General features: G+C 47.3%; 2 protein-coding genes across 3 annotated transcripts; both read left to right on the forward strand.

Annotated features, from left to right (window-relative positions):
- Positions 1 to 14,469: 14,469 nt before the first annotated feature.
- LOC125508828 (ABC transporter G family member 41-like) lies at positions 14,470 to 58,761 on the forward strand. 2 transcript variants are annotated; one of them, XM_048673620.1, is made up of 23 exons: positions 14,470 to 15,039; positions 29,617 to 29,702; positions 29,807 to 29,891; positions 30,084 to 30,243; positions 30,409 to 30,485; positions 30,717 to 30,770; positions 30,850 to 30,940; positions 31,406 to 31,707; positions 51,616 to 51,897; positions 52,544 to 52,857; positions 53,167 to 53,327; positions 53,457 to 53,560; positions 53,725 to 53,878; positions 54,087 to 54,218; positions 54,314 to 54,387; positions 54,571 to 54,903; positions 55,109 to 55,399; positions 56,317 to 56,400; positions 56,789 to 56,922; positions 57,208 to 57,441; positions 57,532 to 57,703; positions 57,790 to 58,044; positions 58,137 to 58,761. In XM_048673620.1, the coding sequence occupies exons 1-23, from the start codon at positions 14,530 to 14,532 to the stop codon at positions 58,404 to 58,406; spliced, it is 4,359 nt and encodes a 1,452-aa protein (XP_048529577.1). In that variant the 5' UTR covers positions 14,470 to 14,529; the 3' UTR covers positions 58,407 to 58,761. The 2 variants fall into 2 exon arrangements, with proteins under 2 accessions (XP_048529577.1, XP_048529578.1); XM_048673621.1 differs by having other exon boundaries at positions 54,314 to 54,321.
- LOC125508829 lies at positions 19,378 to 21,921 on the forward strand. Its single transcript, XM_048673622.1, has one exon. The coding sequence runs from the start codon at positions 20,038 to 20,040 to the stop codon at positions 20,737 to 20,739; it is 702 nt and encodes a 233-aa protein (XP_048529579.1). The 5' UTR covers positions 19,378 to 20,037; the 3' UTR covers positions 20,740 to 21,921.
- Positions 58,762 to 72,089: the final 13,328 nt, after the last annotated feature.

Genomic DNA, 72,089 nt, shown 5'->3' on the forward strand with positions numbered 1-72,089 from the left:
CATGCATTCGGTCTGACCGAAAATTGCAAATTGGTGTGACCGAGTTCAAGTCTCTGTGAAACCCTAGCAGTCTTAGTGCCACCGAACTGTGACTCAGTCTGACCGAGTTCACTAGTTTAGGTTCCAAAAGTTGCTTCGATATCACCGAGTTTATCAAATCGGTAGCTCCGAAATGCTTTCTATGGAGAACTAAAACTAAGTTTTTAAGTCACCTGTTTTGCAAAAAACTCTGCACTTTGTGATTCTCACCCACTCTACCTCATGTACATCTATTCACAGGGTTTGCTGTTAGTGATTGCCAAGATGTATGACCAGAGTGACAGTCAGAACAAATCTGAGGAACATGTACAATTGAATGAGGGTTTAGATCCCTCAAGTAGCTATGATGAGGGCAGTAGAAGCACACCCGGTAACTTGCCCAAGGCAGCCACTAGAGCAAGGAAGAAGAAAACCTCAGACTCTGAGGATGAAGACTATGTAGCTGTTGAGGATGAGGCCACCTCAAAGAAGAAAGTGCTGAAGAAGGAGCATGGCTTAGCTGCGACAACAAAGCCAGGGATGCAAAAGAAGGCACCTACCAAGAGAATTCCAACATCCAAGCCTAGGAAAGCAGCCTTGGAAGAAACTATGGAGTTCACTCTTGATCCCAAAGAGGCTGGAGAAGGCAAGAAGAGAAAGGAGAGGGTCAAGAAGACCAATGCTAGAGTCCTAGGGAGATCATCCATGTTTAAAGATCCCGCAGAAGAAGAGGAAGAGGAAGAGGATGCTCCAACACCCAAAGCTCAGAAGCTTATGGGAGATGCTATTAAGTCAGGGGCTGCAACATCAAAGCCCAAGTCTGCACCCAAAGCTCAAGCTCAGAAGTCAAAGCCCAAGAGAAACACTAGAAGTATTCCTGCAGAAGAGAAGAACAAGGCCCCAGTGCCTCAAGCTGAAGAAGAGGATAATGAGTCTCTTGTTTTGAGGAAATTGAAACCCAAGATCCCAGACCACAATGATGCTCATCCAGTGGCTGAAGATATGCACATCAGAAAATATGCTGGACTGAGATTATGGAGACAGTCTGATCCCTATGCTGTTAGGAGGAGGACTGCAGTTGATTACAGATTTCATACCAAAGAATAGCAAGACTTCTATGAGACAATTTTGCTTGACAAGAAGCCCATTGTTTGTGACATTAGATGGGTTTATTGGGAATACATCAAGGAGAATGAAGATCACTTCCCAGGAGTATATGACAGCTTCAAAGCATGTGGAATAGATGAGTTTGTTGGACAAAAGCTCACAAAATGGAATGATGAGATGATCATGCAGTTTTACTCCACCGCTCACTTTTACCCAGATGGGAAGATCATATGGATGTCAGAAGGTACTAGGTACCAATCCACTGTTGAAGAATGGGCCAAGCTGATCAATGCCCCAGAGGAACATGAGGATGACTTGGATGTGTATGCCAAGAAGAAGAAAGACCACAACTCCATGGCAAACATGTACAAAGAGATCCCCGATAAAGCTTTGGAGACTCACAAGCTTGGATATGTACATTACTTGTTATCTGGTCTTCCTACCATCAACTGGATCCTAAGGCACACATTGCTACCCAAGTCTAGAGATCACAAGATGATTAGAGGACATTCCATCAACCTCCTACAAATCTTTGATGTCCCTCAGAAGTTTAAAGTCATGAGCCTGATTGTAGAAACAATCAAAAGGACAGCTGCTGACCAAAAGAGAAGCTGTGGGTATGCTCCACATATTCAGGAGCTCATCAACTCAAAGATGCGCACAGGAACATACTTGTTGGACAAAGAGCACTTACCCTTGCTTCCATAGTATGAAGATAATGAAGTTGTCATGAATGAGAATGAACCATCATCAGCGTGCGGACCCTATGGGTTCGGGAACTATGTAGACATGACCGGGACACCTCTTCGGTCAATAACCAACAGTAGAACCTGGATGCTCATATTGGTTCCCACATATTCTATGGAGATCTTTATCGGCCGTACCGTAATGACAACATACTTTATTCCCTTTGTCATCGGTATGTTACTTTCCCGAGATCCGATCGTCGGTATCTTCATACCTAGCTCAATCTCGTTACCGGGAAGTCTCTTTACTCATTCCGTAATACATCATCCTGAAACTAACTCATTAGTCACTTTGCTTGCAAGGCTTCTTGTATTGCCGAGAGGGCCCAGAGACACCTCTTCGATACTCGGAGTGACAAATCCTAATTAATCTCGATCTATGCCAACCCAACAAACACCTTTGGAGATACATGTAGAGCATCTTTATAATCACCCAGTTATGTTGTGACGTTTGATAGCACACAAGGCATTCCTCCGGTATCCGGGAGTTGCATAATCTCATAGTCGAAGGAATATGTTTTTGACATGAAGAAAGCAATAGCAATAAAACTAAACGATCAATATGCTAAGCTAATGGATAGGTCATGTTCATCACATGATTCTCCTAATGATATGATCCCATTATCAAATGACAACTCATGTCCATGGTTAGGAAACCTTAACCATCTTTGATCAACGAGCTAGTAAAGTAGAGGCTCACTAGGGACACAGTGTTTTGTCTATGTATTCACACATGTATCAAGGTTTCCGGTCAATACAATTCTAGCATGAATAATAAACATTTATCATGATATAAGGAAATATAAAATAACAACTTTATTATTTCCTCTAGGGAATATTTCCTTCAGTCTCCCACTTGCACTAGATTCAATAATCTAGTTCACATCGCCATGTGATTTAACACTAATAGTTCACATCTTTATGTGATTAACACCCATGGTTCACATCGCCATGTGACCAACAACCAAAGGGTTTAATAGAGTCAATAATCTAGTTCACATCGCTATGTGATTAACACCCAAAGAGTACTAAGGTGTGATCATGTTTTGCTTGTGAGATAGGTTTAGTCAACGGGTCTGCCATATTCAGATCTGTATGTATTTTGCAAATTTCTATGTCTACAATGCTTTGCATGGAGCTAATCTAGCTAATTGATCCCATGTTCAATACGTGTCTAGATTCAGACTTAGAGTCATCTAGATCAGTGCCAAAATTTGCATCAACGTAACTCTTTACGATGAACTCTTTATCACCTCCATAATCGAGAAACATTTCCTTAGTCCTCTTAGGTAACAAAGGATAATTTTGACCGTTGTCCAGTGATCCACTCCTGGATCACTATTGTACCCCCTTGCCAAACTCATGGTAAGGTACACAATAGGTCTGGTACACATCATAACATACTTTATAGAACCTATGTGAAAGTGCAACTATCCCTGGGTGGTTTTGGTAATTCCTAACAACATATAACTCATTGAGCTAATACTATTTCAAGATAAATATTTCAAGAAAGCTCAATGATTGGCATGGCATGGATTAGAAATGTGGACCCCTAAAAATGCTAAGGACAAAAGATTGGCTCAAGTTCTAAAGCTCAAGACTCTGCATTTTACCTTTTAGTGGTCCAAGATCACATTGAGTCCATAGGAAAAGCCAATACTATTAAAAGGGGATGAGGTGTTGCTTAATGGGTTACTTTCTCAAAATGCTTATCGATATGCTCCAAACCCCTCAAACACTTTCTCATATCCACATATGTCCCAAACCAAAAGTAAAACTCGGCCCCACCGAAACATTCTATCCGGCGCCACCGAGTTCAGTTGACATAGCCACTGCCATAAAACCCTAGTCTCTTCGGTCTCACCGATAGGGATCTCGATCTCACTGAGATGGGATTGCAAACTCTCTGTTTCCCTTTGTAACGTTTTGGTCCAACCGAAATGAGAGATTGGTCCCACGAGTTCGCAATGCAAACTCTCTGTTTCCCCTTCGTAACGTTTCGGTCTCACCGAGATGAGCGAATCGGTCCCACCGAGTTTGCCTGCCCAACTCTCTAGTTAGCTTATTACCAAAATCGGTCCCACTGAATTTTTGTAATCGGTCTCACCGAGATTACGTTATTCCCTAACCCTAATGAAATTGGTCTCACCGAGTTGACATGTTGGTCCCACCGAAAATCCTAACATTCACATTTTGAACTAAATCGGTCCAACCGAGTTTCATTATTCGGTCCCACCGAGTTTGGTGATTTGTGCGTAATGGTTAGATTTTGTGTGGAGGCTATAAATACCCCTCCACCCACTCTTCATTCATGGGGAGAGCCATCAAAACATGCCTACACTTCCATCATACATTTTCTGAAAGAGAACCACCTACTCATGTGTTCAGGTCAAGATATTCCATTCCAACCATATGAATCTTGATCTCTAGCATTCTCCAAATTGCTTTCCACTCAAATCATCTTTCCACCAAATCCAAATCAGTGAGAGAGAGTTGAGTATTGGAGACTATCATTTGAAGCACAAGAGCAAGGAGTTCATCATCAACACACCATCTATTACCTTTTGGAGAGTGGTGTCTCCTAGATTGGTTAGGTATCACTTGGGAGCCTCCGTCAAGATTGTGGAGTTGAACCAAGGAGTTTGTATGGGCAAGGAGATCGCCTACTTCGTGAAGATCTACCCTAGTGAGGCAAGTTCTTCGTGGGCGATGGCCATGGTGGGATAGACAAGGTTGCTTCTTCGTGGACTCTTCGTGGGTGGAGCCCTCCGTGGACTCGCGCAACTGTTACCCTTTGTGGGTTGAAGTCTCCATCAACGTGGATGTACGATAGCACCACCTATCAGAACCACACCAAAAATCTCCGTGTCTACATTGCGTTTGCTCCCTCCAAACTCCTCCATTTACCTTCATGTGCAATGTTTTACATTCCGAGCTATACTCTTAGACTTGCATGTGTAGGTTGATTGCTTGACTAGTGCTAAGTTGCTAAAATCGTCCAAGACTTAAAATTGGGAAAAGGCTAGATTTTTATTTGGTCAAGTAGTCTAATTACCCCCCCCCCCTCTAGACATACTTTTGATCCTACAAGGGCTGAGGCATTGGGAATGACTTTCATCCTCTTTCTATATTCTCTCCCGTGGTCGGGTTTTGAGTCTTACTCAACTTCACACCTTGCAACACAGGCAAGAACCCTTTCTTTGACTGATCCATTTTGAAATTCTTCAAAATCTTGTCAAGGTATGTGCTTTGTGGAAGTCCTATTAAGTGTCTTGATCTATCCCTATAGATCTTGATGCCCAATATATAAGCAGCTTCACCGATGTCTTTCATTGAAAACCTCTTATTCAAGTATCCTTTTATGCTATCCAGAAATTCTATATCATTTCCAATCAAAAATATGTCATCCACATATGATATCAGAAATGATATAGAGCTCCCACTCACTTTCTTGTAAATACAAGCTTCACCATAAGTCTGTATAAAACTAGATGCTTTGATCATCTTATCAAAGCGTATATTCGAACTCCAAGATGCTTGCACCAGTCCATAGATGGATCGCTGGAGTTTGCACACTTTGTTAGCACCTTTAGGATCGACAAAACCTTTTGGTTGCATCATATACAACTCTTCTTTAAGAAATCCGTTAAGGAATGCAGTTTTGACATCCATTTGCTAGATTTCATAAAATGCGGCAATTGCTAACATGATTCGGATAGATTTAAGCATCGCTACGAGTGAGAAAATCTCATCGTAGTCAACACCTTGAACTTGTGGAAAACCTTTTTGCGACAAGTCGAGCTTTGTAGATAGTAACACTACCATTAGTGTATGTCTTCCTCTTGAAGATCCATTTATTTTCAATGGCTTGCGAATCATCGGGAAAGTCAACCAAAGTCCACACTTTGTTCTCATACATGGATCCTATCTCAGATTTCATGGCCTCAAGCCATTTTTTCGGAATCTGGGCTCATCATCGCTTCCTCATAGTTCGTAGGTTCGTCATGGTCTAGTAACATGACTTCCAGAACAGGATTCTCGTACCACTCTAGCGCGGAACGTGCTCTAGTTGACCTACGAGGTTCGGTAGTAACTTGATCAGAAGTTTCATGATCATTATCATTAGCTTCCTCTCTGGTTGGTGTAGGCATCACGGGAACGGTTTTCTGTGATGAACTACTTTCCAGTTCAAGAGAAGGTACAATTACCTCATCAAGTTCTACCTTTCTCCCACTCAGTTCTTTTGAGAGAAACTCCTTCTCTAGAAAGGACCATTCTTAGCAACAAAGATCTTGCCTTCGGATCTGTGTTAGAAGGTGTACCCAACAGTTTCTTTTGGGTATCCTATGAAGACGCATTTTTTCCGATTTGGGTTCGAGCTTCTCGGGCTGAAGCTTTTTCACATAAGCATCGCAACCCCAAACTTTAAGAAACGACAGCTATGGTTTCTTGCCAAACCATAGTTCATAAGGTGTCGTCTCAACGGATTTAGACGGTGCCCTATTTCACGTGAATGCAGCTGTCTGTAATGCATAACCCCAAAACGATAGTGGTAAATCAGTAAGAGACATCATAGATCGCACCATATCTAATAACGTACGGTTACGACATTCGGACACACCATTACGTTGTGGTGTTCTAGGTGGCATGAGTTGTGAAACTATTCCACATTGTTTTAAATGAAGGCCAAACTTGTATCTCAATATTTGCCTCCGCGATCAGATCGTAGAAACTTTATTTTCTTGTTACGATGATTCTCCACTTCACTCTAAAATTCTTTGAACTTTTCAAATGTTTTAGACTTGTGTTTCATCAAGTAGATATACCCATATATGCTCAAATCATCTGTGAAGGTCAGAAAATAATGATACCCGCCGCGCGCCTCAACACTCATTGGACCACATACATCGGTATGTATTATTTCCAATAAGTCATTGGCTCGCTCCATTGTTCCAGAGAACGGAGTTTTAGTCATCTTTCCCATGAGTCATGGTTCACAACTATCAAATGATTCATAATCAAGTGATTCCAAAAGCCCAACTGCATGGAGTTTCTTCATGCGCTTTACACCAATATGACCTAAACGATAGTGCCACAAAATTGTTGCACTATCATTATCAACTTTTCATCTTTTGGCATCAATATTATGAATATGTGTATCACTACGATCGAGATTCAATAAACCATTTACATTTGGTGTATGACCATAGAAAGTTTTATTCATGTAAACAGAACAACAATTATTCTCTGACTTAAATGAACAACCTATTGCAATAAACATGATCCAATCATATTCATGCTCAACGCAAACACCAAATAACATTTATTTAGGTCCAACACTAATCCCGAAGGTAGAGGGAGTGTGCGATGGTGATCTTATCAACCTTGGAATCACTTCCAACACACATCGTCTCCTCACCCTTAACTAGTCTCTGTTCATTTTGTAACTTCTGTTTCGAGTTACTAATCTTAGCAACTGAACCGGTATCAATACCCTGGGGTTACTATGAACACTAGTAAAATACACATCAATAACATGTATATCAAATATACCTTTGTTCACTTTGCCATCCTTCTTATCCGCCAAGTATTTGGGGTAGTTCTGCTTCCAGTGACCATTCCCTTTGCAGTAGAAGCACTCAGTTTCAGGCTTGGGTCTAGCTTTGGGCTTCTTCTCGGGAGTGGCAACTTGCTTGTCATTCTTCTTGAAGTTCCCTTTCTTTCCCTTGCCCTTTTTCTTGAAACTAATGGTCTTGTTAACCATCAACACTTGATGTTCTTTCTTGATTTCTACCTTCGCCTATTTTAGCATCGCGGAGAGCTCGTGAATCATTTTTGTAATCCCTTGGATATTATAGTTCATCACGAAGTTCTAGTAGCTTGGTGATAGTGACTAGAAAACTCTGTCAATCACTATCTTATCTGGAAGATTAACTCCCACTTAATTCAAGTGATTGTAGTACCCAGACATTTTGAGCACATGCTCACTAGCTGAGCTATTCTCCTCCATCTTGTAGGCAAAGTACTTGTCAGAGGTCTCATACCTCTCGACATGGGCATGAGTCTGAAATACCAATTTCAGCTCTTGGAACATCTCATATGCTCCGTGGCGTTGAAAACGTTTTTGAAGTCCCGGTTCTAAGCCGTAAAGCATGGTGCACTAAACTATTAAGTAGACATCATATCGAGCTTGCTAAACATTCATAACGTCTGCATCTACTCCTGCAATAGGTCTGTCACCTAGTGGTGCATCAAGGACATAATTCTTCTGTGCAGCAATGAGGATAATCCTTAGATCACGGACCAAGTCCGCATCATTGCTACTATCATCTTTCAACTTAGTTTTCTCTAGGAACATATCAAAAACAAAGTGGAGCTACAACGCGAGCTATTGATCTACAACATAATTTGCAAATACTATCAGGATTAAGTTCATGATAAATTAAGTTTAATTAATCATATTACTTAAGAACTCCCACTTAGATAGACATCCCTCGAGTCATCTAAATGATTATGTGATCCAAATCAACTAAACCATGTCCGATCATCACGTGAGATGGAGTAGTCATCAATGGTGAACATCTCTATGTTGATCATATCTACTATAGGATTCACGTTCGACCTTTCGGTCTCCAGTGTTCCAAAGCCATGACTGTACATGCTAGGCTCATCAAGTTTAACCCGAGTATTCCGCATGTGCAAAATTGTCTTGCACCCGTTGTATGTCAACGTAGAGCCTATCACACCCGATCATCATGTAGTGTCTCAGCACGACGAACTGTTGCAATGGTGCATACTCAGGGAGAAGACTTATACCTTGAAATTTTAGTAAGGGATCATCTTATAATGCTACCGCCGTACTAAGCAAAATAAGATGCATAAAAGATAAACATCATATGCAATCAAAATATGTGACATGATATGGCCATCATCATCCTGTGCCTTTGATCTCCATCTCCAAAGCACAGTCATGATCTCCATCATCACCGTCTTGACACCTTGATCTCCATCGCAGCGTCATGGTCATCTCGCCAACTATTGCTTCTACAACTATCGCTAACGCATAGTGATAAAGTAAAGCAATTACATGGCGTTTGCATTTCATACAATAAAGCGACAACCATAAGGCTCCTGCCAGTTGCCGATAACTTTTACAAAACATGATCATATCATACAATAACGTATATCACATCATGTCTTGACCATATCACATCACAACATGCCTTGCAAAAACAAGTTAGACGTCCTCTACTTTGTTGTTGCAAGTTTTACGTGGCTGCTATGGGCTTCTAGCAAGAACCTTTCTTACCTACGCATCAAAACCACAACGGTGATTTATCAAGTTTGCTGTTTTAACCTTTAACAAGGACCGACCGCAGTCAAATTTGATTCAAATAAAGCTGGAGAAACAAACACCCGCCAGCCATCTTTATGCAAAACTAGTTGCATGTCTGTCGGTGGAACAGGTCTCATGAACGTGCTCATGTAAGGTTAGTCTGGGCCGCTTCATCCAACAATACCGCCGAATCAAAATAAGGCATTGGTGGTAAGCAGTATGAAGATCATCGCCACGACTCTTTGTGTTCTACTCGTGCATATCATCTACGCATAGACCTGGCTCGGATGCCACTGTTGGGGAACATAGCATGCAATTTCAAAAAAATTCCTACGCTTAGGCAAGATCTATCTAGGAGATGCATAGCAATGAGAGGGGGAGAGTGTGTCCATATACCCTCATAGACCGAAAGCAGAAGCGTTTGACAATGCGGTTGATGTAGTCGAACTTCTTCTCGTTCCGACCGATCAAGCACCGACCGTACGGCACCTCCGAGTTCTGCGCACATTCAGCTTGATGACGTACCTCGAACTCTTGATCCAGCAAAGTGTCGAGGGAGAGTTTCGTCAGCACGATGGCGTGGTGACGATGATGGTGAAGTGATCCGCGCAGGGCTTCGCCTAAGCACTACGACAATATGACCGGAGGCGTAAACTGTGGAGGGGGGCGCCACACACGACTAACAATCGTTGTTCTGTGCTCTAGAGATGTCCCCCCCTCCCTCATATATATAGGTTGAAGTGGAGGAGAGGCAGCCAAGGGGGCACCCCAAGTAGGAGGAATCCTACTTGGGTGCCTCCCAATTCAGCCTCCCCCTTCCATATCCATCCGGAGGGGGAAGGAAGGAGAAGAGAGGAGGGAAGGAAGGGGGAGGCCGAATTCCTCCCCTTCCTTTCTCCCTTCTCATCTTTCCTTCCCCCTTGTTTTGGCCTACATGGGGAGCACCAACCCCTTAAGGGCTGGTCCATCCCACTCTTGGCCCATTAAGGCCCATGTAGTTGCCGGCGGGATGCCCGGAACTCCTTTCGGTGACCCGATATGCACCCGGTACCCACGGAACACTTCTGTGTCTGAATACCATCGTCCTATATATTAATATTTACCTCTCGAACATTTCGAGACTCCTCGTCATGTCTGTGATCTCATCCGGGACTTCGAACAACATTCGGTCACCAAACCACATAACTCATATAATACAAAATTGTCACCGAACGTTAAGCGTGGGGACCCTACGGGTTCGAGAACTATGTAGACATGACCAAGACATCTCTCCAGTCAATAACCAACAGCGAAACCTAGATGCTTATATTGGTTCCCACATATTCTACGAAGATCTTTATCGGTCGTACCGTAATGACAACATGTGTTATTCCCTTTGCCATCGGTATGTTACTTGCCCAAGATTGAACTAGGTATGAAATCGTCGGTATCTTCATACCTAGTTCAATCTTGTTACCGGGAAGTCTCTTTACTCGTTCCATAATACATCAACCCGTAACTAACTCATTAGTCACTTTGCTTGCAAGGCTTCTTGTATTACCGAGAGGGCCCAGAGATACCTCTCCGATACTCGGAGTGACAAATCCTAATCTCAATCTATGCCAACCCAACAAACACCTTCGGAGATACCTGTAGAGCATCTTTATAATCACCCAATTATGTTGTGACGTTTGATAGCACATAAGGCATTCCTTCGGTATCCGGGAGTTGCATAATCCCATAGTCGAAGGAATATGTATTTGACATGAAGAAAGCAATAGCAATAAAACCGATCAATATGCTAAGCTAACGGATGGGTCATGTCCATCACATCATTCTCCTAATGATGTGATCACGTTATCAAATGACAACTCATGTCCATGGTTAGGAAACCTTAACCATCTTTGATCAACGAGCTAGTCAAGTAGAGGCTCACTAGGGACACAGTGTTTTGTCTATGTATTCACACGTGTATGAAGGTTTCCGGTTAATACAATTCTAGCATGAATAATAAACATTTATCATGATATAAGTAAATATAAAATAACAACTTTATTATTGCCTCTAGGGCATATTTCCTTCAGCTACTACTATACCTAGCCTATCTGCAACGACGTGGCAATTATAGTAGTAGCGTGTTTTCTTCCTGCCGCGCTACTGCTAAGTGGATAGCAGTAGCACTCTTTGTGACCAAGCGCTACTGATAATTAGTAGTAGCGCCTCCTTTTAACCAGCGCTACTGATAAGCTTCTGTGTATAATGTTTTCCCTAGCAGTGTCATGGCAAGGCACACATCAGGTATGGTGCACAACATGGCATACATTATAGAGCCTATGGCTGAGGCATAGGGGATGACCTTCATCATTTCTCTTTCTTCTACTGTGGTCGAGCTTTGAGTCTTATCAACTTCACACCTTACAATACAGGAAAGAACTCCTTATTTGACTAATCCATTTTGAACTCCTTCAAAATCTTGTCACGATATGTGCTCTGTGAAAGTCTTATCAGACGTCTTGATCTATCTCTATAGATCTTGATGCCCAATATGTAAGCAGCTTTACCTAGATCAATTGAGATATTCTCAGATTGTTGGCTCCTTCAAAATCTTGTCACGATATGTGCTCTGTGAAAGTCTTATCAGGCGTCTTGATCTATCTCTATAGATCTTGACGCCCAATATGTAAGCAGCTTTACCTAGATCAATTGAGATATTCTCATATTGTTGGCTTGCTTATGTACTTGGCGAGTGCCACGAGGCCTGGTATCTCGTTTGCTATGAGCAAACTGAGCCGGTTTGTGACAAAACTGGGAGATAGTTATGCGCTATTTGAAAGGCACTGCGAGATATGGGATTCACCACACCGGGTATCCAAGGGTACTGCAGTGTTATAGTGACTCAAACTGGATATCTAATGCTGATGAGATTAAGACCACGAGTGGTTATGTTTTTACACTTGGTGGTGGCGTTGTTTCCTTGAAGTCTTGCAAGGAGACCATCTTAACGAGGCCAACTATGGAAGCAGAACTTACAACATTAGACACTGCCACTATTGAAGTAGAGTGGCTTCATCAGCTCTTGATGGACTTACCTATGGTTGAAAAACCAATACCCCCTATTTTAATGAACTGTGATAATCAAACTATGATTGTCAAGATAAACAGTTCTAAGGATAATATGAAGTCCTCAAGGCATGTGAAGAGGAGATTAAAATCTGACAAAAATTTGAAGAACTCCGGAGTTATTACGTTGGATCATATCCAAACGTCAAAAAATTTGGCAGATCCCTTCACAAATATCACGTAATGTGATAGATAATGCATCGATGGAGATGGGTTTGAGACCCACCGTATGAGTTGTCCACAGTGGTAACCCGCTCTATGTGATCGGAGATCCGGTGAAGTAGAAGTGGGAGACAAGTTGTTGGTCAGCTGGAAGGAGAGTATCCCTATATTAATTATTCCACTCCATGGAGATGCAATATTCTTCTGATCTGCATGGCAGGTTGATGCTTGTCTTAATGTGTTTCAGGTGGCTTATTGGGTAAGCAGATATGTTGTCCTACAGAGCATCTCCTGAGGAACACACCTATATGAATTTGACTGTTAACGTCGCAGTCTGTGAGAATTGGGTGTTCTTTAATAAATTCAGGAAAGGCCCTGGAGTATGACGTATACGCTCCACCCACGGGGAAGCCTTGCGGTAGCCAGTATCGGTCAAGAATTTGTGTGAAACTAGTCTCGCAGAAAACTTGTAGTTCAAGGCATAGTCCAGTATTCAAGTTGTGATCTAGTGTAGCATAAAACTCTAAGTGGAAGTTCAACTTTACAATCTCCACTAAGCACCGGTATATAAACAATATTTTGGAACTAAATGATGAGATGTGCCAATGAGACTTTGTGGGGGATTGTTGGAAATTGTTAGTAGGCCCTTGGCCCAAAGCCCAACTAAAAATTTGAAATTCTCATGGCCCATTCATGCATGACTGTGAGTGGTGTGAGTGGGACTAAAATTTAGTCCCACCCCGAAAGTTGAGTGGGAGTTGCACCTCTTTATAAGGTGAGCTCTTCTAGCACTTGTATGAGCATAAGAAGATGATACCTACACGCGCGCTCCTCCTCCACGCTCACCGCGCCGGGTTTTGGGAATGAGCTGAGCTGAGGACAAAACTATGCACGTTGTCTATATTGTTGTTGTTCAGAAAAATTAATGAGTCACTAATTAATAATTAATTGATGTGTTAATTACTGAACCGTTTCCGATTCTTTTGAATCACGACGTGAACGTGGGATTTACTCCCACGACCTACCCAACCCGTATTATATAGTCAGGCAGACGTCTACCCTAACTGCTGTCACAGCATATGGTTTCACACCATTCCAGATCATTACGCCACCATGCAATTCTTCTTCATCCCTCCTTCCGACGTGCACCACGAGAAGGGACAACAGGCCTGCGGAACCCCGCCTCTCGTGATCTTGTACGGGAGAGGGTGATCAGGTTTTTAGGGAGCGCACTCGCACGACTGCTGACAGCGACGACTTCGCCAACGACGACTTCTTCCCCGATCTCGGCAACCTCTTCATCAACGACATGGCCGTCAACCTCAACACCGATGGTTCTGCTCCCACCGCCGTCCTCCTTGTACGAGATCGTGCTAGAAATCTTATTTCTAGTCTGTGCCCTAGATTCGATCTGTTCACCTACTAGTCTGCATGATTAGTTTAATCTCAATTATTGTCGTCATGATTTATTTACTATTTATTAGGGTTAAATCTCATACGTAATAATTTGTTCATATATTCAACAAACTGGACGTTAAATGGGGCTGTTAGCTGAAATCCAATAGCGTTTGTGGAGAACGTAAACACCAAGACGTGGCTAGGGGTAGTATAGAGCAGGTATCCTAGGATGCGCTACAGTGTGAAAGCGGCGGGAGTTAGATGCCACTGAAAAGAACAAGACAAGAAAATCAGTGCAAGAGGAACAAGAAGAAGTGCGTATAGATTCTGTCATCATTGAGCAAATTAAATTGCCGGAAGCTTGGCTTACAATGTTACACTCGATAGATATTTTTAGTGCCAGTCCTTTCTCATGCGCTAGCGATAGCCACTAAACAGAGATTCATATCATATATTAGTGCTGTATTTAACTAGAAAGGAGAAATTTGGAGGTAGAGTCAGCGGCGTAATAATAATCATGCCACTTGTATTGATTAAATAAAAGAAAGAATATATAGTCCAATTGGTTCATCAACTTTTAAAACTACAAATTAAGGAGCGAGGTCTGATAAAAAAAATTAAGGAGCGAGGTGGCGAGGAAGCTGAGCAGCTTAGGAGGAGGCGATGAGCAAGGTGGAGATGGGTGAGGAGGAACAAGAACAAGAAGGTACAGCAGTAGATGATCCAGAGAAGAAGACGAACAAGGCGTCAGCTGCGGGCACTCTCTCGCTGCCGTCGCCGTCCATGAGGGAGGCACTCTCCTTGTCTCTGAGAGAGCAACACCACGACGAAGAGGTAGAGCTCAAATGGGCAGCCATCGAGCGGCTGCCCACCCGGGACAGGCTCCACACCTCGCTCCCTCTCCATGCCAACGCCACTCATCCGTTGGAGCCGGTGGACGTGCGCCGGCTGGGGGCGGCGGACCGGCGGGAGCTGGTGCACACCCTCATCACCGACATCCACAAGGACAACCTCCGCCTGCTCCGACACCAGCGCCGTAGGATGGACAGGGTCGGCGTGCGGCAGCCCACGGTGGAGGTCCGCTGGCGGAACCTGCATGTCGACGCCGAGTGCCAGGTCGTCGATGGCAAGCCGCTCCCCACGCTCCTCAATTCCGCCATCTCCACACTCTCGGTAATCCATTCGTTAAACTCGCCGCTCTTCTCTTCTCTTCTCCACTGCCGGACTGCCGGAGGTATTGGCTATCGAATAGTAAGATTTTTTTACCAACTCGCGCTTACCATGGTTACTGCCAGATACCGTCCAACTACCGCTAGAAATATTTCAAAAGAATTTTAAATTCAAAATTCTGTACCATATAGTACTAATAGATAGGGAAAGGATTAGAGTCTGCGTACTTCCACCGCTCGCGCAGCCGTCATATACGAATTTGATCAGCCGACGCACAACCGGACAGGACTTCACCGCTGGACGCATGCCTCTGTCACTTAGGCCCCGTTTGATAGCTCAACTTTTTCTAAATATTATGATATGAGAATACTATAGTTTTTTAAAATACGATGGTTTTAATTACCGTGAGTTGTTTGGCAACAATAAAAAATTGTAGTATTGAAATTGTAGTATTGTCAAAACTGTGATATTTTCTCTGCATTAAAAAAAGAACCCTGGACTTTTTTTAAAAAACAGAGCATGCGAAGAAAACAAAACTCTTCGTTATCGCCTTCCTCGCTTCCAAGCTGCCGCCGGCCGGAAAATCGTTGGCCATGGAACAAACCAACAAAAAGGAATGAAAAAAAAAATGGTGTCCTTTCTGCTCCCACTTGCGCTCCTCCTCTCGTCGTACACGCTGTGCATCAGGTTGCCCCCCGAGCAACTCATGCCCAGATTGCTCATGCAATAGTCACGCACGCTGCTGGCTGGAGACTGCTCATGCCGTTGTGTACGATCATGGCCATACCGTACGTGTGCAGCTCTACCATCTCGCGTCCTTGCTCACCGCGGCTTGCCGTGCATGCTCTGCTCCCAAATGCCGCCCCATTCCTCAGTGCGCCGTGCTCGCTGCTGCCGGCCAAGCTGCAGCCGAGCCAGAGCGACACCGCGCGCTTCCGTGCCGCGCCGCTGTGCTGCGACCACCGCTGATGCATAGCATGCCGCTGGGTCTGATTATGCATGACCGTTCAATTTGCGGTCAGCTAATTCTTGCATGTTTGCAATTGCTATGAAACAGCTAGCTAGCCACTTTACGTTGTTGTAAACATGCACCAGCCAAACACTGTTACAATATTTCCAATACTACGAAATACTTTGATATCTCAAAACTGTGATATCTAGTACCTATAGACAAAAATACTGCAGTTTTTCAATACTATAGTTTCTGCAGTACTTCGCTATCAAACACAGACTTACAGTTTTTTTGTAACATTATCTGTATTGCAGAAATCCTTTCACAATAACACTCATATTGAAAAAAAAAGTTAAGACAAAAAAAAATCGGTAACATCAGCTATGTTGCAGAAGTCCTGCAGCAACAACACCCATATTAGCAAAAAATTAAGTCAAAAAAATTCTGCAACACTATTTGTATTACGGAAGTTCTTCCGCACACTCATAAAAAAAATTCTACAACAGAACCTCTGTTCCAAAAATTTCTACAACAAGAAGTCGATTGCAAAGGATTCTGCAGCACTCGCTTTGTTGCAATGGTGGGAAGGGACGGGCCGCTGGATAGCCCTGGTCGAATGGATGCAGAGGTGGCGGATGGCTGACGTGTAGCGTCGCCTTAATAGATAGGTATTGAAGGAAAATATTATTTGGCTCTCCTGAACCTAATAGGAGAGAAAATATACGAAAAAGGTAAAACAATTTCGAAACTTTTTCGTAAAAAAATTGACATTCTGTTGTACTCGTATAAAAGGTTTCGCGAAGAAAAAATCCCGTCAACTTCAAGGCAGAAAAAGAAATTCAAAGACAAAATGTCTGAGTAGTAATATGTTATACTGTTGATTCTGTTCAGTATTAAACTCAATGTTTACGGAAACTATATGCTAGCACAGTGATAGTTTCTTTTTTTGCGAAAAGGACCTCTGGTTTATATTGCAACCGAACAGTGGTACAAAGCACCCCAACAAGATAAGAAAATACAAACAGGTCCCTGGGGAACCAACCCACTCCTCCAACCATCGCAGGCTGCCGAGGCGCCGCCGTTGCTGCTGTCGCCGCTCCCACACAGAGCCGGCATGACCTTGGAATTTGCAGATGGATTGAACACAGACGAGAAGTCTTCAACCTCGGCCCTAGAGGACCAGCATGGCGGAAAGAGAAGAAGGACGGCCATCAGTAAACCACACCAGCGACAATACATCTCAGAAATCCTTGGAGCACCCCCACAAGCACATGACCCTGCCTCTGCATCGACGATAGGGAAGACGTCGACACCATGACGAAGAGGGGGGAGAGCGAATCCCAGAAGGCCAGGACGCCGACGTCGCTTTGCCGCCCAGCCCGAGGAACGAAGAACTCCAGCAGTCCAAAGACCCCCGAGGGGCAATATCATCCCACAGATCGCCAATGCCTCGAACGAACTTGAGATCCAAACCACCACTCGATCCGTAGATCAGCGGAGAGCAGCGCCGTCCACATGCCAGCACCACCAGCACCGGCAAGGAGAGGGAAGAATGGCGGATTTATCTTCCCAGAACGGCGACGAACCCCTCCTTAAGTTGACACCGTCGGCCACTTTTCCTACCCTATCTACACATCGGAAGCTAAGGAACGGGATCCCCACCTCCTCCCGCCACCAGAGCGAGCGGAGGAGGCCGGGATCCGCGCCCTCGCCGGTGGGATCTGCGGATTTCTTTGGTCGCTCCATTTCTCCTCACAAAGCACTCACTTAATTTATTTATCTAGTACAGTGATAGCTAACCCGTTGAGGCCAGTGGCGAAGGTAAAGAAAAAACCTGGGCGGGCCAACTTAAAGAAGGAACAAAAATATTCAAATTATAAATCATACTACCAGTTACGGTAGGGATCAGGCTGTGTCGGGATATTTTTTGTCATCCAATGGCACTCGTAAAAAATGTTTGGACAGGTCCGGACGTCTAAAATCTCATAAATCGGAATCAAACATAGAGAAAGTTTGCAGCCGTTCGGATGTCTGCCACATGTGCATTTGACACGTTCGACCCATCCAAAACCTCCTCCGACACGTCCGCTCATGAACCCTCTGAAATCGTTGTCCGCATTCATGTCGCTCAGAGCGGACCCGACTCTACGACCGTCTATCCACATTGATGCCGGCTAGACGAACGTGACCGGAGAGCTGACCATGAAGGCATTCACGCAGATGCGACGACCGAGAAGCCTAACTCGGTCATTGTGCCCTCATTGAAACAACGCCAGTTTGCTTGCCCCAACTATTTAAGTCAGACGGTGAACGCAATGCCCTACCCACACTATCGTTGCTCCTCTCCTCTGCACACCTCCGCAAATGGGTCGTCGTGATGTGCAAGTTCGACGACAACAAGTGTTTCGAGACACACCCCTTCGGATCCGCGCGAAAGCTATGGTTCCTGGCGTCGCCGCCCACGGTCTTCAGGCTCGTTGGCGTCGCCCGCTCCCATGGTCAAAACTAAGGTGCTCTCATTAGACGACGAGGAACGACGGAGTCACCCCTCCTCACCAAGTTTGCGCGAGCGGACGAGGAGTACGTGCGGAAGCTCGAGCCACAGCTCGAGTGGTCGCCCTTCCACCATGGTTTGATGTTCCCGGTCTCGCCCAACCACAACGCCTAAATCAGGGCATCGTGTCAAGGAGGGGTTGCGCGTCAAGGCAAAGCCCTCAACCCACCATGCAGCCGTCTCCGCCACAGAAAGGAGGTGGCAACGGCGCCGTCAGCAGTCTAGGAGCCAGTGGTACTTGGTCGCCGTCAACAAGGAGCAGGTGCTCTCCCCGACGATCGTCAACACGGGCATCCACGTCCCTACTAGCTCGATGGCGGTGGCCTCCGAGGTGGCGCAAAACATCAGGCGTTGTTTGCGGGGTCAGAAGTCACGTCGAGATGGGTCCTCATGGACCCCGCGCTTGCACGGGCGTAGCCAATCGACCAGTCCAAGACCACCGCGGAGAGCTACGTTCATAGCCGGTGCCAGATCAGCGGCTAGCTCCTCAGAGTGGGTTTGAGGAATCCGAGCACTTGGTTTGGCTCAAGGTGGACGGCGCAGGGCGAAGTCCACTTTCGCGACCGATTGACGTTGTTAGGCCAAGGCGACCAAGGCTCTGCGCCAAGCGGAGAGGCTGAGCGGATGCGCCGCGAGCACGCAACGACGACTGAGTAGGGTTGTTGCAACGCCTGACGGTTTCGGCCATTGGCTCGCCACTGCTTGGCCTGTTTGGCACGCCCGCATTGACACAACTCACCGTTTGGCCTATCTTGCACCCTTATTTAAACGCGGCCTTGCCCGGCACCATCCACATGCACACCACGTTCGCTTTCAATCTTTCTCCGTGCACCACCTCCGTCATGAAGGGGGGACTTGAGCTTTGAGCCTGTCCATGGCCATATGAGCTGGGCTCGGATGTGCAAATACCTTTTTTTTCTTTTTCACAACAAGGATTTTGTTATGGCTTTTGCAATAGCCGTGGTGTTGCAAACAACGGTGGCAAATGACAATGGTGCTCAACAACAACATCATAGATGAGTCAATGGCGGTTATTTTTTTTAACATCACCTTTGTTGTAAAAAAAATTCTGCAACATCATCAGCTATGTTGCAATGTGTTGAAGAGGCGATGATGTTTTTATAACATAATCTCTGTTGCAAAGGTTTCTTTAACATCACCTATATTGTGAAATTTTCCACAAAATCACTTTCATCGCGATTGTAAAAGACACTTGACCGCTTGATGACGTCAGATCCGACGGCTGGCGACCAGGCCACCGACGGACGTGCACGCCCTTGTTTTTTTGCATGTGTTTTCGGACTGTAGCGAACCGGACCCGAGCTGGTCCTGGTCCGCGCCCAGCCACGACCGGACCGCACCGCACGGACGAGCCCCGCCATGCTCCGCATCCGGCAGCCGCGCGAGAACAAGGGCGCCGCCGCTCGACCCCAACGATCCCGAGGAGGGCCTCTAGCGGCCACAGCCAGCCAGCGCGGCGGCCACCACGGGCCGTATGACGCGAGGCACCAGCCGGCGGGGTCCCGGGCTCGGTCCGCCTCTCCTCCTCAATCTCCTCGCCGGCGACACGCTCAACAGGGCACCTTCGTGCTCCTCTCGGGCCCCGCTGCGGTTGACTCCTCCGTCCTCTCCTTCCCCTCCCTCCCTCCCCACGTCGTGCGCGCCGCGCTGCAAGCTCTGGGTAACACGAGGCGACCAGGGGCCCGCCGCCGCGCGCCGCTGCCATCACGACGGGCACAATCTCCCGCGGCCAGAGCAAGCGAGAGGCGTCAGGAGGCCGGAATGGAGTCGAAGTCGTCGGCGGCGGCAGGGCCCGCCCCGGACGGCCTCTCGCTGGACTCGATCGAGTAGTATTAAAGGGGGGAGGGGGAATGTCGCGGAGGGGAAGACAAACGTGCTGCAGGGGAGGTACCAGGTGGGGCGGGTGCTGGGACTCGTCCGCGGCGGCGGTCTTCGCCCGGATCTCCGCACCGGCCGCCTCCAGTTGGGGGCCTTCATCGTGCTCTGCGGCCTCACCCACCTGCTCGCCGCCTTCACCTACGAACCCCACCCTTTCGTGCTCGTCCTGCTGCTCACCGTCGCGAAGTGCCTCACCGCCATCACGCTGCTCAGGCTCATCCCGCAGCAGCGCAGCTGCTCCGCGTCAAGGGCCGCGAGAGCCTGCTCTAGAGCAAGGCCCACAAGCTCGAGATCATGAAGCAGCAGGAGGAGGCGAGCTGGCATGTCCGGATGCTCACCCAGGCAAGAATTTGTGAATTACGAGTTGAGGAGTCACGAGTTGGAGCCGAGGTTGAGACTCGTAGACTGACGGCGACTAGTCTACACTACTGCTTGACTGTCGACTGGTAATGTAAGTACTCAACTTACAATATTCAACTACTAATTTTATATGAAATCTGCGATACTTATTTTGGGACGGGCAGTATGGTGTACAATATTTTTATAAAATAAATTGAATCGATCCTGGGGAGAAGCACAACAGTAGAGAATAGTAAGGGAAGGAGCACAACGGCTGCTGGCAATATGATGTTACCATGTTGTCTATAGCCAAGCTTATAGCCAGCAAGTACAATAATTAGATGTATATAAGTACTATTTTTTTCGTCTCAAAAAATGTCTTAATTTTGTACTAATTTTAGTACAAAGGAATACTTTATTGATACATGGCCCATCTTCCTCTCTCACAAAGTCTAACATGTGCTGCAGCCGGCTGTTAGTTTGTAGCCCGCTTCTCTTCTCTTCCTTATTCTATTTGAAGTCTTACACCCTGCCTATGTCACCTTATTATACCAAAGATGCCTTGGACGTTGTTGTTTTCTGCTATGCATGTTGCTATTGAAAGGCTAGACTACAGAGTGGTTCTGGTTACATAATGTTACAACAACCGATTAATTTCTTCAGTTGAAATATGAGGGGTCTGAACTGCCCGGATCGATGCACTACGGTCAACGCCACGATTGCCTCGTTTTCCTGTCATATTGTATGTCTCCAAGAGACAAAACTTGACAATGTCGATCAGTTCATGGCAGCCTTTTTGGGTGGGCAGAGACTGCGCAGTTTCGCACAAAGACCGGCAAATGGCACTAGGGGAGGCATTTTACTGCTCTGGGACGATGCTCTTGTTGATGTGTCCAACATCACCTTCACAGCTTACTGTCTCTCCGCCATGGTCGGGGTGCGAGGGACCGACGTACTCTTCAAGATCACCTCCATCTATGGCCCCACAGACCCCGCTTGCAAAGAAGCTTTCTTTGCTGAGCTCCTAAGCCAGAAACCGCCATCTGGATTGGCTTGGCTTGCCACAGGAGATTTCAACCAGATTTATAGGGCAAGAGACAAAAATAAGAGGAATGTAAACCGCAGCAGAATTAACCGTTTCCGGGCGACGCTTCAGAGTTGTGAACTCAAAGAAATCCATCTCCAAAACCAAAGATACACCTGGAGCAACGAGAGGACTAACCCAACCTTGTGCAAACTGGACTCTTTCTTTTGCAATGCCGAATGGGATGCAATTTTCAACACACGTGTCTTGAATGCACTCTCCTCCTCCCTCTCCGACCACTGCCCGCTACTGCTTGCTGATGAAAAGGGCCCGAGAAGGCCAGGAGTCTTGAAGTTCGAAAACTTTTGGGCGTCCATGCCCGGTTTCAACGAGGTGGTTCTAAGGGTGTGGAACGAAACAGTGGATCACACTGAGCCGTACCAAATCCTCTTCCACAAGCTCAGAAAGACGGCGCTCCGCCTATCCGAATGGAGCCGAGGCCTTTTCTCAAAGGCAAAAATTCACCACAAAGTTGCTCTCTTGGTCAGGGCCGTCTCTAGGAATTTGGGGCCCCGGTGCGAAATGCAAAACAAGATCCTAAATTCGGATAACTAATGAACTATTTGAATTCGAGGGGGGGCTGCCAGGCGCGCGGGGCGCATAGTGCTCCCTACTCCAGTGTTTGACTAATGCCGACGACGGTTAGTTATATAGTGCATTCGTTAGGGGTTGGACTTGTCAGACGTGGTCAGCAGATCACACATCATGTGAGATCGAGTTTTGACTGTCTACAAAAAAGAACAATTTCACCATTCAAGCATTCTCACAAACACCTTGCAAACAAATTCCCTTCATGGTATAAACTCACAATATACACTCCGTTGCAAGTAATCAGCATAAATCACAAACACAAAAAATGCATAATTATAGAAAGAGAACATCAAGAAAGAAATAACATTACGCAACAAGGGATAGAAGGGAGAGGGTCGATATCAGAGAGGTTAACTGGCTTGGGGAACAAGAAGTTGGCGACAAAGCTACCACTCCAAGGGATTCCGCAAGATGGGAATTTGGGAAAAGCTGGGTCAGAGTGGAGGAGACCGAGTCGCTGGCTGGAAGGGGAGGCTGTTGCAGAGAAGACAGGGGAGTGGCTAGGATGGGGCGCGGAAGCCTGGCAAGGGGTGCGGCAGGCCGGGTCGAGCCCTTGATCTTTGTCGTCCCGATGGAGCATGAATGGAGGAAGATAAAATGTTTTGTTTCCTTTTACGTGGAGACAGAGAAGAATTTACGTGCGTGTGCTGCGTTGGAGATTAAAAAAATAAACCGGCGGGCTCTAGCTTCTTGGGTTTTCTCATCGTAGAGCTGATTTACTTAGTTTTGTATCCCCGATCTGGGGCCCCATGATTTTGGGGGCCCTGTGCGATCGCACCTGTAGCACATGCCCCTCGACGGGCCTGCTCTTGGTGATTCTACGCCTAGACATTGCCCAAGAAAACAGGCCCTTGTTCGCCGAGGAACACGAGCTCCGATCTAGGCTCAAGAGAAGGGTCATTGCCCTCGCTGTGCTTGAACGATCACGAAAGAAGCAGTGTGCAAGAATTACCAATCTTAGGGAGGGGGACGCGAATACCAAATTCTTCCACCGCCGAGTTACTCCAAGAAGGAGAAAAAAATCATATCCACAGAATCAAGAATAAGCATGGTTGGGTCACCGAACACGACGCTAAAGAGCAGATAATCCAAGACCATTTTTCCACAAGCATGAAGAGAGGTCCCAAAAGCCGCAAAGATTTCAATTGGGAGGAGCTAAATTTGGAATAGCTTGACTTGCATGGCCTTGAATCCCCGATGACAGAGAGTGAGGTCCTTGAAGCGATCAACGATATGCCAAGTGACAAGGCCCCGGGGCCGGACGGATTCACGGGCCTCTTCTTCAAGAAGTGTTGGGACGTTGTTAAGCCCGACCTCATGAGGGTTATTACTAACTTTGACACCCTCCACACCGAAAACCTGCAGTGGCTTAATTCCGCAAATGTGGTGCTCCTGTCCAAGAAGGAAGGAGCGGAGGGGATCACTGACTATAGACCCATTAGTCTCATCCATTCGATCGCAAAAATCATTGCGAAAGTGCTCTCCCTAAGGCTTGCCCCCTACATGACAGACCTTGTGTCCAACGCCCAAAGCGCCTTCATCAAAACAAGAAGCATCCACAATAACTTCCTGTATGTTCGTAATTTTGCTCGGCGCCTTCACAAGAGCAAGACCCCTTTGCTCCTCTTCAAGCTTGATATCCGCAAGGCATTCGACACCGTCAAATGGGAGTACTTGCTCGATCTACTCCAACGGCGAGGGTTCCCAAGAAAATTTAGGAACTGGATTGCGGCCCTCCTTACCTCATCGTCCTCAAGGATCATTCTCAACGGTATTGCTGGCAGCCCAATCAAGCATGGCCAGGGCCTCCGGCAAGGGGGCCCCATATCCCCATTTCTCTTCGTCATCGCCATTGACCCGCTACAAAAAATTCTTGAGCTGGCTACGAGAAAGGGGCTCCTACATAAAATCAGGGGAAGAGGACCTATGATGAGGACATCTCTCCACGCGGACGACGCGGTAGTCTTCGTGGCTCCAATCAAAAGGGATGTGGACAACCTTGCAAACATTTTGCGGGGCTTCGGGGAGGTCACGGGCCTTTGCACCAACTTCCACAAGAGTTCGTTTGTGCCCATCCGCTGCAACCATCTCGACTTGGGTATTTTAACCCAAGGTTTGCCGGCAACGCGGACGTCCTTCCCTTTGCGCTACCTGGGACTCCCCCTATCCGTTTGGAAGCTAAAGTTGGTGGATCTTCAATTCCTGGTGGATAAGGTTGCAAGCAAGCTAACAACTTATGAGGGACAAAATATCACAACCATTGGACGAACGGCTCTTGTCAAGTCTGTAATCACCTCCCAACTCGTCTACCTCGCCACGCCGTTGGTCATCCCGCAAACCATCCTTCACAATGTAAATAAGCTTGAGAGAGCTTTTCTTTGGTCTGGCGCAGACAAGACGACAGGGGCAAAATGCAAGGTAAATTGGGAGATTGTCTGTCGGCCTCTCGAGTATGGGGGACTCAGGGTGCTCAACACCGACAAGTTCACGCGTGCTCTCCGGTTGCGCTGGCCATGGTATGAATGGAAGGAGCCCGCCAAAATGTGGGTGGGATTGGGAAACCCGTGTGATGTGGAGGACCTCAATTTCTTCTATGCATCCACCACTATCACAGTCGGTAATGGTGCGAAGACCCCTTTCTGGGACTCGCCTTGGCTCCTTGGGCGCATGCCAAGGGACATTGCCCCGCTCATTCACGAGGCCTCCACGAGAAAAAAATGGAAGGTGCGGGAGGCCCTCAAGCATAACGCATGGATTCTAAAGATCAAGCCACCAAACAACGTCTTTGTCGAGCACATCTCACATTTTTTCACTCTTTGGATGCTCTTGCACGAGGTCGAACTCGATGAGCTCACCGAGGACGACATCCTATGGAAGCACACGGCTACTGGGCAATATTTGGCGGCATCTGCATACAAGGCACAGTTCTTAGGGATGGTCGTCTCACCCATGGATAAAATGATTTGGAAGGCTTGGACTTCTCCAAAAGTCAAGTTCTTTGCTTGGTTAGCTCTTCAAGATAGAATTTGGACGACCGATAGATTGACAAAGCGTGGATGGCCAAATTGTGACATGTGCCCTCTTTGCAAGAGGGTGCAAGAAAGCGGGACTCACCTCCTCTACAAGTGCCGCTACACGAGAAGGCTATGGACTTTGGTCATTGACAAATACCACATTCTCAGGCTCGACACAAACACTTGGCCCTTGTTCGACACGGTTGAGGCTTGGTGGGCAAGTACTTGCGACAGCGCCACACCATTCAGACAAGCCAAGGCATCCCTCACCATGCTTGTCTAATGGACTATTTGGAACGAGCGAAACGCGAGAGTGTTCAAGCAGAAGAGTGCACCACCGACTGCATTGCTTGCCTCCATCACGACCGAGGCCAGCCTCTGGATCATCGCCGGTGCAAAATAACTAGGGTCAATAATATTGCGAGAGTAATTCCCATGCCGTGTAATCGGGCTGCTTGTAACAAACTATATTTTCTCTTATTTAATGGATGAGACAAAGCTTTTGCCTCCGTTTCAAAAAAAAACCTTATTATACTTGCTTTAAAGGCCATGAAAGAAGTAGAATCAACAAAGGGAGAGCGTCATAATGCTTCTGGCAACCGCCGACGCCGGTGGTGGGTGGCAGTGGTGATGAGGGTCAATGGATGGTGGCGGCGGTCTGGTCCCAGGTGAAGCGGCTCGTTGTGGAGCGATCCCACAAAGCTAGGGTTGCAAAAAAAAAAATCCTTTCACGGGCTAAGCGCTGCTTACTTATCCCTCCTAAATTGAATCAAACGAATCAAACACCTAGACTAGTCTGGACTAGTCTATTCGGCCAATGTCTGGACTAGTCACTCCACCTCTCGACTCAACGAGCCAGTCTACACGAAAAAACTAGTTGACAATCAGAATGAGACTAATAGACTAGTCAAGACAAGTTGTTAGACTCATAGTCACTGCACCTAGAAAATCCACAGGTTGCACAACCACCCCTGTTCATCAGCTCATCCGTGACGAATTATCACATGAAGGCCAACAGCATCCGTCCCTCACGGCAACTCCAACCGACCGACCCAAACGAATCAAAGATGTGTCCGTTTTGGTCAGCAGGCGGACACCGAAGCCCGGTTTTGTCCACCGGCCCGTAGATGTGTCCAAAGCGGACAGATGCATTTCACATTTGTGACGGATTTCATAATTAAAAAAATAGTTAGTAGAAGTCCAGTCTTATGTTAATTAAAACTAAAAATATTAAAATAAAAACAGCCGGCAGCAGTTGATCTAGGCCTCGTCGTCCTGTTCTTTGGTCGTGACGGATTTTGGAACTAATAAAAAAATAAACAGCCAGTAGAAGTCCATGTCTTATATTAATTAAAACAAAAAACATTAAAATGAAAACAGCTAGCATCGGTAGATCTAAGGCGTCGTCATCATCCTCTTCTTTGGTCAGGTCGGCGAAGACCGGCGCCGACATCCACGGGAACGCCTGCTGGGCCGCATCCTGGTGTGTCGCCTGCACCACCACCTGTTGCGCCGCCTGCCGCTTGGCCTCCTTGTTAATCGCGCCCAGCCATACGGGTATGCACGACATATACACCAGCATTGTGCTCGTCCACGACCACGATTGCCCCTGCAGCTGCCACGGCTCCTCCATAGGCTCGGGCGCAGGCGGAGCTGGTGTCGGTGGGGGCGCTTTTGCTTGCACTCCGGCCGCTGATTCGGCCAATGCCTGTGAAAGGCCAAGCCACTTGGCGAGCTCCTCGAGCTCGGACTTCTCGATGGCCCTCCTTGTGCCTCCTAGAGGGCCGCAATGCAGGGCTCCTCGGCCTCTTGATCCTCCTCCACCACCAACGATGGTGGTGGAGCCGCGAGTGCTTGTCATGCTCATCGGTGAATCACGTGTCCCAGTTCGCTGACTCCACCGCATACGTTGGGTCGCGGAGGAGGTCGGACGGGAGTTGAGGACGGCGGCAGTGGGTCTCCGCCAGCCGCGCACGGCCTGCGGCCGACACCATCGGCACCGGAATCCTATTGGGGTTGAGATGTCGCCCGTGGGGCAGGTTCATGTCGGGCCACGACACCGGCACGCCATGCTCCCGGTAGTACTGGCAGCGGTCGACAGGCACATGGAGGCGAAAGCATGGCAGCAGCCCAGCACCATGTCGCGGTGTCCCGACGAGCAGCCGGCCTCGTGGACATGATTGCCATGCTTCCAGAACCCCATTGTGCGCGGCGGCTAGGGCTGGGTGTCGGGCGGCTGGTGGGCAAGGGGAAGAAGACGTCCGGAAGTGGACTAGGCGACCCCCCACTGCCGCATGCATGGCATTAAAAAGGACACGTGGGAGGAGGTTGGGTGACTAACGCGCAGCCCCCCGCACGCGAGGACTTAAATAGGACCGGTGGTGGTGGTTGGGTGGCCGACACGCGGGCACAAGGCGGACACCGAGCAAACACACGTCGCGTCCGTCCTGTGTCCATGTGGACGCAATCGGGCGCAAATTTGGGCCAGATTTGTGTCCACACGGACACGAGGCTGACAGAATATGCGTTTACGTCCGTGTGTTGAGCCATGTTTTTTGCCCTCATGGACCCAAACAGACGCAACCCAACGAAATGGGTCGGCTGGTTGGAGTTGCTCTCAGCGCATGAATGGTAGCAATATCCTTCACTCGGATGACATGTCCGGCAGCGTGTGAACGCCTTCGTGGTGGACACGACGAACCAGCTCATCCGCAACATCCTCTCTTCCGGTTTCATTGACTTGTCCACGGCTGTCGTGCTCGCCAACACGCTCTACTTCAAAGGAGCCAACTGGTGGCATCTAGAACGTCCCATGTCCGGATCCAGCCACAGTGGTTCCAGCGGCGGCGGCTAAAGCTTGAGGCTCCCACTCCATCGTCTTGGGAATGTATCCGGTGCACCCACACTTGTGGTGCTGCCGGTGCACCGGGTGCCATAGAACATTTTAAAAAATCTGAAAAAAATCTAGCACAGTGACACAACATCTATGTATGTTGTGACAAAATTTTGTATCAGAATTTAAATCATTTCTTGAGATACAAAAATGAAAAATTTGACATCAATATGATAATGGGCCAAATTTAAAGCCCAACTAATGTCACGTACTATTCAGCGCTGAATTTGTCATCTTTGTTTTCCAAGCTATGTTTCGAATTTTGACTTGAAATTTTGTGACAAAACTTACATTGATGTTGTGTGAATGTGCTAAATATTTTTCAGGATTTTTAGAACATTTTAAATTGTATAACATGAGTTCAGTGCACCGGCAGCATCGGTGGCGGAGCTTGAGCCTGTATAGAGAAAAGCACAGTATTTTTTCTCTCATGGGCCAGTGTGGTCTCAATTGTAAACTGGGCGGGCCATGGCCTGTTTGGCCTTGCTTAAGCTTCGCCAGTGGGTAGCACTACAAGCACCGGTGCACCAGATATTCTCCGCTCCATCGCCTGTCCTCGTTTGGATCTAGCCACGACGGTTCAGTTAGCTTTTGTAAAAACTAGTCAGCCGCAAAACCAGAAAAAAAGGCCGGCGTGACATGCACAGTCAACAGGGAAATTGATTCGCAAAAAAAAGAACAGGAAATTGGGAGAAAATTAAAAGGGGTAAAATGTGGCACATATTTGCCTAAATTTAGTATAAACTGAGAATGTCTGTCACGCGTGAAATTAGGGGATAAAAAATGTAATTCACTCAAAACAGTAAAAGAGATGAAGTACTGGCAAATCGAACCTTTGACGTGCGGTTGTGTAATTACTACAGCACTAAGGTCTAACGTTGGACAACAAATGGTACTATATTTAGCAAAAATGCTAGACGTACAGGCTTTTACAGGTCTTTACAGGCTCCTTTCAAACTTTCTAAACACCCCCCCCCCCCCCTATTTCAATGGGGGTGGAGCCCGTGCCTCTACTAATGACCAATTAAAAACCGCCACAACACCCTGTAAACCCCTCATCCCTGTAACCTCCTGTACGTGTAGCAAAGCTCCTATATTTAGGCATACTTTGAGTATTTACATTCAAAATTTTCAAGAAATTTGATTTTTTTGCTCGAGAGGCCCATTTACCAGGGTTGGCGAGAATTTCTCGACCCAAAACCTACCACTCGCCTCGCGACCTGTTTGCTCAAATGCCACCGTTGCCATCTGCAGCTGCTCACCACCATGCTCGGCTTCAACCGTAACCAAGAAAGGATTCACATTCTCAAAGATGTCACCGGCATTCTCAAACCTTCCCGGTGAGCTTCCTCCTGCTATATACACCTGTGTACTGATCGACATTCCCTCTTTCCTTCCACATCATCAGTATGCAAATGTAACATCAATCTGTGTGCACATGCAGGATGACCCTTCTCCTTGGACCCCCAGGCTGTGGCAAAACCACCCTTTTGCTAGCACTTGCTGGAAAGCTCAACAAAAGTCTCAAGGTATCCCCACTCTTTTTCCCATCGACACATGTACCTTGTCATTCATATAATGGCCATAGACTCTGCAGTTTAGCTGCCACTTATGAGCTCTATGTAGGTCTGAAATTGCACACAGAAAACAGAGAAAATACTGTGTGCCATGTATTTCAGTACTTCCTTTAACTCACATGCTATGGATGTGTGGGTGCATAGGTAACAGGAGAAATCGACTACAATGGTGTCAAGCTGCAAGATTTTGTTCCAGAGAAGACAGCAGCGTACATTGGTCAGTATGATCTTCATGTCCCTGAGATGACTGTCAGGGAGACGCTTGACTTCTCTGCAAGATTCCAGGGAGTTGGCAGCAGAGCAGGTAATTTTTTTTCTGGGACCTGGTTAACTAAAGGATTTTAGGGACAGCAGGCAACTAACTAATCGAAGCAAATGTGCCAAAGTCATAAATACGTTGATCGTAGGAAATACTAATTACCCTTTCTATCTACTAAACTAAGTGCTCTCAATTTCTTGTACAAAATAGAAATCATGAAGGAAGTCATTAGAAGGGAGAAGGAGGCTGGGATCATCCCTGACCCCAACATAGATACATATATGAAGGTAAATACTGACCTATTTTGTTATAATGTTGTAACATTTCTGAGTGTGCCCGTTGGAACCCCTTTCTCTGATAATATTGAATCAAACCTGAAAACACCATCTTCAAGTGCCATCATAAATTTCCAGTGGGATTCTTTCCTATTGATTCTTGAAAAAAGCAATCATATCATGCTTGTACAGACCAGTTCAGTTTAGCTGCAACATTTACAATTGCTGTCCACTTTTTTATAGGCAATATCTGTGGATGGTTTAGAAAGAAGCATCCAAACAGACTACATTATGAAGGTAAACAACGTTCAAAGAAGCATTCATTGGTTCCAGCGCACAATGTTTATCGTGTGCATAATCTATTCTTGGCTCACAGATAATGGGACTTGACATATGCGCTGATGTACTAGTAGGAGATGCCATGAGAAGAGGTATTTCAGGCGGTGAGAAGAAAAGACTAACGACAGGTGAATTTACAATACATATGACATTTTCAGGATGGTTTTATTATGTCAACTATATTCTTGTAAAAGATATTTTTGCAAGATAAATAAATTAATAATTGTGCAATTCGTTGACTAAAATTCCTTAACTGCATATTGGAAGGTACACGCCTTTTCTGGTGGCCAATTGATCTTGTCAATGCTTTCTGTACTTCATTATTACCATGAGCTAGTATGAGTTTCTCGCCACAACAAAGCTAACAACAGGGGTATGGTAGACCATAAACTTCTGTTGTGATGAAAGCACATGAGCCTGAATGAATCAACTTAGCATGAATTTTTTTTCCTACTTTTTAGAATGTAGCTAGTAATGTGTTATATTCAGTTTATGTAATCCCAACCTTAATTTTGGTCTATATAGGATAATAATATAAATTAATTCGATACTGGATACTTTTTTTTTCACTTGTAAAAGTTTCTTACAAGCAGGAGAGATGATAGTAGGACCATCAAAAGCGCTCTTCATGGATGAAATATCAACTGGGCTGGACAGTTCTACCACCTTCCAAATTGTTTCTTGTCTCCAACAGCTAGCTCATATATCAGAGTCTACCATACTGGTCTCACTCCTTCAACCCGCACCAGAGACTTACCAACTTTTTGATGATATTATCTTGATGGCTGAAGGACAAATCGTATACCATGGTCCGAAGAGCTGCATTATGAGTTTCTTTGAATCTTGTGGCTTTAAGTGCCCCGGAAGAAAAGGGGATGCTGACTTCCTTCAAGAGGTATTTAGCAAAATACTAATTTACATATGTCAAAATAAGCATCAATAGATCTCTGAGTTCATGTAAGCATGGTTCTCCCTGTCGTCTAACAAGCCATGGTGCTTATTTCACTTAAGGGTTAAGGAAAGCAAATCCAATACGCATGGAACCTGGACTTCACCTAAACATGCCCTGATTTGGATGGCGTGCCAGTGATAGACTTATTAGTATTTTTAGAGTAGTTATGCTAAGGGTCTCTTTGTTTCGCAGGATTCAAAAAACGTAGGAATAGGAAAACCCAAATGATAAGTGTCACACGTGTGACATGAAGCAACATGGTCCAAACGTCTTCGTTACCATCCATTTTGCTACATCAAACAGATGACATCAGTGGAATCTTTTTGGTTTTTCAGACTTACAAATATTTTATCTATTGAATAAAAAATCCGATTAAAAATACGTTTTCATCATTAAATCCGTCTGGACGAGACCTTCAAAACTAGATACCATATTGATATGTTTCGACGACTATTTTTTTTGGACCAAAAGTTGCCATAATGTTACATTGAAGTTGCCGTAGTGTTTACACTAAAGTTGCCATGATATGTTTCATCTATCTTTTTTCTTCTAGATTTAAAGCTACCATTGTATTTCAACTACTTTTCACGCCAAATTGTATTAATAGACCATGGCAATTTTTACTAATTAACCATGGCAAATTTAATTCATGCATCATGGTAAATTTAATTCATGCATCATGGCAATTTTAGTTTATAGATCATGGCAATTTTAGTATTTTGACCATGAAAAATATTTTTTGTATGAACCATGGCAAATTTTAGTGCATGTATCATGACAAATTTAAGTAATTCACCATAGCAATTTTAGTTTACGGTTCATGGCAAATTTGAGTCATTGACCATGCATTTTTAAAGTAATTGACGACGGATTTCTTTCTAATTATGAACCATGTCAAAATTATTTCATGGATCATGACAAATTTTAGTAATTCACCATAGCAAGTTTAGTTTCTTAATTCCCTTTTTTATAACATGTCAAAATTTACTTTAAACCTAGAAGAAAAAATAGTTGACACATATCATGGCAACTTCGGTGTAAACATGGCAATTTATGTGCACTAGACACGACAACTTTTGATCACCAAAAAATATTGTCGAAGCGTATCGATATGGGATCTAGTTTTGGAGTCCTCGTCACAACGGATTTAATGGTGAAAACGGATTTTCAATTGGATGTTTCATTTAAGAGATAAAACATTTTAAAGTTTGAAAACCCAAAAGATTTCCACTGACATCATATGTTTTTGTCCCTGTTTGCATGCATGTGTGAAAAAACAAAAAGTCTGGCGTGTCACGATGGGTGGCTAGAAGGACGTGTGGACCGACCTCCCTCAGCCCACACGTATGGCACTTATCAGGGTCCATAAGAAAAACATAGGATTATAGTGTCATGGCCATTAGAATCCTATAGGATTTTGGTTTGTTTGATAGCATCATAGGAAAAAGCAAAGGATTCTTGTCAAGAGGTTTGAGTGGATGATATCCTATGAAATATAGTAGGGATCCTCAGGAAAAATTTCTACAGGATTCAATCCTATGAATCAAATGATCAACGTATGCAAAATTCCTAAGGATTCTGATTCTCTAAAATTCCTATAAAAATCCTTTGAATCAAAGAGGCCCTAACTCTATAAAAAGTTTGGATCTCTCGCTATCTAAATAAAATTATGGCATGCCCCACCAAAAATTCAATTTTCCGCTTGTCTAGTTCTTGTGTAATCTAGTCGGGTCTTTCTGTCAGTGCAGTCAGGCAAAATGCAAATCTGGCATGTCGAATTTCATTTGCCATATGCATATCATTTGTTAAATATATAATAACGAAATTGGACATTTTATGTGCCCAGAGTAATGCAAATAGCAGTTCTCTTGTAGAGACATGTTTCTAGTTTCAACATTTCTGCAGTGTAAGAATTACACCTATAGTTTTGATGTGCATTCAGTGAAACTAACATTGCTCAGGAACAGAGTGGGAGGGCGGATGGATCCCTCGAGCTCTGGCGACGCGCTGGGCGACCCGGCGGCTCCGCCGCGGGCTCAGCTCCCCTCCCCTTCCTCGGCCCCCATCCGCCCGCCGGCGCCCTCCCCGGCCGCTCCGCCGCCGACTCCCCCCGCCGCCTTGTCGCGCGTGGTCTGGGCCGACCTCGCGAAAGTCGACGACCTCGCCGCGGGGCGCCCCGTCGTCTGCCGCGACCGCATCCCCCCCAAGGCTCCGGCTCGGCCGCCTCGGTCTGTTCCTGCCGGTGGCTCGACTCCCAGGGGTGGGAGTCCGGCTGCCTGTGGGACGCCCGGCGCCGGCGCCAGCCTACGGGCGTGTCTCAGGCGGCGAGTACGAAAGGCGTGTCCTGGGGCTCGGGCTCTCGCCCTCGGGGTCGCCGCTCTAGTGGATGGGGAGTCACCGGCCAGGTTGACCGCGGCCTCGCGCGTGCTTCCTGGAGATCCTCAGTGTTGGCTCCGTCCTCCCCTGCCCTCTCCCCTGCTCCGGCCGGCGCACCGGCGACGCCCTCGATGGCGCTCTTGTCGGTGGTCTACAGGCGGTCCCCTTTTCGCCCGTTCATCTCGGCCTTCGGCGCCGCCGTGCCTCCGCGTCCTGGCCCTGCCGCCCCCGCCATGCCCCGCCTGTGACCTCCGCGACGGTGCCTGGGGAAACCCTCACCCCTCGCTTGGTTTCCCCTGGCTGGTCCTACCGGGCCGCGCTCGTGGGGGGCCGCCCTGTGGGCCGCCTGCCTAGCGCTTTCCCACGGGCTTCGGCTCCTGGGCCGCCGCGGGTCTCGCAGGCCGCTGGACTTGTGCTGGCCCGGGCCCCCCCCCCCCCCGCGGCCCAGCCGCGCCCTCGGGTGGGCCTCGGCCCGATGAGACGGTCCATTTGGCCGCCTCTAGGGTTCCCTCGCCAGCCAATCTCACCCGCGTCGCCCCCCGCTCCCCCCGACGCTGCCCTGCCCGCCGCCTCCCCCCGGCTCGTCGGCCCTGCCGGCTCCCGCTCGCCCTCCCCTCCTACCTCGCCGACCATGACCCGTGAGTGGGGTGATGGGGCGGGCCGCCCTAAGCGCCGTGCGGACGACCGCCGTGCGCCTCCTCGTCCATCGCCGGATGCTCTCTGGTGGGAGGCCAACCTCCGTCAGGAGCTTGACTCCCGCCCAGCTCATCGCTCTCCGGCACGTGACGCCCGCCGCTCCCCCCCCGCTCCGCCCGCCGGTCCCCTGCCCGGGACGACCGCCGCTCCCGGTCCTCGGCGCGCCCCTCGCCCCCTCGGGCTGACTCGCGGGAGCGCGGGCGATCTCCGGCTGGGAGGTCCCGGCAATCCTCCCGGCGGCGGTCTCCCTCCCCGTCTCGCCGTCGGGACCAGTCTCCATCTCCCCGGCAGCAGTCCCTCTCCGCCGTCACCGCCGCCCCGGCCACCCGCCGCTACCAACCCCCCCCCACTCCCAAGCTTCGTTCCCGCCGCCCAATGGGGGAAACGGGAACCGGGGGCGCCTGGGCACCAAGAAGAAGAAGAAGAAGGGACCCCCCGCCCCCGGCAGCCGCTCCCTCCGTCGGCGCGGCAGCCCCACCTCCGGGCTCCACTCCCGCCTCGGACGGTCCGCCGTGCTTCAACTGCGGCCTGTCCGGGCACTTCCAAGTGGCCTGCCCCAACCCTCCGCGGTGCTACCTCTGCAAGGACGCCGGACACCCCGCGATTCTCTGCCCGGACCGCCCGGTGACGGAGGAGATCGTGATGTACGGGCATGGCATCGAGGACATGGGCTTCTTCCACATCGAGGTCCCGGAGATTCCCCCTCCCTCCCCCTCGCTCCTGGCTCTCGTGACTGTCATTGGCGAGGCTGTCGCCACCCCGGAGCTGATTGATGCCGAGCTCAACTACTTGTGCAGATGCACGTGGGATTGGCAGGTGACCTCCACTGCTGCCAACACCTTCACGGTGATCTTCCCCGACGCTCTAAGCATGGGCTTCTGTACCCGCAGCGACAACATCACCTTGGCCCTCAACGGGATTGTGGTGAACATCTCAGAGCCGAAGTGGGATCCCAAGGACGTGGCGGTCCTCGACACGGCTTGGCTCCTCATCGCCAGCCTACCGGATGTGGCCCGGTCTGAGCGAATCATTCGCAGTATGTCCAAGATCCTGGGCAAGGTGGTGGTGGTCGACGAGCTCTCTCTTCGCAAGGAGGAGGAGGTCCGGGTCAAGGTGAAGTGCCTGGACTCCTCCAAGCTCCACGCCACGATTCGGGTCTTCTTCAACGACGACGGCTACGACCTCAAGATCTGCCCCGAGCCTCCGAACCACATCGGCCGCCCCCGCTGATGAAGCTATGTACCTAGGGTAGGGGCACGGACCTGTCCAAAGAGCCCTACCCAGGGACATCCCTAGAAGAAGTCACCTTTCAATCGACTTGGAGGTATCCCACTCGACGGGTTCAAGACACTCGACCAAGAAGCTATCACTCGACCATGAAGCCAACCACTCGACTGCCAGGAGACCTAAAGTCACTCAGCAGGCAAACGGTCGGCTATTAAGTAGTCTTTATGGTCATTATAGCACTTTATTAGGGGTGTTACCAGTAACGCCCAACCTTAAACGTACCTTAAACCCTGCATCACTGAGGGCAGGAGAGGGCCGACGAACTCTATATAAGCCACCCCCCTCCTCAGTATGAAGGGTTCGCACCCTGTTATTCACACACGCATAATTCAATCGACCGCCTCCGGACACCGAGACGTAGGGCTGTTACTCCCTCCGCGAAGGGCCTGAACTCGTACATCCTGGTGTATTTACAACTTCTCCATAGTTGAGATCTAGCCTCTCCATACACACCCCCTACCTCACTGTCAGAGTTAGAACCACGACACCCGCTTCATCAACGACAGCCACCTGGGGGGCGGCCCGGCCGACGCCGACGACTCCCGCCACAGCCGGTCCTGCCACTCATGCCTCGAGGACCCTGAGGATGACGAGGACTTGTTTGAGCACTCCCGCTACCCATCCCGCGAGCTCGTCAACCCACCTTCGGGCCGTGACGGCTCAGGGGCGGGTCGCACCCGCGTGGCGACCGCTGACCTCGCGGTGGCGCTCCACCTGGCCTCCACGCCGGCCGCGCCCCCTTCACCTCCGTCCGAGTCGGCCAGTGACATCTCCAGTGTGGGCCTGCTCGTCATGCCACCTTCGCCGCCGCGCTCCCCCTCCGCCGACTCCGCCCTTCGCGCCTCGCCATCGGTCCCGGACCCCCCGGCCCCCCTGGTTCGACCTCCCCGGTCCCCATGGGTGGCGGCGGGTGCGCCCCCGTCGGCGCGCCGGCTCCGTCCCTCCCACCCACGGGCGTTGCGGCTGGCGACATCCTGGAGCTCGTCACCCCGCTCCCCTCGCTGGTGCCCCCCGACGCTCACCTCGCTCAGCCTACCTCCCCGACCGCGACGGTGGCCGTGGTCGTGACCACTCCGACCTCCGCCCACTCTCCGCCGACGGTGGCGTACGCCAGGCGGCCCCGCTCCACATCGACGCCGGTGACGGCGTCCCGCCGCAGCGCCCGCCTTGATGTGACCCGTCCGGCGGACTCCCCGGCTCCGTCCATCGCTGAGCGTGTGGAGCTCCGGGCGGCGGTCTGGAACCTCGAGTCAGGTGTGGATCCTGTCCCCCCCAGTTCTTCCAGTTGTTCCTTTTCCGTGCTTGAGGCTGTCCCTCTTGGCCACCTCGCCAAGGTGGCCACTAACTCGGCCATCGTTTTCAGAGGGGAGGTTGGTCCCCCCTTAGAACAGATCGCGGCCATTAGGGCTCGCGAGATCTTAGATGGCAAGCTGGCTGAGACTCGGGCGCACTTGCTCCGGCCTACCGAGGATTCAACCGCGACCCCCGTGGGTCTGGTCGCTCCGGTGGCCGATGGAGTGATCCGGGGCCGCACCCGCTCTCGCACTACTGCTCTCCGTGCGCAAAGCGGCTCCCGTGTCCTGGGGTCAAGCAGCCCCCCTATGGGGGCTTAGATGCGGGCCCTTTTCTGGAACATCCGCGGCTTCGGCCATGATGGCCGCCACCGCCAACTCATCAAATACATGCGAGACGAACACATCGACATCATTGCCATCCAGGAAACCATGCGCACTGAGTTCTCCCTCCACGAGCTCGAGTGTCTTAGTTCTCACCTCTTCGCTTGGCATTGGCTCCCTTCTAGTGGGACCACAGGCCACTCCGGCGGCATCCTGTTAGGGGTAAAGGATGCCGCCTTTGAGGTTGGTGGTATGGACCGAGGTGAATTCTTCGTTAGTATGGAGATCTTTGAGCGGGCTCTCAACTTCAAATGGCAGGTCGTGATTGTCTACGGTCCGGCGGACCATAACCGCTCCCCGGCCTTCCTAGAGGAGCTTCATCTGAAGATCTCCAACTCCCTCCTCCCAGTTGTTGTGGGCGGAGACTTTAACCTCATCCGATCCTCGGATGAGAAGAATAATGACCGGATTAACCTCCCCCGGATGCAGTTATTCAATGATTGGATCACGGAGCTGGGTCTCCGTGAGCTGGATCGGACGGGTGCCAGGTTCACTTGGACAAACCGTCAGGCTAACCCGACACGATCCGTCTTGGATCGTGTCCTAGTTTCCCCGGAATGGGAATTATGTTGCCCCCTGGCCTCGCTTCGGGCGATTACCCGGATTGGATCTGACCATGTCCCCTCCTCCTCTCCACCGCCGACGAGCGCCCCCCACCCCGCCGTGTTTTTGGTTTGAGCTCTTCTGGCTCAACCAGGCCGGCTTCCGGGCGGCGCTCGCAGCTCGCTGGATCTCTGCCCGCTCTTCCCCTCATCGCGCCATGTCTGCGGTTGACTCGTGGCACTTCTGTGCCAAGCTCGCCCGCCAATTCATGAAGGGTTGGGGTGCCAACCTTGGCCGGGATCTCCGGGAGCGAAAAAAGGCCCTCCTGCTGGCTATCCAAGCTCTGGACGCCCATGCTGACACGTCCGGAATCTCCCCGGATGAGTGGACGTTGCGATATGACCTTGAAGACCAGCTCTCAACCATCTACACTGATGAAGAGGCCTACTGGCGTTTGCGTGGTACCCAGCGGTGGGTACTTCGGGGTGATGCCAACACCGCCTATTTCCAGGCGGTGGCGAACGGCCGCCGGCGCCGAAACTCCACCCACTGCCTTTGGGATGGAGATACGCCTCTCGTTCGCCCCTCGGCCATCCGCGCCCATGTAGATGGCTTCTATAAAGCCCTATTTACCCCCACCCCTTGGGGTGGGGCTAGTCTCGCCCCCGACATTTGGCCGGGTGCTCAATTGGTCTCTGATGCGGCCAATGCTGCTTTAGTGGCCCCCTTTGCCGAGGACGAGGTTCTCGCGGCTATTAAAGGGATGAACCCCTCCTCGGCTCCGGGACCAGATGGTTTGCCCGTAACGTTCTTTAAGACGTTCTGGCCGACCATCAAGCCGGAGGTCATGGCCCTGTTTGAGGAATTCTACTCGGGCGCTATGGATCTTGGGTGTCTCAACTATGGCATTGTGACCCTCATCCCCAAGGTCCCGGGCGCCTCCGACATCCGCCAGTTTCGGCCAATCATAGTGATTAATGTGATATTCCGGATCCTGGCCAAAGGGTACGCCAATAGGGTGACCCTGCTTGCTGACGCGATTACCCACCCGAACCAATCCGCCTTCATTGTAGCGACCAGACCTCAAACAGTCTGATCTCTGTGCTCCGGTGTCATCCCTGGATCAGTAAGGCTGACACCACACAGTACTCGGAGGATTTATAGCAGAGTAGCAATCACACACTTATTACATCGAGTGTCTCATAAGAGAACTTATTACAATAAATACGACTTAAGGCCATCTAATAACGATAACAGCGGAAGGCTTGGAAGATAAGTGAGTCCATCAACTCCAACGGCATCACTGAGTATAGAACCACGACCTAAAACTCCTTAATCATCGTCTGAAAAGTCTGCAACATTAACGTTGCAGCCCGAAATGGGTCAGCACATGGAATATGCTGGCAAGGTCACACATAGAGAATAATGGAATGAACAGCTATACTATATGCATATTTGGCCGGTGGAAAGCTCTATGGTTACAGTTTTGCGTAAAACCAATTTTTTCCTACTTCAAAGGAATAAATTTATTTAACTATCATGGTAGTTGTTAAACATTGAGAATGGTTGACAACATTCTCAATCCCAATTAAACATCATCATTAAACATAACCCAAATAAATTAATTTAGAGTAACATGTTGAGATTCACATGATAATCCACGTACTAGATACTCAAGATGTCCATAACCGGGGACATGGCTAATCATGATTAGTTTATTACACTTTGCAGAGGTTTGCGCACTTTTCCCCACAAGACTCGATCGCCTCCGTTTGGTTTCTCGCACTACATGGTGTTTGAGAAGACGGATGACCGAGACATAGTCTTTCAGAAGCGCTAGCACCTTACGGTCGGGTAGACCGTACCACCTACATCCCCTACATCTGCTAGTCTACCACTGTAAGAGTTCGCACAACTTAGTCAACTATGCTAGAGCCCATAATAGCTTGTGGCTGCACACGGAAGTTTCTAGCATGAATAATCTCATGATCCCTTTGGGACTGGGTGGCGGTCCAAAAGAAAACAGGCAAGTCCTGGAATACCCAGGTGCCTCAATCCATCCAGATGTGTCTTTAAGTTGCCACCTTAGATAAACCATTAATTAACAAAACTCACATCTATCATGGATATCACTCACCCAATCCACGTCTACTAACATAGCACGACATAATAAGCAAACTTAGAAGTAACTCCCAAAGGTTTGATAATAAACAGGTAATAGGTACTACCTCAACTACTTCCCATCCCACAATTTAATTAGATCCTAATTATGCAATGTGTGAGGATTGATCTAATGCAATAAAACTGGGTAGTAAGAAAAATATGATCAAAGTGTTACTTGCCTTGCTGATGATCCGGGAAACCTAGAGATTCGAAGTAACAGGCGGCGCACTCTGGGTATTCTATCGCAGACAAACAAACAAGCATACAATAAGTACTCATCTAATGCACGGGTAAAACTCAAATAAGAGATCTAATCAGAAGGTTCAACTTAAGAACTCCGGTTGGCAAAAAGAATCAAATCAAACGAAGCAACGAAAGTCAAACGGCGAAAGAAAACAACTTCGTTCTACTAATCTGAATCTAGGGCAAATTTTACAGTAGCAAAATCTTGTTTAAGTTGGTTAAACAGATAGAGGGTTTCAATACGAAACTCCAGGCGCTTGAATCGCTTGATTCCGATAAACGAGCGAAAAGTTATACTAAAACGAAAATCGGATCAGGAATCGCGATCAGAAAAATCACGGATTTAAATCCGAGAAAAAGAAAAACGATGAACATTCGCTAGAACGAACGAACGGACGAACGCTCACTATTTAAATAAACCGGAAAAACCGATCTATTTAAAAAAACGAAACTAGAAAAAAAACCGACGGAAAAACCAAACGGTTTTTTGAAAAAAAAATAAAAAAAACCGGCACGGATTTCGAGGCGGCGGCGGACCTCGGGCGGCGGCGGCGGGAGCTGGCGGCTAGGGCTGGGGCGGCTTAGGGCTTGCCCCGGGTGGGCTGCCCCGGCTTATAAAGTCTGCCGGGCCAGAGTCCTAGGCGGACACGGCCCGGTTAGGTCGGTGCGCGTTTTTTATTAAATAATTACGCACAGAAGAAAAATAAAAAAAAATACTAAACGGACTCCAAAAATTCCGAAATAAATTTTCACGGGCTTCTAAAAGCAAGCCGCACAAGGTGAACATTTATTTGGGACCTAAATGCAATTTTGAAAAACGCACATTTTTCCTAAATTCAAATAAAACACCGAAAAACTTCGAAATAAAATCTTATTTGATTTTATTATTTGATCCTAAATATTTCTTCATTTTGGGAAAGTCATTTTATTCCCTCTCTCATATTTTTGTAATAGAAATAATTGATGATAAAATAAATAAAATCAAATGATCCTATTCTCAAAATTTGAGAAAACTCAAATATGAAAATAACGAAATCGCCAACTCTCTCTATGGGTCATTGAGTTGCGTAGAATTTCTAGGATCAACCAAAATGCAAAATAAAATATGATATGCAATGATGATCTAATGTATAACATTCCAAATTGGAAATTTGGGATGTTACAAACCTACCCCCTTAAGATGAATCTCGCCCTCGAGATTCGGGTTGGCTAGAAAATAGATGAGGGTGGTCCTTGAGCAAATCTTCCTCTCGTTCCCAGGTGGCTTCATCCTGTGTGTGGTGGCTCCACTGAACTTTGCAAAACTTGATAACCTTGCTGCGGGTAACTCGGCTGGCAAACTCGAGGATCTTAATTGGTTTCTCCTTGTAGGTCAGATCGTTATCCAACTGAATAGTTTCCAAAGGCACTGTGTCTCTCAACGGTAGGTCGGCCATCTCCGCATGACACTTCTTCAACTGGGAAACATGGAACACATCATGAACTCCTGACAATCCTTCAGGTAATTCCAACTTGTAGGCCACTTCTCCCATACGCTCCAAAACTCAATATGGTCCTACAAATCGTGGCGCTAACTTCCCTTTAACTCCAAAACGCTTCGTTTCCTGAAGTGGAGATACTCGAAGATAAGCTCTATCTCCGACTTCGTAAACTGTCTCCTTGCGTTTAGAATATGCATAACTTTTCTGCCTGGACTGGGCTATCTTGAGCCTATCGCGAATCATCTTCACCTTCTGTTCAGACTCTTTAATCAAGTCAAGATCAAACAACTGGCGGTCTCCAACTTCGTCCCATGACAACGGTGTCCTGCACCTCCTCCCGTATAAAGCTTCGAAAGGGGCCATCTTCAAACTGGTTTGGTAACTGTTGTTGTAAGAGAACTTTGCATATGGAAAATTATCGTCCCAACTAGATCCATAATCTAGCGCACAAGCTCTCAGCATATCCTCCAAAATCTGATTGACTCTCTCGGTCTGTCCATCTGTCTGTGGATGAAAAACTGTACTGAATTCTAGCCTGGTACCCAAAGTTTCGTGCAACTGCTTCCAGAACTTTGAGGTAAACTGGGTTCCTCTATCTGATACGATACTCCTCGGAACTCCATGCAAACATACGATCCTGGTCATGTATATCTTTGCCAACTTAGCACTGGTGTAAGTGGTCTTTACTGAGATGAAATGAGCTACTTTCGTCAATCGATCAACTACAACCCAAATCGAGTCATAGCCTGAATGAGTCCTGGGTAATCCTGTGATAAAATCCATGCCTACCTTATCCCACTTCCATTCGGGTATCGACAATGGTTGTAACAATCCTGCTGGCTTCTGATGCTCTGCCTTTACTCTCTGGCATACATCACAAACTGCTATGTACTTCGCAATATCCTTCTTCATTCCGGTCCACCAGAAAATATCTTTCAAATCCAAATACATCTTGGTATTTCCTGAGTGAATCGAATATGGTGAATCGTGTGCCTCTTGCAATATCAACTTCCTGATCTCCGGGTCATTGGGCACGTAAACGCGGTCTTCAAACCATAGGGTATCGTGCTCATCCTCATGAAATCCCTTAGCTTTTCCTTTGGTAAGTTTCTCCTTTATAGCGGCAATCTCTTTGTTGGTCTTTTGAGCTTCCCTGATTCTATCCATTAAGGTTGACTGAATCTCCAATGCTGCTACATAGCCTCTCGGAACTATTTTCAAACATAGTTCACGAAGATTTCTGCTAACTCCTTGGGTATTTCTCCCGTCATTAACGTATTAACATGGCTCTTACGGCTTAAGGCGTTAGCTACTACATTAGCTTTTCCGGGGTGATAATGCAATCTCATATCATAATCCTTGATGAGCTCCAACCATCTCCTTTGTCTGAGATTCAACTCCTTCTGTGTGAAAATGTACTTCAAACTCTTATGATCCGTGTACACCTCACAATGATTTCCAATGAGGAAATGCCTCCATGTTTTCAAAGCATGCACTACGGCTGCTAATTCCAAATCAAGCGTGGCATAATTCAACTCATGAGGTTTCAGTTGTCTTGAGGCATATGAAACAACTCTCCCTTCCTGCATAAGCACTGCTCCAAGTCCTCGACGTGAAGCGTCGCAATACACCTCATAATCTTTGGTCTGGTCTGGCAAAATCAACACTGGTGAGGTAACCAAACGTTTCTTCAATTCCTGAAAACTAGCCTCACATTCCTCCGTCCATATGAACTTGGTATCTTTCTTCAACAACTCAGTCATAGGCTTCACAATCTTTGAGAAATTCTCAATAAATCTCCGGTAGTATCCTGCGAGTCCAAGAAAACTCCGGATCTCTCCAACTGTTGTTGGGGCTTCCCACTTGGTCACGGTATCAACTTTAGTGGGATCAACTGCTATACCTTCTCCAGATATAACGTGTCCGAGGAATCCTACTTCCTTCAACCAAAACTCACATTTGCTGAACTTGGCATATAATTGATGTTCTCTGAGCTTTCCAAGTACTAAACGCAAATGCTCCTTATGCTCCTCTTCATTCTTCGAATAAACCAAAATATCATCAATGAACACTACGACGAACTTATCCAAAAATTCCATAAATACTTTGTTCATCATGTTCATAAAATATGCGGGTGCATTAGTCAGACCAAATGACATAATGGTATACTCGTACGGCCCATACCTGGTGGTAAAAGCTGTCTTAGGAATATCCTGTTCTCTAATCTTCAACTGGTGGTATCCTGATCGCAGATCGATCTTGGAAAATACCTTAGCTCCTTGCAATCGATCAAACAGATCATTAATTATTGGTAGTGGGTACTTGTTCTTGATTGTTACTTCATTCAATCCTCGATAATCAACAACCATCCTTAACGATCCATCCTTCTTCTCCACTAGAAGTACTGGCGATCCCCAAGGCGAAGAACTTGGGCGGATATATCCCTTATCTAGTAACTCCTTAATCTGCTTCTTAATTTCCACCAAATCCTTTACTGGCATCCTATATGGTCTCTTTGATATTGGCCCTGTGCCTGGCAATAGCTCAATCAAAAACTCAATATCTCTATCGGGTGGCATGCCTGGCAACTCCTCTGGAAATACTTCAGGGAAATCCCTTACCACTGGTACTTCCTCCTGCACAACTCCTGTTAAGCAATTTACTTGAGTCCTCTTTGGCACATGCCGGGATACATACTTGATCCTTCTCCCTTCTGGGGTGGTAAGCAAAATTGACTTACTAGCACATTAGATATTCCCTTCATACTTTGATAACCAATCCATGCCTAATATCACATCCAATCCTTGGGATTCCAATACTATTAGGTCTGAGGGAAAAACATAGTTACCAATCCTTAATGGTAACCGATCACACCATAGACTAGCCACATACTCTGCTCCAGGCGAGGTTACTAACATGGGTGACCTAAGGGCTTGGGTTGATAGGTTATACTTATCCACAAATCCCCTTGAGATGTACGAATGCGATGCACCAGTATCAAAAAGAACTAGTGCAGTAAATGACTTAACCAGAAACTTACCTATTACTGCATCAGGCTGAGCTTCAACCTCCTCCACGCTAACGTGGTTCACCTGTCCCCTGTTGAAAGGGTTCGGCTTCTTCCCAGAACTTCCATTGCCATTTTGGCCTTCAGGACATTCATTGGCGTAGTGTCCGGTCTTCTGACACTTAAAGCAAGTGACTTGGCTCAGGTCCTTCTTGGCTAGGGTTGATGGGTTGGTGCGATTCTGGCCGTTGCTTCCTCCATGCCATTACCATTCTTGGTGCCATTGTGATTGTGCGAGCTACCTCCTCCATGGGTATGCTGAAAATGTCCTCCCGGTCTAGGGGTAAAACGTGGCTTCTGCTGAGCTCCTGAATTGTACTTCCCTTGTCCATACTTCCTCTTGCGATTCTCAATTTGCTGCTGCTTCCCTTCAATCATAAGAGCACGATCTACCAACTCCTGGTAGTTGTTGAAGGTTGCTACCATCAACTACATGCTCAACTCATCATTCAGTCCTTCCAGAAACTTCTCCTGTTTAGCTGCATCCGTAGCGACGTCATCTGGTGCATAACGTGCTAACTTACTAAAGTCCTCCACATACTGGCCAACTGTCCGTCCTCCTTGGCGCAAGTTGCGAAACTCACGCTTCTTCATGGCCATAGCTCCTACTGAAACATGGGCAGTACGAAAAGCCTGCTGAAACTGGTCCCATGTGACAGTGTCAACAGGGAAAGTGGCTGTGAAATTCTCCCACCATGATGCTGCGGGTCCTTCTAGCTGATGTGCGGCAAACTTCACCTTCTCCGCATCTGTGCATCCTGCTGTGGTTAATCCCCTAGCTGTCTTGCGGAGCCAATCATCTGCTACTATCGGCTCGGTGCTACTGGAAAACACCGGCGGGTTTAGCCTAAGAAAACAGGCTAAGTGGTCAACAGGTGGTGGTGGTGGTGGGTTGTTGTTGTTGTTCCCCTGATTCTGATTCTGAACTAGCAACTGTATCAATATGTTCTGCTGCTGGATCAACTGGGTGAGCTCCGGTGGAAAGGCAAATCTGGGGTCACGTCTCGGAGGCATCTGAGGGGTTTAGAAAAGATTAGGTGTAATAATAGAGGGGGTCTAAAGAGAAAACACTACCCATATGCACATGAGGCAAAAGCAAACAATTCACTTCATTCAATCAAACAAGGGCATACAATCGATCTAACTATCGCAAAAGTGCTCGGACTACTATATTTACATGGTGGACTACTACTACTGATGAGGTGGTCTACTAGAAATATTCTTCGGTGGCAGACTCCATGATATCTGCTCCAGCTTCATCAACATAGTCATCATCGCTATCATCTGGATCCGAGTCGGTGTCGTCGATGATGATGTAGTCTTCCGGGCTAATCTCCTTGGGTTCTTCGTCTTCATCCACTGGTGTAGGGCCTCCCATAAATATCCCGATCTTCATTGTTAAGTCGGCATTCTTGTCCACCAATACTTCAATTTCCTCTTCATAATCTTCACGTGTAGCCTTGAGTTCTTCCTCCAGTTCCTTGATTCTAGTCTTAGCCTTCTTCAGATCTATCATGTCGGTGCACATCTGGTTCTCCTATCGTCGAATGTGCTGGTTTAACTCCTGGATAAAAGCTGCAATTGATCAATCCTTCCGGATGCTAATCATCTCCCAGTGCTCATCTCGGCGCCCACAAATCTGGTAGATAGTATCCTTGAGATCCTTGCGGTAGACTTCTCCAATGCGTCCCATGGCGATGTGAGCTTCCATGCTCTTTCCTAGACTCCAAGTTGGTGCATCAAAAGAAAACTCTATGGGCTCAGTGACTGGCATGAACGTCCTTCCTGGAACTTGAACTTGAATCATCCAGCGCTCTTTTTCAGGTAAAGTGGCGTTGTAGGTTCCGGTGAAGCTTGGTACTCCTATATTCAGGTATCTAGTGACTTCCTTCAAGTGATGTCCAAAGGGTGTATCTTCATCCGGTTGCGTGAACTTGTTCCTTGCATCCGCCGTCCTAAAGAGTAGAAAAGATGAGAAGCCAGAAGAGAAGAGAGTGAAAAGTGATCTAGGTCTTTTAGCTTAGTGGTCGTGTCCTACAGTCAGCGTGTGCTCTGATACCATCTCTGTAGCGACCAGACCTCAAACAGTCTGATCTCTGTGCTCCGGTGTCATCCCTGGATCAGTAATGCTGACACCACATAGTACTCGGAGGATTTATAGCAGAGTAGCAATCACACACTTATTACATCGAGTGTCTCATAAGAGAACTTATTACAATAAATACGGCTTAAGGCCATCTAATAACGATAACAGCGGAAGGCTTGGAAGATAAGTGAGTCCATCAACTCCAACGGCATCACTGAGTATAGAACCACGACCTAAAACTCCTTAATCATCGTCTAAAAAGTATGCAACATTAACGTTGCAGCCCGAAACGGGTCGGCACATGGAATATGCTGGCAAGGTAACACATAGAGAATAATGGAATGAAACAGCTATACTATATGCATATTTGGCTGGTGGGAAGCTCTATGGTTACAATTTTGCATAAAGCCAATTTTTCCCTACTTCAAAGGAATAACTTTATTTAACTATCATGGTAGTTGTTAAACATTGAGAATGGTTGACAGCATTCTCAATCCCAATTAAACATCATCATTAAAGATAATCCAACAAAATTAATTTAGAGTAACATGTTGAGGATTGATCTAATGCAATAAAACTGGGTAGTAAGAAAAATATGATCAAAGTGTTACTTGCCTTGCTGATGATCCGGGAAACCTAGAGATTCGAAGTAACAAGCGGCACACTCCAGGTATTCTATCACAGACAAACAAACAAGCATACAATAAGTACTCATCTAATGCACGGGTAAAACTCAAATAAGAGATCTAACCAGAAGGTTCAACTTAAGAACTCCGGTTGGCAAAAAGAATCAAATCGAACGAAGCAACGAAAGTCATACGGCGAAAGAAAACAACTTCGTTCTACTAATCTGAATCTAGGGCAAATTTTACAGTAGCAAAATCTTGTTTAAGTTGGTTAAACGGATAGAGGGTTTCGAGACGAAACTCCAGGCACTTGAATCGCCTGATTCCGATAAACGAGCGAAAAGTTATACTAAAACGAAAATCGGATCAGGAATCGCGATCAGAAAAATCGCGGATTTAAATCCGAGAAAAAGAAAAACGACAAACGTTCGCTAGAACAAACGTACGGACGAACGCTCACTATTTAAATAAACCGGAAAACCGATCTATTTAAAAAAACCGAAACTAGAAAAAAACCGACGGAAAAACCGAACGGTTTTTTGAAAAAAATTAAAAAAAACCGGCACAGATTTCAAGGCAGCGGCGGACCTCGGGCGGCGGGTCGGCGGCGGCGGGCGGCGGAGGCGGTGCGGCGCGGCGCGGCGGCGGCGGCGGCGGCGGCGGGAGCTGGCGGCTAGGGCTGGGGCGGCTTAGGGTTTGCCCCGGGTGGGCTGCCCCGGCTTATAAAGCCTGCCGGGCCAGAGTCCCAGGCGGACACGGCCCGGTTAGGTCGGTGCGCGTTTTTTTTAAATAATTATGCGCAGAAGAAAAATAAAAAGAAATACTAAACGGACTCCAAAAATTCCGAAATAAATTTTCACGGGCTTCTAAAAACAAGCCGCACAAGATGAACATTTATTTGGGACCTAAATGCAATTTTGAAAAACGCACATTTTTCCTAAATTCAAATAAAACACCGAAAAACTCCGAAATAAAATCTTATTTGATTTTATTATTTGATCCTCAATATTTCTTCATTTGGGGAAAGTCATTTTATTCCCTCTCTCATATTTTTGTAATATAAATAATTGATGATAAAATAAATAAAATCAAATGATCCTATGCTCAAAATTTGAGAAAACTCAAATATGAAAATAACGAAATCCCCAACTCTCTCCGTGGGTCATTGAGTTGCGTAGAATTTCTAGGATCAACCAAAATGCAAAATAAAATATGATATGCAATGATGATCTAATGTATAACATTCCAAATTGGAAATTTGGGATGTTACATTCATACAAGGACGATTTATTCTGGATGGGGTTTTGGTTTTCCACGAAGTCCTCCATGAGGTCCGGATGAAACACCATCGGGCGGTCTTTTTGAAGCTAGACTTCCACAAGGAATACGACACGGTCCACTGGCCCTTCTTGCGGGAAGTGTTGCTTCACAAGGGCTTCGACGACCGGTGGGTGACTAGGGTCATGCAACTTGTCTCCTGTGGCCGGACCGCTGTGAACATCAACGGGGACATCGGGCCCTACTTCCCCACCCTCTGTGGGGTTCGCCAGGGTGACCCTTTCTCGCCGTTCCTGTTCAACATGGTGGTTGATTCCCTTGCATCCATCCTTGATAAGGCCAAGGATGCTGGCCATATTCGCGGCATCGTCCCCCACCTAGTCAGAGGGGGAGGGGTCTCCCTCCTCCAATATGCGGACGATACCATTATTATGGTGGAGGGCTCCGTCCAAGACATTGCTAACCTGAAGTTCCTCCTCCTGTGCTTCCAACAGATGTTGGGCCTAACCATCAACTTCGATAAGAGTGAAGTGATGGTTCTCGGGTTCCCTCCGGAGGAAGCACAGGCCATAGCGGACCGGCTTAATTGTCGGTTGGGTTCTTTCCCCACGACATACCTGGGGATCCCCATTAGTGACTCGCGCCTCACCGTGGCGGACCTCCGCCCCACGGTGACCCGTATGCAACATCGCGTTGAACCCTGGAAAGGGCATTGGTTGTCGAAGGCTGCTCGTGTGATCCTTATCAACTCTTCCTTGCTAGCCTTCTGTGGTTCCTCATGAGCTTCTATAGCCTCCATGAGACCCTCCATCAGGAGATCGCCAAGTACCAATCCAGATTCTTCTGGGCTGGGGAGGGGGATAAACAGAAGTACCATATGGTTAGCTGGCCCGATATCTGCAAACCCAAGGACCAGGGAGGTCTTGGGATCCTGTCCTCCCGCCGCATGAACATAGCCCTCTTGACTCGTTGGCTCTGGCACATTGCTAATGGCGATGGAGGTCTCTGGCTCACCATCATCCAGAACAAGTATCTCCGAGGACATCCCCTTGCATTTTGTCAGCGCTCGGGCGGCTCCCAGTTTTGGCAGGCCGTCGTCCAGCTGCTTCCTGTGCTTCGCATTGGCACATCCATCGCGGTTGGTACCGGGTCCTCGACCCTGTTCTGGTTTGATCGGTGGATTGGCGACTCCCCCTTGGCCGCACGATTTCCGGAGCTCTTCGCTATTGCAGTTGACCCTCGTGTCTCTGTTGAGACGACCCTTATTTACTTAGGGCGCCTCGCTTTCCACCGCCCCTTTGGCCCCCCTGAGGTTGCTGCTTGGGACGCCTTAATGCAGGACATCGCCCTCCTCCCTATGGACGGCGTTGGCACCCCGGATGTCACCTCTTGGCGGCTTGAGCCCTCCGGCTGCTTCTCCACCAAATCCCTCTACGCGGCCATCACCCCCTCGACGGCCCCCGAGTCCTTTAGTTTGATTTGGGATATCCGCTTGCCCCTGAAGATCGGAATCTTCCTGTGGCAATGGATTCGCGGCAGCCTCCCGTCCGGCGTGGAGGTCCTTAAGCGTAATGGACCTGGGAACGGGATGCGCCCCTTGTGCGACACGGTGGAGGATGCTAACCACATCTTCTTCTCGTGCTCTACGGCTCAGTTCCTTTGGTCCTGTTTCCGCGAGACGGTTGGGGGCCAGTGGTGTAACACCAACTTCCCTGACCTGCTTGCGGAAATCCACGCCTCCCCCCCCGCTACCGCCACATCAGATGGCTCTGCGTTGGGGTCCTTGCCTGGACGCTCTGGACCGTTCGCAATAAGCTTGTCATTCAGAAGGTCCCTCTTCGACGTGCTACTGACGCCATCTTTAAAATGTGTGGATCCTTGCAGCTCTGGCGGCCGCTTAGCGCCTCCAGGATCGGGACGTCATCAACAACCTCATCGCCGACCTTCGTTCGATGGCCTTCCGCTTGGCGCCCCCGCTCCCCCCGCCACCCCCGAAGCCCGACTAGATGCTTTGCCGCACCTCGCGTGTGCGTGCTTTTTGTCTTTTTCAGGGCTTGTTGAGCCGTGCCCTCAGCATTAACCCTATTTGACTTTGTGTGTGTGCTAGACCTCTGTGTGTGTGTGTGTGTGTGTTGTTGAACCTTGTTGGATGTTTGGCTTGGGCAGTTGCTTTATCTATAAAGCGGGGCGAAAGCCTTTTTCGGTAAACTAACATTGCTAATATGAGGTAATAGAGCATATATTATGATAACCCGAGTTTGCCATGCTTTTTTGTAATCTTGCTTACCATCATAAAGGAGTCTAGTCTTAACAATGTATGTATACATAGGTCCTGTCAAAAAAAGATCAACAACAATACTGGAGCCACACTGAAGAAGGATATAATTTTGTTACAGTTGACCAATTCTGTGATAAGTTTAAAGCATCTCAAAGTGGTCAGAATCTTGCTGGGGAGCTTTTAAGGCCATATGACGAATCAAAAGGACATAAGAATGCCTTGTCCTTCAGTATCTACTCGTTATCGAAGTGGGATCTCGTCAAAGCATGTTTTGCAAGGGAGCTCCTTCTTATGAAAAGGAATGCCTTCCTCTACATAACAAAAACCATTCAGGTAAGCATGTCGAAGCTATATGTTGGGGGGGGGGGGGAATGTGATTGATGCATGGAGATTTTGTGCCTAGTTTTACAATGCTATCTGCTATCTTGAATGTCACATGCTAGGTGTTTATGAGTGTGAAATGTGTTCTAGTCTATAAATGCACAATCCTAGGTATGCTCAATTCTTCTAGTCTGTTCTAGACTATGTCCTTAACACAGGCTACATGGACTACACACTGAGAACATTGAACTCACGGACCATTTAGAAGTCTAGAGCAGGAACTTGCCCAGCATGTCAGCATCTTATTCTGCATTCAGTTCCTACTCAGTGTATTTGAGGACTTCAAATGCTTTTGTGCTTATATCATAACCTAAACTACAGTGCCACAGCTACAGTATTTTTGGTTAAAGTATCTTTTACAGCTTTCAGTTTTTTTGGGTAACTGGCAGGAGCTCTGCTGATGCATTATAGATTAGGAGTGGAAAGTTTGTACAGGTGCAATCGCACGAGAGCAAATAAAAAGGACCAGTCACTAAACAAGGACCAGCTTGATTTATAAAAATGGATGGAATTTACAGCTATGTCATGTTGCACTTTTCTCAACATGACCACCATAAACTAGCATATTTTCTCAACATGTTTCATATTTTTGCTGCAGCTTGGACTAATTGCTGCTGTTACTGGGACAGTATTTCTGCGCACACATATGGGTGTTGACAGAATTCATGCTAACTATTATATGAGTTCACTCTTCTATGCGCTTCTGCTGCTGATGGTGAATGGATTCCCTGAGCTGGCCATGGCAATTAACAGACTGCCGGTCTTCTACAAACAGAGAGACTACTACTTCTATCCTGCATGGGCTTATGCAATACCATCTTTTATACTAAAGATTCCACTCTCTTTAGTCGAGTCAGTAGCCTGGACATCAATATCCTACTACCTGATTGGCTATACCCCAGAAGCAACTAGGTAAAGCGATGCTGTTGTAGAAACTAATTAACTAGTGGGAAGGAAGCACTAATTCAACCACATCAACATTTTCTCTAATTCAGTATCACCATTCATCCATTCTGAGTCATTCAGATGTTGAGTATAACCCAAGTGAAAAGAGTACAAGTAAAACCTTGTTTATACTGGTTTTGCACTGATCTGGTGTACTGAAGTCAAACATCATATTCGCTTATCTAACACTATATTTACTTCTCTTTTATTGTTTCCGCAAAACCTAGGTTTTCAGATGCAATCTTTTGTGTTAACATGCACGATTCGTGTGTTTAGGTTTTTCTCTCAGCTCCTCGTCCTCTTCCTCATCCACACAGTAACATTATCACAGTTCCGGTGTGTCGCCTCGTACTGTCAAACGATGGTGGTTACTTCAATCGGTGGCACAATGATATTTCTAGTCATGCTTCTGTTTGGAGGTTTCATAATTCCTCGCCGTAAGACACTCCCTTATTTTCATAAACTTTGTGTTGCTAACAAGTGATGAGTCATAATTTATTGCAAATGTATGTCCTGCTCAACTATTAAAAAACACCGCTAACATTTTCAGTGCCACATTTCTACAGCACTTCTGCCTAATTGGCTAAAATGGGGATTTTGGCTATCTCCATTGTCTTATGGTGAGATAGGCTTAACTGGAAATGAGTTTTTGGCACCAAGATGGTTAAAGGTACACTTTGGCATACCAAGTAGTACCTTCCTTCGGAAATAAGTGGCATGGTTTTAGATCAAATTTGAACTAAAACCACGCCACTTATTTCTGAACGGAGGGAGTATTAATTAATTGTAAAAACATGTAATCCTAAACTATACTAAAAATTTCTGTGTTGATAGATCACGTTATCTGGTGTAACACTCGGAAGGAGGATACTAATGGATCAAGGGCTAGACTTCTCCAGCTACTTCTACTGGATCTCAGTTGGAGCATTGATTGGGTTTACTTTGTTATTCAACGTAGGCTTTGCCATCGGCTTGACCATTAAAAACAGTAAGCATCACATGAATTGTGAACTCAGTCTAAAATGTAGTATCTCATCCGGAGAAGAAACGAAATCACATGAATTGTGAACTCAGTCAAGCATATGCTGGAGAAAAAGTTAACATCGCAATGGAGCAAAAATACTTACATTCAGAAAAACATTCTGTTTGCTCTTGTTAGAAATGTCATCTGCTCTAATCTCCTTTGAACCTCTCAGTTCCAGGATCTTCTCGTGCTATCATCTCTCGCAATAATCTTGCCACATTTAGTGGAAGAAACCAAGATAAGGATCCAGAAAATGGGATGCCTAACTTACAAGCAGAAACTGCTTTGACACCTAATAGGACTGGTTAGTTGAATTCTACATGATGCAACTAAACATAACTTATGCTGTTGATGGAATACAATCAAGATTAAACTTATCAAAAACTGAATCATGTGCAGGGAGGATGGTATTGCCTTTCACACCCCTTACAATATCATTCCAAGACGTCAACTACTATGTAGACACCCCCGCCGTAATGCTCATGTAGCTCTAACATCTATGAACACATGACCGGAGAGCTTAAAGCCATAGCAAGGGCTGATAACTACTCCCTCCGTCCCATAATATAAGAGCGTTTTTTATACTAGTGTAGTGTCAAAAGCGCTCTTATATTATGGGACGGAGGGAGTAATATCTAAGTATTTTCTCGTTGCAGGAAATGAGGGAGCATGGTTATATGAAAAGAAAACTACAACTACTGCACAATATCACAGGAGCATTTCAGCCAGGGATTCTCTCGGCGCTTATGGGGGTTACTGGAGCGGGAAAAACAACACTCCTTGATGTTCTTGCTGGAAGGAAAACGGGTGGTGTTATTGAAGGGGATATAAGGATAGGAGGTTATCCTAAGATCCAGCAAACTTTTGCTAGGATATCAGGCTACTGTGAACAGACTGATGTTCATTCCCCACAAATCACAGTGGGTGAATCAGTTGCATATTCAGCCTGGTTGCGCCTTCCACCAGAAATTGATTCAAAAGCAAGAAATGTGAGATATATCTGTCTCTCTTGTTGATAATACAATATGGTATATTTGTTGCTGTAGCGAAACAAGAGCTACAAATGCACAAACATATATGATTATTTTTTATAAGCGTAGGGTACAGGGTTGACATACTTGTATTCAAGCCTCCTAGGTGCTAAGAACAGTTGAAATGAAACTGTGAGCTCACCCGTGTTCCTTTCCCTTGCAGGAGTTTGTCAATGAAGTTCTTGAAACAATTGAGTTAGATGAAATTAGAGATTCTTTGGTTGGAATATCAGGGGTAAATGGACTATCGACAGAGCAACGGAAACGGCTCACTATTGCAGTCGAGCTTGTGTCTAACCCTTCAATCATATTCATGGATGAGCCAACATCAGGCTTGGATGCAAGGGCAGCTGCTATTGTCATGCGTGCAGTCAAGAATGTTGCCGATACAGGTCGAACAGTTGTGTGCACCATTCACCAACCAAGTATCGATATATTTGAGGCATTTGATGAGGTAATTACTTTTCATATATATACTTCTGACCTTGTTCAAGATTCTCTCTCTAGGCGCCAAGACATGAGTGTATTAAATAATACTCCGTAATTTTCAAGGCGTAAAAAAAATCTAATATAGATTTATCATATACGGGCATGATTATATTGAAGAAGTATGTCAGAAGTTTTCATTCAATCGAACATGAATTACTGAGTGTTGCTACCTCAGCTTGAAATTATAAAGCCAATTCCTGACATTAACCATCAGACATGGAACGAATTGCATGCTACTCCCTCCGTCCCACGATATAAGACGTTTTTGCAGTTTAATATGAACTGCAAAAACGTCTTATATTATGGGACAGAGGTAGTACCTCAGATAGAACCCTTAACACTTTATCTACCGGATCTGAAATCAGGCCACACTAACAGGCTACTTAAAGGATCCCAAATTAAGTCCAAGACAGAGTCTACCTCATCTAAGTTTTTGAGAAGCTAACAGTAATTTTCTGACTTTTTTGAAAAGAATGACATGGAACTCTGTTGTATTATTAACAAGCATGCTGTTCAAATGAGCTGACACATTCATTTATGGGGTACAAATTCCCAGATTAATTGGAGAAAAGGAAAACATATGTATCTTTGTTGGGTTTCTGACATGGAACTCGGTTGTATTATTAACACTTATCTTGGTTGGGTTTAACAGTACCACTTAAGTAGATGTATATGATAACAGCTGCATACGTTCTCATTTATAAGTATTGAAGTTCTGTATCGAAGGCAATTCTACTTTTAAATATACATGTGTGTATTTTCTAATGTATAATTGTCGGGCAATTCAACTAAACCCTAGTTCCCTGTGATTTTGTGTACATTATTGATCATAAATTCCTTAACCAGAATAATTCATATAAAAGTGTCGTAATATATATGTAGTTGATGCTGATGAAAAGGGGTGGAGAGTTGATCTATGCTGGGCCAGTTGGGCACCATTCATGTGAGGTCATCAAATATTTCCAGGTAATTAGTGATTTCAACTCGTCCTTGCACAAAAAGACTAAGTAAATGTGCATATGATTTACATCACCCATTTGTAGTATTGATATAAGTTAGTTTAAACCTATCGTTTACAGTAAACAAACCTAACAATATTTTGTTTTCATCCTTTTCTGTATTTTTAAGGAGTTGTGTTTTTTGTTAACTGAAAAATCAAGAAGTTACATATTCTTCTGAATCCTCATGATTTGCACTCTATGTAGCACTTGAAGGGGTGAGCAATATTAATATAGTTGCACTATATTTTGATTAGAAGAGGCTATACTCAATTCACCACCAAGTCCGCCACCTGACTTTTCTCCCAGTTGCTGTGATGTACAAACTGATGATATTTTTTCTTTATTCTTTCTAGGCAATACCTGGGGTTCCCAGGATCAAGGACAAGTATAACCCATCAACATGGATGCTAGAAGTTACTTCCACATCTATGGAAGTTCAACTGGGAGCAGATTTTGCACAAATGTACAGGGAATCATCAATGTGGAAGTAAGTTTTGAAAAACCAGCTCAGTCAGCAATAGTGTCATCTTAATTATAATCATTACCCTGTCGATTATGCAAAGAAAAGTTGCATGTCAAACAGAACGTAGTGCTTCCAGCCTTCCACAGTACTTTGAGAAAAACAAAAATAGGCATGTGGGTCTCGAAGTTTGACCAGAACAGAATATAAGCATGGGTCACCATACCATGCTTAAAAGAGCTCTCATTTAGTCTTCAAATTAATCTTAACATTATATTTATGCTAACCAGTATGTAAATATGGTGCTCAAAGGGACAAGGACATGGTGGTAAAGCGGTTAAGCACACCAGTTCCAGGTACAACCGACCTCCATTTCGCGACACAGTTTCCACAGAAGTTTCGGGAGCAATTCAAAGCTTGCCTCTGGAAACAGTGTTTGTCGTATTGGAGAACCCCTTCCTACAACCTGGTGCGATTTGTGTTCATAACATTCTCCTGCTTTTTCTTTGGTGCACTGTTCTGGCAGCAAGGCAACATCAACCACATGTATGTAAACCATCTCTTGATTATGTATCTTAACTCATGCATATATGGTGGAAGCATATGATTTAAGTTGCTTGTTTTGTTTGAGGGTAGAAACGACCAGCAAAGTCTCTTCACCATATTGGGGTGCATGTATGGAATCGCTCTGTTCACTGGCATCAACAGCTGTCAATCGGTGATGCCATTTATCTCCATTGAGCGTTCTGTCGTTTACAGGGAGAGATTTGCAGGGATGTACTCTCCTTGGGCCTACTCTTTTGCGCAGGTCCTATTAATCACATGAAGATTTTTCAGATTGATTATATCAGTATACTATATGCAGACATTGACTTATCCTTTTTATGGAGATAGGTTGCCATGGAGATACCTTATGTGCTGATGCAGGTAGTGTTGTTCATGTTGATAGCATATCCAATGATAGGGTACGCGTGGACAGCAGCTAAGTTCTTTTGGTTCATGTACACCATGGTGTGCACACTGCTCTGCTTTGTCTACATGGGAATGGTGGTGGTATCGTTCACCCCCAACATCCAAGTTGCATCTGTACTTTCATCTATGTTCTACACCCTACAAAACCTCATGTCCGGCTTCATCGTGCCTGCGCCTGTAAGTGAACCCACCCAAACTCTATTATATATACCATTACAATTCGAGAAACAAAATATGGTGCTTAAAAAGACTTCATAAACATATGGCAGCAAATACCGAGATGGTGGATATGGTTCTACTACGTCTCCCCAATGTCGTGGGCTCTAAGGGTCTTATTCACCACGCAGTTCGGGGATTACGACGACATGATGATCGACGTATTTGGAGAGACCAAATCGGTCCCAGCATTCATGAAGGACTACTTTGGTTTTCGGCGTGATCTGCTGCCGCTGGCGGCTGTTGTTCTGGCGGCATTCCCCATCCTTCTTGCCGTTCTCTTCGGTTACAACATCTCAAAGCTTAATTTCCAAAGGCGATAGACACACATGTATTCATCAAAGTAGTAAAACAGTAGCACGGTATAGAAAAGATATTGCTTACGCGCGCGCCCACACACACGTATCTCTGCGTACTATAAAATTTAAAGCCTGAGTTTGCTTACCCACAAGAAAAGGCCAGTGTATGTATTTTTGTGCAAGTGACACATAGTGCAACAGAATTCCAGTGGTAGCTAGTATTTGAGAATATTGTCGTTGACAGAGGCTCTTAGGCACTTTCACAGTAGCCTGTCTCGTTTGTTATTACTGTAAATAAATTCGTAATTACAGAGGCTCTTAGGCGCTTTCAGTCTTGCAGTAATGAAAAACCGCAAGGTGCAACCCAGACAGTTTTCACTAGCAGAATAGAATTGGTATCAGCTACTCTGCAAAGTTTTTTTTTACTGAACCTGGTATCAGTTACTCTGCAAAGTTTTTTACTGAACCTATTATCAACCATAAAATTTGAGCTTCAATGCATCAAAGGGGTTGAGATCTTCTGCAGTACCGTGTTGTAGTGCGGATCACATATGGGGCTGGGTCCCATATGGCAGTGACTGTACTGCACCCTACAGTACTGTAGAGGATCCTAACCCACATCAAAGATGTGTGGTGACTAGCGAAAATTCAATATGGCTCATACGATTATATGCTCATATTATCTAGACCTGTGGTTTGCATAGGGATCTGGGCCTGCGGCTGTATAACTAGGCGTATTGCTTTTGGTTGGAATATATGAACAGTTGTTCTGGCTGTGAAGAATTAGGTTAAGTGTATGCCAGCTTAGGCAGGGACGCGTACGTGTTAAATAGGGCTCAAGGCCGAAGAGATACAAGGCGCAGGAGGTTAGAGGAGGTTAAGATCGATCTCATTATCTACAGGATAACTACAAGGAGAGGAGATCGATCCTACCGCCCCAACAGCCTGACTTGATACACATGCACGCACACATACGGCGTGATATACATGGTTTATACATACACCGTGTATACACGCAAAGTACAATGTTTAACACTCCCCCTCAATCACAACTATCCAAGTTGAGATTGTGTTTGAATGCCTTCAGCTGGTGAAAAGTAAGTGGCTTAGTGAATCCGTCTGCAACTTGATCATCAGTGGGTATAAACCTTATATTCAACAACTTTTCAGCCACCCATTCACGAACAAAATGATAGTCAATTTCAATATGTTTTGTCCTGACATGAAATATAGGATTAGCAGATAGATATGTGGCACCAAGATTATCACACCAAAGTGATGCAGCTTTTGGATGATGAACACCCAGTGTTGTCAGCAAATTTTGGACCCAAATAATTTCAGCAGTAGCATTGGCTAATGCCATGTACTCAACTTCTGTACTGGACTGAGAAACAGTAGGTTGCTTGCAAGCGCACCAGGATATCAAGTTACCTCCAAGGAATACTGCAAAGCCTCATGTGGACCTCCTGTCATCAGGACAGCCTGCCCAGTCTGCATCTGAAAAGGCACTAACTAACATAGAATCTGACTTTCCAAATTTTAAACCATGACCTTTGGTTCCTTGAAGGTATCGAAGTATTCTTTTGACAGCTGTCCAATGGACACTAGTAGGAGCATGTAAAAATTGACAAACTTTGTTTACTAAGTATGAAATATCTGGCCTAGTCAAAGTCAGGTATTGCAATGCTCCTATAATACTTCTATACCTGGTGACATCCTCTGCCCCAAGTGCCTCTCCATCATGAAGGGATAACTTTTCAGAGACAGACAAAGGTGTAGGTGATGGCTTACATGTCTTCATGCCCATCCTCTGAAGTATTTCTTGTACATTTTTTTCCTGTGACAACACAATTCCACTTGGTACATGTTTTACCTCAATGCCAAGAAAGAAATGCAGACTGCCCAGATCCTTTAGTGCAAAGTCCTTTCTCAAGTCCATGAGGAGAGCTTCAACTGCTTGAGATGAGGAACTTGTAACAATAATATCATCAACATAAATGAGCATATAAATGGTTATCCCATGCCTATGATAAAAGAACAACGAGGTGTCTCCCTTAGATGGAGAGAACCCCAGAGATTGCAACTTTGAAGATAACCGAGAGTACCAAGCTCTAGGTGCCTGTTTCAGCCCATACAGTGCCTTTTCAAGCTTACAAACATGACGTGGAAATCTGGAGTTTTCATACCCAGGAGGTTGCTTCGTGAACACTTCCTCTTCAAGAACACCATGCAAGAACGCGTTCTTGACATCTGGCTATCGAATACACCAGTTTCTAGAGACTGCAACTGAAAGAATTATTCTGATAGTAGCTGCTTTTACTACAGGACTAAATGTGTCCTCGTAATCAAGCCCATACCTTTGCTTGAAACCTTTGGCAACTAAACGTGCCTTGTACCTGTCAATAGTGCCATCAGATTTGTGCTTGACCTTATAGACCCACTTGTAGTCAATGAGATTCCTCCCCTTGACAGGTGGAACCAAACGCCACGTCTTGTTTTTCATAAGAGCATCATATTCCTCATCCATGGCCTCCTTCCATTGGCGTTCACCTAATGCTTCTCCCAGACTCTGCGGTTCTCCTGTGGCACAAAAAGAACCCCAACGAACACAACCATCTTTATAGATTTTAGGCTGAACAATACCATTTTGGGACCTGGTGTGGGAGCGTGCAGGTGGCGGCAGAGCAGGTTGTAAAGCACGTTGCTGGAGTCGATTGGAGGAAGAAGACACAACCGATCCAGAGTCCACAGAAGATCCAGAAGGGAACTCCAGTTGTGGCTCCTGGGACGGCAGCGGCGAATCAGCGGACGAGGAAGGAGCCGCCTCCCCGAAGCGGCCACTTGGCGCGTCTGGACTGGGCTCCAGCGGCTGGTCGGGCGGCAGCCGACCGGAGCCGCACGCAGAGGGCCCGCCTGGCCCCGCCACGGGTGCGACCCGCGGATGCGACAAAGGCCGACCAGGGCCATGTGCGCCTGGCCCACCAGATCCGGCCGCAGGTGCAGCCCGCCTGGCTGACACCGGCGCGGATCCCAGAGGCGATGCGCCTGGCCCGCCTAGTACGCCTGACGAGGCTGATCCCGAGGAGATCCCGCCCAGATCAGCTCCGGGATCGCCGTCCGGATCTTCTGCAACGTGTGCTGTAGCGGCGGATCCTGACATAAAATCATATGAGTTTTCTCCTGTTGCTTCATTATATTCCTGCACACTTTCAGCAGAGTTTTGATCAATGGAGTCATGAGACATTAACACATGGTCAGCAGGATCTACTACACCCCCGGGGAGAAAGTTTGGTGATGGGAGGAGATGGGCGGGTAGAAGAACAAGCTCTTTGCGAAGTTGAGCACCGACATTGGGGTGGAGTTTGGCAAAAGGAAACACTTGTTCATCAAAAACCACATCGCGAGAAACATAGACACGTCCAGTAGCAACATCCAAGCACTTGTAGCCCTTATGAAGGCTACTGTACCCCAGAAATACACACTATTTTGAACGGAACTCGAGCTTGTGCTTATTAAAAGGACGTAGATTTGGCCAAACGGCACAACCAAAGATGCGAAGAAATGTGTAGTTTGGTTTGGTGCCAAAAAGACGTTCAAGGGGGGTTTGATTATTAATGACTTGACTAGGAACACAATTGATGAGATACACGACCGTGAGGAACGCTTCGTCCCAAAACTTGAGTGGCATGTAGGCATGCGCAAGGAGGGAGAGACCCACCTCCACTATGTGCCTATGTTTTCTTTCAGCGGAGCCGTTCTGTTGGTGAGCGTGTGGACAGAAAACATGATGAGTGATACCTATGCGCTCAAAGAAAGAGTGGAGTTTTTTATATTCACCACCCCAGTCCGTTTGCATGGCAAGAATTTTGTGATCAAAGGGACGTTCAACATGTTGCTGGAAAAGATGAAACTTGGCAAATACATCAGACTTATTTTTAAGCAAATAGATCCAACTAAACTTGCTGAAATCATCAATAAAGCTAACATAGTACTTTTGTCTGCCAACAGAAACGGGTCCAGGACCCCACACATCTGAAAAAACTAGCTCTAAAGGAGCCTTAGATTCACTAGTGGAACGAGAATAAGGGAGTTGATGATTCTTGGCCATCTGACATGAATCACACACAAGGAGATGATCCCTTTTACTGGAAACTGGAAGACTAAAGTCTCGAAGAATTTTCTGGACCACCGGAAAGGCAGGATGCCCTAGGCGCTTGTGCCATCTTGAGGTGGATGGCTTGATCACACTGAGAGCTTGACGAGAAGGAGCATCATGGCGGCCAGAAACAGGGAACAAACGGCCCTTACTCTTGCTTTGAAGAACGGTTTTCCGGGTGGCTCGATCCTTAACAAAGAAAATTTCAGGGTAAACTTCAAGGAAGGCATGGTTATCACGAATAAGCTTGTAGGCGGAAAGTAAACTTTGATCTGATTCTGGTGCATGGATGATGTTATTTAGTTTGAGAGAGCCATGAGGGGTAGTGAGAACCGAGTGACCGATGTGAGCAATGTCCATACCTTGACCACTCGCAGTGTGGATTTGTTCAGTGCCAGTGTACCAATCCCGAACAGCAAGCTTTTCAAGCTCTCCTGTCACGTGATCGGTTGCTCCGGTGTCGAGGTACCAATTTGTGTCCACTCCATAGGAGTGAACAGCATTGGTCGAACGGTTTCCTCCACCACCACCTCCGCCCGCAGGGTTGCGGACGTTGTTGTTGTAGTTGCGATCATAGCACTTTCTGCAGCGCCAAGCTCCATGCCCTTCCATCTTGTAGATCTGACACTTCTCGCGGTCACCGCCACCTTGTCGCGGTGCGCCGTTGCCAGAGTTGTCGGGGTAGCGCTGGCCACCCGCGTTGTTGTTGTTGAAGCCGCGGGAGCCACTGCTGTTGCCGCCACCAGAGCGACTGTAGTTTCCGCTGCCGCGGCCACCGCCCCTGGCCGCAAGGTTCGCGGAGTAGGAGGCGGTCTGGGCGGCGATGCGGGCCTTCGTTGAGAGCAGCAGCGAGAAGAGCTCGTTGAGGCCGATCAGCTGCCGGTCGTCGTGCGCGTGGAGATGGCAGAGATGAACCCACTGTAGTCAGGCTCATGGAGAAGGCCTTGGATGATGTGGTCGACCACATCATCCTCATCAAGCGGCTTGCCGGCGGCTGCAAGTTCGTCGGCGATGCCTTTCATCTTGGTGAAGTAGGCCGCCGCCGAAAGGTCGCCCTTGCGGGTATGCTCGAGCTGTGAGCGGAGCTGGATCACCCGCGCCCTGGATTGTGGCGAGAAGCTCTGCAGGAGCCCAGCCCAGAGCGTCGCCGTGGTAGTACATGTGCTGTCCTGCATCAATACTTCTTGAGACAGCGATGCGATCAAAAAGTGAGAACCTGCTGGTCCTGGGTGACCCATATGGTGTGCTCGGGGTTGGCTGCGGCGGTGACCACCTTCTTGCCGGAGACTTCTTTCTCCATGGTGATCTCAGCGGCAGTCTCCTTGATGGAGCCGTCGATGTAGCCGGTCATCCCTGCCGCCTTGATGTGCGGCAGGACTTGCGCCCTCCACACGAGAAAGTTCTCGCGCGTGAGCTTCTCGGTGATGGTGTGGCCGAGAGCAGCGATTGAGGGTGCAGTCATGGCGACGGAAGACGAAGAACTCGACATGGCTAGATGCGGTGAAGAGGGATGGCTCTGTATACCATGTGATTAATTAGGTTAAGCGTATGCCAGCTTAGGCAGGGACGCGTACGTGTTAAATAGGGCTCAAGGCCGAAGAGATACAAGGCGCAGGAGGTTAGAGGAGGTTAGGATCGATCTCATTATCTACAGGATAACTACAAGGAGAGGAGATCGATCCTACCGCCCCAACAGCCTGACTTGATACACACGCACGCACACATACAGCGTGATATACACGGTTTATACATACACCGTGTATATACGCAAAGTACAATGTTTAACACTGGCTCCCTCCTGTGCACAATTAATGCTATAACAAATGTTAGTCCTCTACGGTCTAGGGTCGTGGTAGCATTTCCTGGACCAACCATGTGTATCATCAGGACCAGGATCGAGGCGTCAACCCAATTTATATAATCGCGCTGCTCCTCACCCAGATCCCCTATCATCATCTTCTCCCTTCTCCGTAACCAACACCTCAGGCATCAGCAAAGGGCTGCTCATTTTCCTCCTCGTCCATCAAGTCTTCACTATAATTTTTATTTTCCTAAATGGCATGTGAAATTCAGATATCCCCGGATCACAGACCGGGCGTCGCCTCCTCGCCGGCGCATCCCATGTCCTCGTTGGCCGCCCCGGCATCGGCTAGCCCCATGCTCCCGCAGTCCGCCCCGCTCTCGCCCCCCCCCTTGGTCTCCTTCTTGGAGGCCCTGCTCTCGCCTGCTGGGGCCGCTGCATCCGCAGATCCGGCGAGCTCTGACGAGCTCTCAAGGCCTGCGGCGTGGGGCAGGCCTGCGGGTGACTGTGGCGCTGCTCAAAGGCTGCAGTCCATCATCGTGGCGAAGCCCTGGGATCCCGCTCCTGCCCAGGCGCATTCAAGGTCGTTCGACCCTCCGGAGCGCATTCATGATGGTGGGTGGAAGGTGGTGGGGAGGGGGAGGTGTGATGCCCCCGATTTAATCGTACACTAATCATACACGCAAACATGTACGATCAAGATCAGGGACTCACGGGAAGATATCACAACACAACTCTACAAATAAAATAAGTCATACAAGCATCATATTACAAGCCAGGGGCCTCGAGGGCTCGAATACAAGAGCTCAATCATAGACGAGTCAGCAGAAGCAACAATATCTGAGTACAGACATAAGTTAAACAAGTTGCCATAAGATGGCTAGCACAAACTGGGATACAGATCGAAAGAGGTGCAAGCCTCCTGCCTGGGATCCTCCTAACTACTCCTGGTCGTCATCAGCGGGCAGCACATAGTAGTAGGCACCTCCGGTGTAGTAGGAGTCGTCGTCGACGGTGGCGTCTGGCTCCTGGGCTCCAACATCTGGTTGCGACAACCAGGTAGAAGGGATAGAGGGAAAGGAAGGAGAAAGCAACCGTGAGTACTCATCCAAAGTACTCGCAAGCAAGGAGCTACACTACATATGCATGGGTAAATGTGTAAAGGGCCATATCGGTGGACTGAACTGCAGAAAGCCAGAATAAGATGGGGATAGCTAATCCTGTCGAAGACTACGCTTCTGGCCACCTCCATCTTGCAGCATGTAGAAGAGAGTAGACTGAAGTCCTCCAAGTAGCATCGCATAGCATAACCCTAACCGATGATCCTCCCCTCGTCGCCCTGTGAGAGAGCGATCACCGGTTGTATCTGGCACTTGGAAGGGTGTGTTTTATTAAGTATCTGGTTCTAGTTGTCATAAGGTCAAGGTACAACTCCAAGTCGTCCTGTTACCGAAGATCACGGCTATTCGAATAGATTAACTTCCCTGCAGGGGTGCACCACATATCCCAACACGCTCGATCCCATTTGGCCGGACACACTTTCCTGGCTCATGCCCGGCCTCGGAAGATCAACACGTCGCAGCCCTACCTAGACACAACAGAGAGGTCAGCACGCCGGTCTAAATACTATGGCGCAGGGGTCTGGGCCCATCGCCCTTTGCACACCTGCACGTTGCGAACGCGGCCGGAAGCAGAACTAGCCCCCTTAATACAAGAGCAGGCTTACGGTCCAATCCGGCGCGCGCCACTCAGTCGCTGACGTCACGAAGGCTTTGGCTGATACCACGACGTCGAGTGCCCATAACTGTCCCCGCGTAGATGGTTAGTGCGTATAGGCCAGTAGCCAGACTCAGATCAAATACCAAGATCTCGTTAAATGTGTTAAGTATTTGCGAACGCCGACCAGGGCCAGGCCCACCTCTCTCCTAGGTGGTCTCAACCTGCCCTGTCGCTCGGCCACAAAGTAACATTCGGGGGCCGTCGGGAACCCAGGCCCACCTCTACCGGGATGGAGCCACCTGCCCCTTCAGCCCCCATCTCCGAACAGTATCATAAGTAATGTAACTGTGTAAAGTATATAGTATATGCCCGTGATCACCTCCCGAAGTGATCACGGCCCAGTAGTATAGCATGGCAGACGGACAAGAGTGTAGAGCCACTGATGGAACACTAGCATCCTATACTAAGCAGTAGGATAGCAGGTAATTGTAACAACAGTAGTAGCAATGACAGGCTATGCATCAGGATAGGAATAATGGAAAGCAGTAACATGCTACACTACTCTAATGCAAGCAGTATAGAGAAGAGTAGGCGATATCTGGTGATCAAAGGGGGGGCTTGCCTGGTTGCTCTGGCAAGAGAGAGGGGTCGTCAACACCGTAGTCGTACTGGGTAGCAGCGGCGTCGGTCTCGGTGTCTAGCGAGAGAAGAGGGGGGAGAAACAATAAATATTTAAGCAAACAGATGCATAGCGATGCATGACATGACAAGTATCGGTGCTAGGGGTGCCCTATCGCGGTATGAGGTGATACCGGTGAAGGGGGGAAACATCCGGGAAAGTATCCCCGGTGTTTCGCGTTTTCGGACAGATGAAACGGAGGGGGAAAGTTGCGTGTTCGCTATGCTAGGGATGCGTGGCGGGCGAACGGGCTGCGTATTCGGATTTGTCTCGTCGTTCTGAGCAACTTTCATGTTGAAAATAATTTAATCCGAGTTACGGATTAAAAGATATGATTTTCTAAAGATTTTACTAATTTCTGGAATTTAATTAATTATTTTAAAACAACATTATCCAGAATAGTGCATGCTGACGTCATCATGACGTCAGCATGACGCCAGCAGTCAACAGGGCGTTGACTGGGTCAACTGACGTGTGGGTCCCGCATGTCATTCACTGTTAGTTATTTAATCAAAATTAATTAGGTGAAACTAGTTAATTAGGCTAATCTAATTAGGATTAATTAAGTTAGTTAATTAATTAATTAATTAATGTTTTTATTTTTTTTAGTTTTTTTAAATCTCTTTTTTTTATTAAACGTTCTGGGCTGGGCCCCATGTGTCATTGGCCCTGGGGGCCGTTGCGGGTTAGCGGGCGCTACGGGCGCCTGTGCGAGCGCTCGCCCGCAGGGAGCGGCGGGGCGAGGCCAGAGTTCAGGGCGGCGGGCTTAGCACGGGGGCTGCTGGAGGCGCGCGGCGGCGCAGGCGGGCGAGCAGCGGGGCCGGCGAGGAGGGGGCCGTCGGCGCAGCGAAGCAACAACGGTGGCGGGGGGCGCTGCAGGGCACGCGCGACGCGGCGCGGCGATGGCGGTGGCGGCACGGCCCAGGCGACAGCGCGGGCAAGCAGCTGCAGCAGCAGGGGAGGAGGCGCGCGCCGGGGCAAGGCCGTGGGGGGCAGCGGCAGCAGCGCTGCGGTCGATGGCAGCGGGCGGGAGTCGCGGTGCGCGGCAGCGTGCGCGTGGAAGACAGGGGAGGAGAGGGGGAAGCTCACGGGGCGGAGTAGGGACGGGGCAACGTGCTCGGTGGAGGTCGGGGAGGTCGACGGGGACGAGTGGCGGAGAGGAGCAGTCCGGTGGGGAAGGGGAAGCAGGCCGGCGAGGGAGCTCCGGTCGCCGGCGCGTCTAGGCGGCGATGGGCGCGCGAGGGAGAAGGGCGAGGGGATCGGGATTCCCCGATCCAGATCCAGCGGGGGGGGGGGGGGGGGGGGGGGGGGGGGGGGGGGGGGGGGGGGGGGGGGGGGTAAGTTAGGGTTTGGGTTCGTGGGAGGATAAGGGCGCGGCGGGGTGGGCCTGCCGAATCGGCTGTGGCCTGATGGGCCGAAGCCCAAGGGGCCGGGGGGGCTTTCTCCTCTTTTTTCTGTTTGTTTTCCCCTTTTGCATTTTCTTTCTTTTATTTATTTTCTCTCTGTTTTATTTCATTTTAAGTCATTTAGGCATTTTATAAAAATGTGTTTTCTTTACGATAATTACCCTTGCAATATTAGTCACACACCGAACATTTTTGTTTAATATTTTGAAAACTTTTGTCGTTTGACTTATTTAGAATTTAAATTTGAAACAGTTTCGAATCATTGCGAGGTTAGCAACAGTAACCGAGGTGTCATGGCATGATTAGCGTGGGATTACTGTAGCATGATCATTCGGGCATTACAAATCTCCTCCACTACAAGAAATCTCGTCCCGAGATTTAGGAGGTAGAAGGAAACAGTGCGGGGTATTCATCACGAGACGATCCTCGCGTTCCCAGGTGGCTTCGTCTTCAGAGTGATTCGACCACTGGACCTTGAGGAACTTGATCGCCTTCTGACGTGTGCGGCGTTCAGCTTGGTCGAGAATGCGGACCGGATGCTCTTTATAGGAGAGGTCTTGTTGCAATTCAAGCACTTCATGATCCACTGCTCGGATTGGGTCCTTGAAGCAGCGCCGGAGTTGTGACACATGGAACACATCGTGAACCTGAGAAAGGTTTGACGGAAGCTCCAGTTGATATGCCACTTTTCCACGCTTTTCGAGAATAGTGAAAGGACCAATATAGAGGGGAGCTAGCTTTCCTTTGATCCCGAAGCGGTGTGCACCCTTCATTGGTGTAACTCAAAGATAAGCCTTTTCGCCAGGTTGATAGACCATGTCTTGGTGATGACGGTCATACTGACTTTTCTGACGTGACTGAGCAGTCTTGAGATTCTCGCGAATAATGCGAACTTGTTCTTCGGCCTGTTGGATAATATCCGGACCGAAGAGTGGACGTTTCCCAGTTTCTGACCAGTTCAGAGGGGTTCGACACTTTCGTCCATATAGCACTTCGAAGGGGGACATCTTCAGACTAGCTTGATAGCTATTATTATAAGAGAACTCGGCATATGGAATAGATTCCTCCCATTTCTTGCCGAATGAGATTACACAAGCTCGAAGCATGTCTTCGAGAACTTGGTTGACACGTTCAACTTGCCCTTGTGACTGCGGATGAAACGCAGTACTGAAAGATAAGTGAGTCCCCATAGCTTCTTGGAAACTTGCCCAGAATCTTGAAGTGAATAAGCTGCCACGGTCCAAACTGATAACCAGTGGAATATCGTGAAGTGAAACAATTCTGGACATGTAGAGAGTAGCAAGCTGACTAGCAGTGATTGTCTCTTTGACCGCCAGAAAATGGGCAACTTTGGAAAGCCGGTCAATGACGACAAGAATAGCATCATTACCTTTCTGCGATTTGGGAAATCCAGTGACGAAGTCCATTTCAACATGGTCCCATTTCCATTTAGGAATAGAGATAGGTTGCAGAGTTCCGGCAAGCCTTTGATGCTCTGCTTTGATTCGGCGACAAACGTCACACTCAGCAACATAACGAGCAATGTCCTGCTTCATATTAGACCACCAGAATCTTTGACGAATATCCTGGTACATCTTCGTACTACCAGGATGGATGGACAGAGGCGTATCATGAGCTTCTTGCATAACCCTTTTAGTCTTATCCAGGTTTTTCTTCAAACATGGTACCACTAGGCGGCCTTTAAAATACAAGGCGCCATCGTCGACGATAGTGAAGAATGAGGGCTTTCCTTCTGCTAGATGGCGTTTAATCTTATGGACTTCAGAGTCATAACCTTGAATAGTCTTTATACCAGCTACGAGATCTGGTACGACAACTAGGGTATTTAGAGAACCCTTAGTAACAACAAGAAGATTCATCTTGCGGAACTCCGGGGGAGGGGGAGCGAGTGCTCCAGGAGGAACAATATGGAGGTTCAGCTTTCTAAATTCTTCGACAAGCGAGGGCTAAACTTTGTGAACCTGGAGGTGGTTGCAGTAAGACTTGCGGCTCAAGGCATCAGCCATTACATTAGCCTTGCCGGGGGTATAGGATATACCCACGTCAAAGTCTACCCACGTCAAAGTCTGCAACAGTCTCCATCCATCTTTGCTGATGGAGGTTCAGATCTGGCTGAGTAAACAGATACTTCAGACTTTGGTGATAGGTGAAGATCTCGCAACGATTACCGAGAAGGTAGTGTCACCACTGCTTCAGTGCATGAATGACAGCAGCAAGCTCGAGGCCGTGAACTGGGTAGTTTTCTTCGTGAGGGCGCAGTTGACGAGAGGCATAAGCAATCACTCTACGCTCCTGCATTAGGACACAGCCTAATCCTTGACGGGAAGCGTCGCAGTAAATGACGAAGTCCTTCTTAGTATCAGGTGGAGCAAGCACGGGGGCAGAAGTCAACTTGTCTTTGAGCGCCTGGAAACTTTCCTAACACTTGTCTGTCCATTCGAACTTGACACCCTTATGCAACAGATTAGTCAAAGGCTTGGCAATCTTGGAGACGTTCTCGACGAATCGACGGCAATAGCTGGCGAGGCCGAGAAAACTTCAGACTTGCTTCACATTCTTCGGAGGAGTCCAATCGAGAATAGCCTGAACTCGTTCAGGGTTGACGGCAATACCATTCTTGGAGATGACATGCCCAAGATAGGTTACTTCGGGGAGCCAGAATTCATACTTGGAATACTTAGCATACAGTTGATGCTCTCAAAGTTTTTCCAGCACAAGACGAAGATGTGCAGCATGTTCTTCTTCGTTCTTGGAAAATACAAGGATATCGTCCAAATAAACCACGACAAACTTGTCAAGGTAATCCATGAATATATAATTCATCAGACGAGAGAAGGTGGCGGGAGCATTCGTTAAGCCGAATGACATGACGGTGTACTCGTATGATCCATACCGAGTCACGAATGCGGTTTTTGGGATGTCCTCCTCACGAACACGGATCTGGTGGTAACCCAACCTCAAGTCGAGTTTGGAGAACATTGATGAGCCAGCCAGTTGATCATAAAGATCATTGATCCGAGGAAGAGGGTATTTATTCTGAATGGTAGCTTGGTTTATAGGACGGTAGTCTTGGACTAATCGGTTTGTCCCATCCTTCTTCTTAACAAAGAGAGAAGGTGCTCCCCAAGGAGAGCAACTTGGGCGAATGAAACCTTTGACAAGAGATTTGTCGATTTCCTCCTTAAGCTCAATGAGTTCATGCGGCAGCATCTTGTAGGGTCGTTTAGCTATAGGGGTAGTGCCGGGTTTCAAGTCGATGATGAATTCGACAGCTCTAGCAGGGGGAATCCCTGGAAGTTCTTCTGGGAAGACATCTTGGAATTCATGAACGACGAGAATGTTTCCAATGCCCTCAAGTGGTGCAGCGTTCAACGCATTCAAGGCATAAAGACGTGCCTCGGCGTTCTGAACTAGATGAGCTTGGTAAGCAATTATTTCATCAGTAGGGTGTAGCAGATGGACGACCTTAGTGGCGCAAACTATAGAAGCAGTATGCGCTTTCAACCAATCCATTCCCAGAATGTGGTCGATGCTACAGGACTTCAGTACGATGGGAGAGGCAAGGAATTCCAGCCCTTCAATTTCAACGGGAACATCGTGACTAACCATAGAGGTTTGACACTGGCCCGCAGGAGTGTGTACCACAATCGCAGTGTTCATCTCTTCGTATTTAATGCCATGCATGAATGCAAACTCAGCTGATATGAATGAATGCGATGCTCCCGTATCAAATAAAACAGATGCTGGTACTGAATTTACGAGGAGTGTACCCATCACGGTAGCAGGCTGGTCTAGAACTTCATTGAGATCAACGTGGTTGGCATGAACACGACCATAAGACTTGGCATTGTTGTTGCGAGGCTGGTTGCTTCCACGGCCAGTTGCTGGGAGGGCTAGTTGATTCTTGTTCTGATTGCAATCCCTA

Source organism: Triticum urartu, chromosome 5 (assembly GCF_003073215.2).
Source record: "Triticum urartu cultivar G1812 chromosome 5, Tu2.1, whole genome shotgun sequence".
NCBI classification, from domain to species: Eukaryota; Viridiplantae; Streptophyta; class Magnoliopsida; order Poales; family Poaceae; genus Triticum; species Triticum urartu.

Excerpts from the sequence above, each read along its gene's own strand:
- LOC125508828 (XM_048673620.1), top strand. The coding sequence starts at position 14,530 with ATGAGCAAGGTGGAGATGGGTGAGGAGGAACAAGAACAAGAAGGTACA. Across the intron at positions 30,486-30,716 it reads ACATAGATACATATATGAAG|GCAATATCTGTGGATGGTTT; the intron begins GTAAATACTGAC and ends ACTTTTTTATAG. Across the intron at positions 53,561-53,724 it reads TGGCACCAAGATGGTTAAAG|ATCACGTTATCTGGTGTAAC; the intron begins GTACACTTTGGC and ends CTGTGTTGATAG.
- LOC125508829 (XM_048673622.1), top strand. The coding sequence starts at position 20,038 with ATGACGCGAGGCACCAGCCGGCGGGGTCCCGGGCTCGGTCCGCCTCTC.